This window comes from Camellia sinensis, chromosome 3 (genome assembly GCF_055761805.1).
Source record: "Camellia sinensis isolate YWXY chromosome 3, ASM5576180v1, whole genome shotgun sequence".
Taxonomy (NCBI): Eukaryota; Viridiplantae; Streptophyta; class Magnoliopsida; order Ericales; family Theaceae; genus Camellia; species Camellia sinensis.
Window position 1 is genome coordinate 18,839,439 of NC_138963.1, and position 72,089 is coordinate 18,911,527.

The 72,089-nt window shown below is 36.5% G+C and overlaps 5 protein-coding genes and 2 long non-coding RNA genes across 9 annotated transcripts; 5 read left to right on the top strand and 2 right to left on the bottom strand.

Moving 5' to 3' along the window:
- The first annotated feature begins 12,474 nt into the window (after nt 1-12,474).
- Nucleotides 12,475-15,092, top strand: LOC114316835 (L-type lectin-domain containing receptor kinase V.9). Of its 2 annotated transcripts, XM_028263513.2 has the most exons (2): nt 12,744-13,091; nt 13,269-15,092. In XM_028263513.2, the coding sequence occupies exons 1-2, from the start codon at nt 12,890-12,892 to the stop codon at nt 14,795-14,797; spliced, it is 1,731 nt and encodes a 576-aa protein (XP_028119314.1). In that variant the 5' UTR covers nt 12,744-12,889; the 3' UTR covers nt 14,798-15,092. The 2 variants fall into 2 exon arrangements, with proteins under 2 accessions (XP_082775338.1, XP_028119314.1); XM_082919212.1 differs by having other exon boundaries at nt 12,475-15,092.
- A 1,069-nt stretch (nt 15,093-16,161) lies between these two features.
- LOC114316838 (uncharacterized) lies at nt 16,162-19,697 on the top strand. 2 transcript variants are annotated; one of them, XM_028263520.2, is made up of 9 exons: nt 16,162-16,718; nt 17,599-17,654; nt 17,755-17,898; nt 18,464-18,537; nt 18,649-18,703; nt 18,770-18,832; nt 18,924-19,051; nt 19,291-19,337; nt 19,465-19,697. In XM_028263520.2, the coding sequence occupies exons 1-9, from the start codon at nt 16,673-16,675 to the stop codon at nt 19,476-19,478; spliced, it is 627 nt and encodes a 208-aa protein (XP_028119321.1). In that variant the 5' UTR covers nt 16,162-16,672; the 3' UTR covers nt 19,479-19,697. The 2 variants fall into 2 exon arrangements, with proteins under 2 accessions (XP_028119321.1, XP_028119320.1); XM_028263519.2 differs by having other exon boundaries at nt 19,291-19,582.
- Nucleotides 19,698-20,331: 634 nt separating this feature from the next.
- Nucleotides 20,332-21,146, top strand: LOC145822366 (uncharacterized). Its single transcript, XR_014363531.1, has 2 exons — nt 20,332-20,470; nt 21,109-21,146. It is a non-coding gene; the product is annotated as an uncharacterized LOC145822366 (long non-coding RNA).
- Nucleotides 21,147-21,339: 193 nt separating this feature from the next.
- On the top strand, nt 21,340-25,754 carry LOC114316837 (thaumatin-like protein). Its single transcript, XM_028263518.2, has 2 exons — nt 21,340-23,600; nt 23,870-25,754. Exons 1-2 carry the CDS (start codon nt 23,411-23,413, stop codon nt 24,541-24,543), a joined length of 864 nt encoding a protein of 287 aa, XP_028119319.1. The 5' UTR covers nt 21,340-23,410; the 3' UTR covers nt 24,544-25,754.
- On the bottom strand, nt 25,224-40,688 carry LOC114316836 (uncharacterized). The gene is made up of 6 exons (XM_028263514.2): nt 40,312-40,688; nt 39,668-39,810; nt 39,507-39,557; nt 26,573-26,794; nt 26,321-26,423; nt 25,224-26,127 (listed from the first exon to the last, which is right to left on the bottom strand). Exons 1-6 carry the CDS (start codon nt 40,395-40,397, stop codon nt 25,530-25,532), a joined length of 1,203 nt encoding a protein of 400 aa, XP_028119315.1. The 5' UTR covers nt 40,398-40,688; the 3' UTR covers nt 25,224-25,529.
- On the bottom strand, nt 30,588-32,620 carry LOC145822367 (uncharacterized). The gene is made up of 2 exons (XR_014363532.1): nt 32,486-32,620; nt 30,588-30,625 (listed from the first exon to the last, which is right to left on the bottom strand). It is a non-coding gene; the product is annotated as an uncharacterized LOC145822367 (long non-coding RNA).
- Nucleotides 40,689-46,006: 5,318 nt separating the features above from the next.
- Nucleotides 46,007-49,279, top strand: LOC114316839 (E3 ubiquitin-protein ligase RDUF2). Its single transcript, XM_028263522.2, has 2 exons — nt 46,007-47,652; nt 48,888-49,279. The coding sequence occupies exon 1, from the start codon at nt 46,423-46,425 to the stop codon at nt 47,419-47,421; it is 999 nt and encodes a 332-aa protein (XP_028119323.2). The 5' UTR covers nt 46,007-46,422; the 3' UTR covers nt 47,422-47,652; nt 48,888-49,279.
- Nucleotides 49,280-72,089: the final 22,810 nt, after the last annotated feature.

Below are 72,089 nucleotides of genomic sequence, written 5' to 3' on the forward strand. Positions count from 1 at the left end.
TTAACTTTTCCAGGGGTAAGAACATGGTCTCTGCACTTGCTAAGGTTTTACTCACATAGTATACTACCCTTTGTTCTCTCTTATATTCTCTGACCACCACGACACTCACCGTGTGCTCTAAAACTGCCAAATATAAGAACATTTTCTTTCTAGGTACTGGATTTGAAAGAACTGGAGCTATTGTCGGGTACTTTTTCAAGTCGGCCAAGGCGACTTCGCACTCTTCTATCCACAAAAAGTATGTGGCCTCCTTTAACAAACTAAAAAATGGTTTGCATTTATCTGAACTTCTACTTATAAACTTGCTCAGGGCTGCAGCCCTTTCAGTTAATATATGCACCTGTTTTGCTGACGTCGGGCTTTTTAAGTCAATGATGGCCTTGATTTGATCCGGACTTACTTCAATGCCTCTTCTGGTAACCAAGTATCTTAGGAACTTTCTAGACCCGACTCCAAATGCTAATTTCAAAGCATTAAGTCAGAGCCGATATGCCCTTAGGATATCAAAAACTGTCTTTAAGTTGGTCAAGTGATTCTCAGGTTCTTTGGTCTTCATGACTATGTCATCAATGTATACTTCCACTATTTTGCCAATCAGATGTCTGAATATCTTGGTCACCAACCTCTGGTAGGTTGCTCCTACATTTTTCAATCCGAAAGGCATCACCCTATAGCAATACAGTCCTTTCGGGGGGTGATAAATGTAGTTTTCTCCTCATTAGGAGGATACATTGCTATCAGGTGGTATCCTCTATAAGTATCCAGGAAGCTCATTCTTTTATGTCCTGAGGTGGCATCTACTAATTGATCAATCTCAGGTAGTGGAAAACTGTCTTTGGGACAAGCCTTATTTAGGCTGGTGAAGTCCACGCAGACCCTCTATTTCCCATTCTTCTTTTACACAACAACTGTGTTTGATAACCAAGTTGGGTAGTTTACCTCCCGAATGGCTCTAACCTCTAATAATTTGTCTACTTCCTTCTTTACTACCTCCACATGAACCAATGTCGGCCTCCTTACTCGCTGAATGACAAGTTTAGCCGACCTGCCTACATTTTGTCTATGGCAAGTGACCTCGAGATCAATGCCAGGCATCTCGTATGGTGTCTAGGAAAACACCTCTATGTTTGCTCGCAAGAATGACTCTAACCCCTTCTCCTCCTCCTCAGCCAAACCTGAGCCGAGAAGGAAGAAACGCTCTTCATGCTCTTGTTGGACCAGAATTTTCTTCAAGGCTTCCTCGTTTTTGTAGGTTAGCTCTTTGCCGACGTCATCCAGGACCTCCATGTCCTCATCCTCAATTTCTGTTGTTTCTACCTCTTGCACGTTGTAGGTGGATTTCATTGCCGCCATAGAGCAATTCTTTGCCTACACCTGATCCCCTCTAACCTCCTCAATTCCATGTTTTGTTGAGAACCGCAACAGCTGGTGCAGTGTTGAGGGAACAACCCTCATTACGTGTAACCATGGCCATCCCAACATAACATTGTAAGGGGAGGGGGTGTCAATTACTGTGAATTCTGTGCTTACCTTCTTGGTGCCTGCCTGCACCTCCAAATTTATTGCTCTCAGTGACCAGGTCAGCGTTCCATTGAACCCAACCATTAGGCTGTTGGACTATTCCAAATCATCCTAGTGAAGGCCGAGCTCCTTGTAACATCTGACAACATGATATCACAAGAGCTGTCATTGGTTTATCAGAATGCGCCTTACTTGACATTCTCTAATTTTAAGGGTCACTACCTGTAATAACCCGACCATTCTCTATGTTCTACAGTTTTAATTATATGTGTGCCTATATGCTTGATGAGAAATTTCATGTGAATTTGTGTTTAATTATGTGAATTATATGCTTATGACATAATATTTGTCAGTTATTAGAAAAATCCGTTGAAATTGAAACATTTGGATTGGAAATTGAAAGTCTTAGAGGTACGATAATCCAAAACTGACTTTACCGTTATGATTGATTTTTAAGATATTATATGCAGTTATGTAAAAATTCGATTCGTAACGAACTAGATTGAATTAATTGGACTAACCATTGTTAGACTTGCTTTATGGTCTCAAATAAGAGTAAGTCTTAGTTAGATGTATGAGACCATGAGTTAGAGGCAACACTTGATCAAAAATACTTCCTGGAGTAGAAAAGAAGGGAGAAAAGAGAAGAGAGCTCAACCTAAGTAGAAGATTGAAGAAACTTGAAGATTAATTCAAGGATTCACTCAAGGTAAGTGTAAATCAACTCTAATACCCTTAATCCTTTCTCAATTGATGAGATTCAAGCCTTATAAGTTAGGGTTTTGCCATAAAGATTTTGTGGGAGAACATATTCATGAAAATCATTAAGATCCATTGTCTTTGTTTACTTTGGGAGTTGATTCTTGTATTTAGAGCCCATTTTGATCTAGTTTAAAGGAACTACCTTCTCATCTTTACATTTGCATACTTTGGCTTTTATGTGCACCTATTTTGGTTAATCTCGAGAAGATGAAGAAATGAGTGAATGTGGGAATTTGATTTGTAAATATGCAATTGAGATGAGTTATAATCTACTTGGGCTTGAAATCTTTGATTATTATGAATACATATAATGTTTGTGATATGTAATTGCTTGGATTAGGGCCTTGAATTGCCTCTCAAAAGCTGAAATTACTGAATTTTTGGACTGCCTAGAACAGAGCCAGAACCTTACGTGCGGGGCCCATGGTCGCACGTACGGGATACACAGCCGCATGTGCAGGGCCCACAGTCACACGTGCGAAAAATAGGGGAGACAGACTGGGACATACTGCAATAAAAGCACGTGCGGGCCGCATGTACGGCTCACCTTCCCGCAAGTGCGGTGGGGGACTCCTGCACGTGCGGCTTATTGGGAGAAATTCTGTTAGCTTTCCTTTCCCCTGTTTGACCCTCTGAAACTGTTAATATGTATATTTGATCCTTCTAAAATGCTTAAAACTAAATGAGAATTTATGAATCAGATTTAAGAAAAGGCTAAGAAAAAGTGAATAACTTATAAGTTTTATGTGTGTGTGCCTTGTGTAGGTCACGTGCTAGAGGGAACCATTGCTCATTCACATCACTGTGAGTAATAGTAGTGTAACGATATATCTTATTTATGTATTGTACTTACACCTTATGTGTTTTTGATCTTGAATGACAGAACATATATTTACTTGATATGAATTGTGCTTATTGCAATGGTATACACCATGTGAATTATATTTCTAATAAGAAATAAATGAACAATGGCATAACAAATGGACCCGAGGTCGTTCTGCTTTGATTATGAATAATGGGCCCGAGGCCATTATGATATGAACTATTTATGATTGGTGGCCCTAAGGTCGAGGGAAATGGAGACATGTCGATGTTCCATCTACCTTTTAATGTTCTGAACAGCTGCTGATATGTTGGGCCCAAGGCTGTTTCGTACTATGATGGGCCCAAGGCCATTTTGTGTTACGTTGGGCCTAAGGTCGTTCTGTCTTATGTGTGCCCGAGGTCGTTCAGAAATGAAAATATAAGTAAAATCGACTTATAACCTACGATCATGCACTACAAAATTTATGCTAATACACATAACCTCTTTACATTGTTATTATTCATTGAGCCTTGCTCACTCTGTATTTGTGTATGTTTATGCAGGTGATCAGCTCGGAGGACAACCCTAGGTCAGCTCCAGGAACCCTTCTTGTTAAACCTGTTTTGTCAAGTCACCCGAAGGGACCTTTTGTTTTATTTTGTGGAGTCCCATGTGATGGCATGTTTTGCTAGACTTGGATGATTTGTCTTGGTTAAATTATTCATATGTAACCTTAAGGTTGCTACCCTTTGTATATAGACTACCATGTGTGAACTCAATGAGTATGAATGGTGTATGAAAATGTTATGTATTCATGTATGATATGATGTATTAAGATCTTGACATGTAGACACTACTCAATGGATGCTTTATTTTGATATCATATTTGTTTCTGTTCAAGACCCAATATTGAATAAAAATGATGAAAATTTGGTGTTTTGAGGCCTAAATGCAGGCCGGTCATGTCCAAACTTTTAGGGACAGGTTTGGGTTGTGACACTACCAGAGCATCGTTGTGTGGATGCTGCACCATGTCTAGGTCTGCATCAGTAAAGGACACCATTGGTCCTTGGCACTCGTTTGTCCTGGGCCTCTTTTGTTGGAACTGATATACATGCTGTAAGTGCTTCACCCTCTGAGTCTCCCTACGTACCTTGTTCTCATTGACTCTCGAGTGAATCACATTGATCAGCTGAGGTCCATCTGCTTGTTGTGGTTGTGGTGAAGGTGGTTCTACTGGTGCCTAGGGCAGTCTCGCATGTTCTTCTCTCGTTCTGGCCTCATCTACCAGGTCCCTCAAGTGATCCTGTCTAACCAGGTCTTCAAGATGCATCTTCAGGGCTCTGCACCTCTGAGTTAGATGCCCATCTTCATTGTGGTAGGCACAATGCTTCCTAAGGCTTCTCCCCATAAATTTGTCGGGAATCTTCTCCAGCGCTCTATAATATGGCTGGTTCCTGATCCTTTATAGAACTTTATAAATCGGGATCCGAAACACCATAGTGACTTCCTGTGCAGCCCTTAACCCTGTTTCTTACCTATTAAATCCAATATTACCTTGGCCTCACTTCGGCAAGCCGTTTCTCTTTTCTTGCTTCGGTGCCTTTGTTCCTGGCGTATCCTCTTCTACTCTGGCATATTTCTCGATCCTTGCCATGTGCTCCTCCATACTCTTTGGCAAAGTTTTTGCTAGCGACTTCCGAAGCATGCAATCATCCTCTAGGTTGTTCTTGAAAGACATGACTGCCAGCTTCTAGTTACATCCTGGTATTCGGTTGAACACCTCATAATACCTTTTGGCGTAAGCCCTGAGGCTTTCACCCTCGCCAATTTTCAAAGCCATCAGGGAGTCTACCCTTAATGGTTGCAACTTGTTCGTGACAAACCTAGCCACAAAGATCTCGGCCAGGCCTTCCCAACTCTTGACAGTTCTTTTCGGTAACTTGTGAAACCAATCCGACGCGATTTCCCCAAAGGATGAGGGGAACACCTTGCAGAGCAACGGTTCGTTCACGATATACAATGCCATTGAATTCAAATATAACCCGTTGTGGAAGTTTGGATCGGACTTACCGTTATATATCTAGAACCTCAGCATGTGGAACCTTTTTGGGGCCTTAAACTTATCCAACTCTGCTTAGAACTGCGTTCTCAGCTTGACCGGGGATGTTACGTCGGCATTCTGCCGCTTCCTCTAGAGGTAGTCCCTCAAATCCTCTTTAGTCCGATCAGGAGCTCGACTATCAACGGATTTCAGCCTTTTTGGTACACTACTCCCGGTGTCGTTATGAGTCCTCTTGGACTTTTCTTCATTCACCGTGTCAAAACAAAGTTCCTTCCCTTGAACATGCCGATGTTCCTTGACATAAGTTCCTTTGGTGCGAGGCGTCCTCTGAGACTCCCCTTTCATTGACTCTGCTCGCCTGGCATCCCGTGAAAACCGATGTGAGCGTTTCTTTAGCTTGTCATGCTGAGGGACTATTAGGACTACTTTCTGCCCCCCTTTCTAGGCATCGTTCTTAGCCGTTAGAATCAACGTGTCCTTCAATAGAAACGATGGTTGCATGACGTTGTTCTGCATTATGAAGTTGACAACCGATTGTAGGTCTGCCAATTTGTTTATCATTCCCTTCATCTTGCCGTCCCACCTCAGGCATCTATCTTTCCATATTTGGAGGTTGCTTTTGTTGTAGTACTCTGTGGCTCGCCTTTTTCGCGCCCCCTTTCGGAAGGTTTGAAAAGAAAAGCCTCACAATTCAGACTCTCGCGGTTCTGAATCTAATCTCACAACTGCAATGTGAAACTGATAATCACCAAAGAGTCCAAATCCAGCAAATCTTTTAAAAAATTGATTTTAGGATCAAAAAATGCCAAAATTGGACTACTTTACCAGATACAAAGTCGGCACCAAAATAATTTTTGTTTTTAGGGAAATTTAGAAAACCCTAACTCATGCCAAAGGCAACGTGTCCGTCATCACCAAAGTTGCCTCGGCTCGGGAACTTAGGTACGAGAGGGGAATGTCATGAATTGAGCACACTCACTCGCCCGATCAAAGATTGACATCTATTAATCATAATATGATATTTTATAAACATTATGTGCTCTTGTTCCAGTTATTAAACTAGCATTACTATGTGATGCGCATAATCAAGTATGGACTAGTTTGCAAGACTTGGAACAATTCAACTCATGTTTGTTTACGAAAATTGTTTGAATTTGCCATCTCAAGTGGGCTTAAAGATTGCGGATTTGCCACCAAACATAGTGGGCTTAAAACATAATTTGCCCTCAACAAAGTGGGCTTAAAACATACATTTATTGAACTGTTTCAATTCAAATAACAAACCTTCATCCATAGGCATTCAAGCAATTTAGCATTTAAACGCATAGCCTCATGGCAAGCATGCTAATCATGGCAACATTCACACGTATACAAGTATGCTAAAGCGTAAAAACTCACCTAGTACTCTAAGCTAAGAAAATATGAGTTAGAAAATAATGCATGATTCCTAACTATACAAAATGCCTAATGCAATACATGCAACATGCAATTAATAGGCTCGGCTACTAATATGGCATATGGGTCGATTTGAACAACATGCGATTGAGCACGTATTCAAATAAGATATTGAAATGACAATGCAGTTTGAATGATGCGCCGAGCCTCGGTGCATGCAATACAAATGAATGGATGCAAGCATAAGGTATGCTAATTGAAACATGATGCTTATAAACTAACCATTAAAAGCGATTAAATAAAAGGAAGAAAGACGTGGGGTTGGATGACATACACACGTGCACGCACACTTATTACAACATTACGCCCTCGCAAAGGAGGGTTTGAATGAATGAGCTAACTAGCTAGCTACGCTAATTAAGTTAACTAATTATTATGGCACTCGAAACTAATTAACTATTCTAGTTAACTAATTTACAAAAAGAAATCGAATAACTAGTTAAACTAACTAATTAATTACAACACTAAATTAGCTATAACTAACTAATTACAACACATATTTAAGCTAGATATTTAAGCGTTAAATAAGCTTGAAAATGCAAGGGAGGCTCATGCACGTGCTCAGTTTCCACCCAAAAAACCGCTGTTTTGCTACTACAAGCCTTTGTTTGCACGTTTGATCACTGAAAATTCTGCCCACTTCCAGAACACCTCCACTCCACCTTACCAACACACTGTACAAATTTCATTGGTGGTCGACAAGGGGCCAGTCGGCCATTGGTAGCCGACCAGCCCCTGGTGGTGGTCGGTCGGCCACTGGTTGTGACTGTTTGCCACTGCTGTCCTAAATTTCTTTGCTGCAATAAAGGGCAAAATAGAGCAAAACAGTGTGTTTCTCAAGGGTTGTTTGCACACTTTGCCTATCTTTTTCAAGAGGAAATCAAATGAGGGACAAAATTTGGTTTATAAACCATCAATCAAGCAATTTCGTTGCATGATGGCTTGTGAAACCAATTATGCAAGTTCAATAAATGCAAAATAAGACTCAAATGACCATCACCCTACTATGCATGATCAAGGGCAATGGAGACCTAAGAAAATGGCACATTTCATCACTTTTGAGTATGAAATGTCCCATTTTTCTTGTGTTCAAACTAACGTCCGATTCGAACATATGCAATGCAATACAAAAAATGTTCATCTTGCCTCTTTTACTTGCCAATTTTGTTTACTCATTTTAATTACCAAATCATTCCTTAATCCATTAAGTCTATTGGTGAGTGTCCTCTAATGGAAAGAGGGCTCATACCACAAGTTGTTTTGGGCATGAAAGAGGCATTAGACTGTTGGTAATGAACCCCCCAAGGGATTAAACCATTGGGTGTAGCACCTCTATTTCACACTTGGGCAAACAAGTGGTTTGGAACTACTTTCAAAGCAAAACAAAAAAGTGAAGAATTGAGGGAGATTGCAGAGATTGTAGTGCTGAAATTAGGTGAGGAAAAGCACTAAAACAAGCAATCAACTCAAACCAATGACGGTTAAAGCCTAAAAACACCAAGCTAGTGAAGGAACTTACACTACAACCATGCCATACAAGGCTCAAATGAAACAAATAGCCAAAAACAAAGGCAAAACAACCCTAAATATAGCCTAAAACATGCTGGACTTGAGCCACAAAAAGCTAATACATGGGGCTAACTAGGCATGCAAACAAGACACAAGGAGGGGAGGCTAGCACCTCCAATTTTGGGCTTCAAAATAAGATTTTTGCCACTGAAAAACCTCTAAAATTCAGTGGTTAAAAGGCCCAAAAAAGTTGGTTTGAAAGTGATGAATAAAAGCACAAATGTGTTAAGAACTAAGATACAAGAAGGGTGGACTATCCCTTAACTAAAAATAGCCCCAAACCAACACTTTTAAGCCAAAAAAATAGAACTTTTTTAGTTCAAAACCAGCTTCAAAACAATTGAAAAGGATGGCAAAACAAGTATACAAAATAAGTATAAACAAGGCAAGTGTTATACCTTTGAAGCAAAGCACAAGTTGGCCAACAATCCAAGCCAAAAATCACCTTCTAGAGCTCAAAGAAAGTCCCAAGTTACCTCAGCCCAAAGACTAACAACTTTGGTTAAGGTAGTTTATGTAATAGTGTAGAGAAAACAAGCTACGAAGCACAAAATTGTAAGAGAGAGAGAGAGAGAGATATATATAATTTTGGTCCAAATTTTCTTACCCTCAAAAATGGGAGAAGAACCCCCCTATATATAGAAAAACATGCCTTGAGCTTAGAAACATCCTACCATACATGTGTAGGAAAATGCAGCTCAATGTGCTAACAGCTAGCACAGTTGTTAACAAATATCTGGAAAAGCACACTGGTAGCCGTCGGCCACCACTGGTGGCCAACTGGCCACACCAATGGCTGACAAGCACAATCCATGGCCGACAGCCTATGGTGGTGGCCGACAGGTCACCAAGAGGTTCCAGACACAAAAACAACAAGAATTGGTTCAAAACAAGCAAAAAAAAGACAAGGTATAGAGGATCAAAGACAGGGCATTCCACCGAGGACTTCAGGCACTCAAAACGAACACAAATAAACACAATCATCGAGTGTACAAGCGATGACATCCAAGTCTTGAGGATGGTAAAAATTGGGGTGTCTATATACTCGCCTTGACCTGCTTTCTTCGGTGCGTCTCCCTCTTGGCCGACGTCCTTTTTCCTGGGATCCTGATCTCGAGGTCCTTCATTACAGTTCTCCTCCTCCACATTAGGATTGGCGTGTTTGCCACTCTCACTAGGGATGTCGTCCCCGACCTTTTCTTTCTGCCCGTTGTTGGCCATCTATTCTCCTTACGTTCACACAGACGTCGCCAAATTGTGGGTGTTGATTTTTGACCACACACCCAAATGGGAAACTCAGCTAAAGAGCACCGGCAGAATAGATTAAGTCCTAACAACCTGTCACAAAAAGATAAGAATACCGCGGTGATTTGTCCACCCGAGGACACTACGACAATCAAGTTAGCAATCAATATCTCTCATAGATAACGAATAGTGCTTAACTCACTAGAAAAAACATAAAAAGCATACCTTAGACCCACGGGGATGTCTTGCTTTTATAATAATCAGTGTCTAACTTCCCCTAAAAGTCTTACTTCATGGGACTCTAGCACATAATGCTTATCTTGGACTCTTAACTAGATAGGGATTAACTCCCCCAAAGCTTTATCCCCATCCAGTCTAAAGCCCTCTTTCATCTTGGACTCCTGTCCCTTATCCATTTGCCTCGGACTCCGATATCTTCGCAAATAACCTCGGTCTGGCTAAGATCAACTCGGCAAGTGACCACGCCACGTGGCACCTCGGCTGACACTTCATCGTCACTTTGACCACGTGCTGTCATTCAAAAAATATGCCCCCACAGCGGCCACGAAACCTCCAATCCGCCATCTGTTTGCCAAATTGGCAAATTGGAGAAAATCAATCCACATTCGTCCGCCAATCCGGCGAATGTGGATTGAGTGGATTGATGAATTGGCGGATGGATGCGAATCGGTTTGGCGATTTAAAATTTTATAAATTTTCAACATAATTCAATTTGTGCACTACCTCAAAAAAAAGAAAAAAGATATCATAGTCAATAACTTAAAAAAGTAATACAATCACTGCATGCTTCATCCAAAGAAAGAAAGTTTGAAATTTTAAAATATTACAATCACTGCATGTCTCGTTCACATATTAAAATCACAGCATGCCTCATCCACAGAAAGTATTACAATCTGCTATTCTTAAAATATAAAAATAATTCAAACCACCAAAACCATGAATATAGCAATAGTAGAGATTGTATGTCTCTGCATTGTTACATTTATATCTGTTTTTGAAAACAAAAACCAACCAACATATATCATCTTTTTTATTTATTATTTTTAGAGTTAGATTTAAAAACTAAAAAATATAGATAAACAATACATTTATTTTTTTCAATTCAAAAAATATATTCAAGTTGAAAACTCTTTTTCAACAGAATATATTCAACAGAATATTTAAATTTTTTTTCAATTGAAAATATAAACAGAATATCTAAATAAATTGAAAACACAAAGTCTTACAAGTTACTAGGGATGTCCGTAGTTTGGCGGCTCGGTTGCTGTTAAAGGAACCTCAAATCCGTCATTTATCCAAAATTAGGCAGATTGAAAATAATCAATCCGCAACCGTTCGCTCGTCATCATGCATCCGTCCAAAATGCGGCAAATCAGTTCGGTTCGATCGATTTGGACAGATCGGTATATCCGTTGCTCACCTCTACAAATAAGGACAATTGAAGATACCATTATTCAATTTCAAGAGCAAAGTCGTCAATTTGATAAAATATAAACTAATTTGACAAAAAATAAATGTCAAAAAAATATTTTCAAATTTTTAAAAATTATTTCCACCTACCAAAAATAAAATTATATAAAATTAATAAATCTTTTACACATTTATTTTGTTATTTATTTTTTATCAAATTATTTTTTATTATGTGTTTGGAGGATGATCATGTAAAAGTGGTTGTTTTTGTTGATATTTTTCGATGATTATCACGTAATAGATGGTTGTATTTATTTTTAACAAATATTTTTAGATGATTATTATGTAATAGATGGTTATTAGGCTTTTAATGTGTAATCAATGTATTTAATATATGAAATATTTTTAATTTTTGATTTTTTGATTTAATGGATTGGTTTAATAATGATATCAAAATTGTCGCCATATTTGACTTTTGAGAAAATAAAAATTGATTTAATGAAAATAAAAACAATCACCCATTGCATTATCATCATTCAAACACATACTAAAAATTAATTTGATAAAAAATATATAAATATGTAAAAGATTTATCAATTTTGCATCATTTTATCTTTGGTGGGTAGAGATAATTTTTAAAAATTAAAAAATATTTTTTTAGCATTTATTTTTGTTAAATTAGTTTATATTTTATCAAATTGACGACTTTATCCTTAAAATTGAGCAATAATATCTTTAATTATCCTTATTTGAAACAAGATTTAAAATTCAAAATCAAATATGTCACAATTAAAAAGTTAAGAACTAAAATGACACAAATTCTAAACTGTAAGAACCATTAGTATAATTCTCATTTTCTCTTTTAGCTGTATTGCCTATTGCAATCTATTTTTGGTACAAAGGGAAAGGAAGAAAGCTAGACAAACCATTCAAAAGAAACCCCCCTTGCATTTGCAAGACTGAGTGCTTATTTGGTTTCATTTTTCAGGGTTGACTTTTTAAAAAATTAAATTTTTTTGCTTTTTGTATTTTTTTATTTTCACTAAAATTTTCTAATATTCTAAGAATTTTGTTTTGTAATTTTTAGATACATCTAACATAAATATATTTAAAAAGTATAATATTTGTGAAAAAAATCTTTACAAAATTCACTAAATACCAAAAATATAAATAAAAAAATACTAAAATTCAATACATTTTTTGTGTTCTTGTATATTTATTGATTTTTTAAAATATTTTTTTACAAATATTTTACTTTTTAAATACATCTAAGTGAGGTGCATCTAAAAAAGTTCTAAAAAAAAAATTACTTCCAATTTTAAAAATATTCATTAAAAATAAAAAAAATTACGAAAAATAAAAAATTAAAACCAAACACAGTGATTAGCTCTCTAAGGGGAACGTCAAGGTGATTCAAAATCACATGGTCTTCAAATCTAAACACATCCACACGTTTACAATTTATTTTAATTTTGTTTTTAAGCTAAGAAATACGTATAAGTCATATATCAAACAGTCAATCTGACAATTCCTCAATACTACAAGCGTGTGATTTGACTAATGCTTGGTATGGGATACACTAAATAATACAAAAAGTTAAAAAGTTACTATCATATTTAAGTCACATCATCTCATTTAAATTATATCACCTCTCTAACATATCACATCAAACTCAACTCAAATCGACCCATATAAGCCAATAAGTCAAAAAGTACACTTTTTTAAAACATCCCAAACCAACCCTAAATAACCACAATGAACCTTGGGAGCAAGTTTCTTTGGATTGACAATTCAAGCAAAAGCTTATTAGGTGAGTCCAAATTGTCTGCTACCTAGCTAAATTGAATTCTTCAACTATCTTACTTTCATCTAATTTAGACATTTTCTATCATACTGAAGAACATCAATGGTTTCTATAACTTTTTGATTCATTTGACGCATTTTTACTACAAAAAGAAACTATGCTTCCGTATTAGATCAAATCTTGGCTGATCAAAAAAATAAAAATAAAACAAAGGTCAAATTAATATTCAGTCATGTTCTTGAAGGCTTATCTGTTGCTCTTTCTCCTAATGAGAGTGGCCGCCTCTGATAATAACAATGGTTATGGTTTCACCTTCAACGGAAACTTTAAACTAGGCGTTGGCGAAACAGACGTTACACCAGACAGTCTAGTCAACGTTTGCAACACAACTGCTTTCTACTCTTCTCCGCTTGGCTTCAAAAATCCATCAACCGGTAAAGCTCTCTCTTTTTCTACTACCTTTGTGTTTTCCATTCTCCCTGAAAAAAATCCATACAATTATCAAAGCCATGGAATTTCCTTTTTGATTGCACCATCAAACAATATACCTGGATCATCAACTCCTCCTGCCCATATAATTGCTGTCGAACTATACATGTTTAATTCTGTAGGCGTAGATGTTGTCAACATCAACAGATCCACACCTGCAGGTTATTTTGAGAATGAAAATGGGGAATTCAAGAAGCTCACTATAGCAAGCGGCGAACCAATACAGGCTTGGGTAGACTATGATAGTGTTAGGAAAAAACTTAATGTCTCTTTAGCTCCTATAAACACAAACCAACCCAATCTCCCACTTTTGTCTATAGACATCGATATATCATCAATCGTCTCAGATCAAATGTATGTGGGGTTTTATTCGACCTCACAGTCTAGTAATATTCTAGGCTGGAGTTTTCAACTCAGTGGAAAAGCACAACTTGATCTCTCTAATCTAGATTATTTTTCGAAAGGAAAACATACCAAAAAGAAGAAAATAATTGTCATATCAACTGTGTCTGCAGTGGCGGTTGTTTCTGTATTACTAATATTCTTAGTCATCTTTTTATGGGTGAAAAGGAAAGCCAAGTTTAGTGAAATACTTGAAGATTGGGAAGTTCAGTATAGAGCTCACAGGTTTTCCTACAAGGACTTATTCAAAGCTACCAAAGGCTTCAGAGAAAATGAGCTTCTTGGAAGAGGAGGCTTTGGTCAAGTGTATGGAGGTGTGTTACCGAATTCAAATACCCAAGTCGCAGTGAAAAGAATATCTCAAAAATCAAAACAGGGAATGAGGGAATTCATAGCAGAGATTGCTACGATTGGCAGTTTACGACATCCCAATTTGGTGAGACTCCTTGGATATTGTCGACGAAAGGGTGAGCTCTTTTTGGTCTATGATTTCATGCCTAATGCAAGTCTTGACAAATTCCTCTTCTGCAAGTCGGAAAAAGACACTCTTAATTGGAGTCAGAGATTCAAAATCATTGGCGACGTGGCTTCAGGACTCACCTACTTACACGAGGAGTGGGTGGCAGTAGTTGTTCATAGAGATATCAAGGCAAGCAATGTACTATTGGATGGGAAATTAAATGGTAAATTAGGCGATTTTGGGCTAGCAAGATGTTACAAACATCATGGTAACGGTCCTCAAACTACAAACATTGCAGGTACGTTAGGCTACATTGCGCCAGAGCTAGCAAGATATGGTAAGCCAACTACAGGCACCGATGTTTTTGCATTCGGAGCATTTTGCTTGGAGGTTGCTTGTGGTAGGAAGCCAGTGGAACGACGAGCAGAGCCTGGAGAGGTGATTTTGGTGGATTGGGTTCTAGAATGTTCAAAGAAAGGCGAAATCTTGAAGGCAGCGGATCCCAAATTAAAGAACAAATTTGAAGCAGGGGAGATGGAACTAGTGTTGAAGCTTGGACTGCTTTGTTCACACCCTGTGGCAGAATTTAGGCCAAAGATGTCTCAAGTTTTGAAATACTTGAAGGGCTATGACTCACTCCCTGAAGATTCGGATACCCTTTGGACACAAGAACATTGGGTGGAAATCAACGATTCTAACATGTCACTGTCCCATCATTTAACTTCTCAGTTACAAGATTCAGTGGCCTCGTTGACAATTACCGAATTGTTCACCTCTAAAGGCCGCTGATATGTTACTTGGAACACATATCATTTTGACACGAGCGTTTGTACCTTATTTTAAATAATTTTTTTTTTTTTTTTTTTTTTCACAAAATCTTTGTATAATGATTGAGGTTAGTTTGTTAGTCAAAATCTTTACACTTTACTAGGAGATGAGAGGTTAAAATATTCTATTTATTTATGGGTTGTTTTTTTCGTGTATTTATTAAGATTTTTTTCTTTTACTTAGAGAATTTTTTTTTTTATTAGTCGTATCTTGTATTGATCTTGATTATAAATACAATTCATTAGCTTTAGTGTAACACGATTCATTAATTTTTAAAAAAAATTCCTACAATTTGTCACTTAAATGTTTAATTTTACTAAAATCTTTTTTATAAATCTTATATTATTTATGAGAATATCTTGTCTCCCGTCCACTCGACTATACTATATGAGCACATGAAGTTCACCATAGGATCTGTTTTGATGATTCAAATAATTTACTTTTTAAATTTTAACACATAGATCATTATTTTATATTATTTAGGGAAATTTTTTTTAAAGTCCCTAATATGAAGATTTTTTAAAATAAATGATATACAATAATTTCATAATAATTGGAGTCCCTCAACATTTTCATAAAAAAAATCAACTCAGAGAAATTTCTGTCCGACTCAGAGAAATTTTGACCCAATACAAAGAAATTTATTTGATTTCACAGAGAAATTTTAAAATTTCTCTGATATAATCATAGAAAAATTAAATCGAGAGATCTTAACTAATAAATAAAAATATCTTAGACATCTCCTACTAGGCTACTACACAAAGTTAGTGAGGGATGTTTTACTAATTTTCCTTCTTATTTATGATAAGTTGTTCTCATTATTTATATCTCCTCTCTTATTTCTTTCTTGCCTACTATTTAATTCTCCTCTTTTTTTTTTTTCTTCTCTCTTTTTCTTTTTCTTTTTCTTTTTTTGGTTGGCGTGTGGGGGGGGGGGTGGGACAATTTTATAATTCTCATTTTTTTTTCTCCTCCTATGGTATGAATAATGAGGGGGGAGGAAAATTTTATAATTCTCATTTTTTTCTCCTCCTATGATATAAAGAATGATTTTACTTCGAAACAAAAATGATTGAGTGTGGTCAAATGGATGAACCACTTATTTTAGATTGTGATTCAATGAAAACAACTTCAATAATTTTTTAAGATTCTACTTAGTTTAAAGTTCTAGGAAGAGATTTGACCCAAAAAAAAAAAAAAAAAAAAAAAAAAAAAAAAAAACAGAGAAAATATTATTAAAATATATTCATATTTCATTCATTTCACCATTATTTTATTTTTTTTCTAAATCTCTCTCTAAATCAATGAATCAAATACAGTCTAATATATATATAATTATCTTGATAATTTATATTTATTAATAAGATTGAATATTTATTATACAATTAAAAATTTAAAGAAATAAAATATAAATTTTAAAATCACGAAAAGCAATATGAATTTTAGCAAACCTCATGAATATATGTTATTGTTTGGGAAGGGCTAAAGTAGTTATTTTAGTCACAAAAAATAAAATATCACATTTAATCTATAACTATTACATTATTTTTTCACAAAAAAAAATCAAAAAATTCAAAAAGACCTTCGTAAGACAAATTTTTTAATCCAAACTAAAATAATTAAAAAAATCAAAACACTAAAAAGACAATCCAAATCCGAACGGAGGCTTATCCTAAAATTAACATTCAATCGGTTCGAAACAGAACCCCGGATAGCAAAAAAAGGGGCTTTTTATAATGAACCGGTTTTCCTGGCTGGTTCAACCTATCATCGACTGGTTGTGATTGATTGATTGTTCTCTTCGTCGAGAAGTCGGTGTTTGTTTGATCAGAAAAAATGCCAGTGAGAGTGGTGGAGAGTTCTGCACCCTCTCAAGTTTCAGGTATTGAAATCAGATTACAATTTCATTCATTCATTATTTGATTCTTTGCTCCTTATATTTTGATTTGATATCCCTGAAATTGAATGTAATTTAGTTGCACATGTTTTGTAACACTGAGGTTTGAGTGCTGTGTTGAGATTTAGTTTCATTTTTAGATCTGGGTTTCAGGAATTATTTATGGAAATTTCTTCCTCTGCTTTGAAGGTCTGTTTGGTTGGTGAGAAATTAGAGGAAAAGAAAAGAGAAAGAAATTGAATAACCTTGAATTTTTTTTTTTTTTTGGTATACGAATTATTTGACCCAACAAGCTAAAATGGAATCAAATTTTGTTTTCAGAAGAATAAAAATGAGTCTTGAATTAATAGAGACAAATTTGTTGTTTGAGGAAGTAATGAAAGTGTGTCCTCATCCCCAAATCCTCCTTGAGCTACCAAGCTGCTCTTATGGGTTAGGGCTTTCAGAAAGGTTTTATCTTTTGTTCCATTTTTTTTTTTTTTATTCTTCTTGGGAGGTTTCCTCATCTTTGTTTCATTTGATGATTTAATTATGCATCTTTACTACTTCATGGTGTTTGTGGTAACTCATTGTCCGTTTTAAGGAGGTAAATAGAGAAAATTTATCGAAAAGCGTTGAAGAAAATAGACATGGAAATTAAGAGTGGTTTCACTTAGAACTTGATGCGTTCACATGCATGCAAAAGTGTTAGATATGCTTGTGTATTATATTGAAATGAATCCATATTGTGTATTATATTGAGTTCTGATTAAATTTCATGGTTTTAGAGGGATTTATCTGCAATTTTTTGGTTTGTCTTTGTGTTGGAAACTTCAAGTTATTTGTTTATGTAATCTTAATATATCCATTATTTCTCACTGTGAAGGTGCAAATCCTAGCCACACTTCACCCTCTGCTTGTACACTTCTAAGTGTTGGACAGGTGAATTCCCACTTCTTTTCTTTTTATTTTCATTTGTTTGCAGTTCTTGACATTATTGTCTATACTTCAATCTTTTAACACATGTTTTAATGTTTTACAGGCATTTTCTGGAACTCAGAATGTTTCTAGTCTACAAAAGGACGAAGCATGGAGAGTTAATGTACGAATCCAAGGTTGTGACCTTGAACATGGTTATCTTTGTGGCACCATGGAAGCTCTTAACGTTCCTATGGCAGACACACCAGTAAGCGGCTTCTATTATTAAGATAACGATTAGGCTCCTCTTCATATTTTATGGCCCATCATTGAATGTTCTGCCAACCATGTGCTTGAGCACAAAATCCTCTCTGGCATTGTTATGTTTCCTACTTATTTGCATGTTCTTTGAGGATTTTTGTTCTGATCACTACAATATTCTGACATACTCTTCTGACTTAGAGAGTTCATGTAATGTAATATGTCTCAAGTAATGTGATCATAAGTAAAATAATTGTTTGTGCTCAAGGAGGTCGTATGACCATTTACCAAGATAATGATTCTTTTACCACACCTAATTTTCCTGGTAGAAAAGAATCTTTTCTTTTCCAACATGTAAAAGAGCAATGCTATACATACCATATTTGGTTTACCGTCCCAAGCATGTTGTGTCCTACATTTTTTGAAATTCAGCGAGTCTCTGTTGTGTAATCTATGCTACTTAGCTGCTATTGTAGTAAATAGCAATACATCAATCTAGTCAATTTTTCACTATTCCTTCATGAACTTTCTTGATTGCTTCATTTCCTTTGTTCTTTATGTGGGTATCTCAGGTGGTAACCTTTTGGGAAGGGGAAATTGTTGATACCAAGAATTATACGTTCTTCACTGGCAAATGGGAAGCAACGTTTGTTCTCTCTCACTCTCTCTCTCTCTCTCTCTCTCTCTTATTCTTTAATACATTCTTATAGATTGGGAAAAGCTTTTCCCTCATAATCATTCTTTAAATTGTTAACAGATCAGAAGTTGACATAAGGCATTGGACCAAGTTCCCATCTTTCTCTCCCCTTCTGGTTAGTAATCAATACTTCTTCAAATTCAGATTTTACGCTTTGCTGATTGACTCTGCTTTTTTTCAGGGCCAAGTGGAAGTTGATGGTGGCAAATCTCTGGACCTGAGTAACTATCCTTACATATTCATGGTAACCCATTTTTCAATGCCATTGGTTCATTAAAAATTTTTTTTACTAGGTTAAGTAATGATATGCCATTACCTTTGACTTTACTCTGCAGAGATGGAAAGAGCAATACTTTGTGAATGTCGGAACTGACTGTGGGTTAACTATAGCTGGCTTTTACTATGTTTGCTTCTCTTGTAGTGATGGCTCCATCAATGGCTTTTATTATGATCCTAATAGCAGGTATGCTGCCTCCTTATTCACAATTCCTGAGCAGAGTGTTTCACAATCCACATTGCGACTCCCCTTTAATTCTTGAAAATATAAAATTGTTATGATAACAATTTTGTTTCCTTTTTCAATTGAACTGTATGCATGTTCATGAACCAAACATGTTACGCCTTGTACTTTATGCATTTTAGTTTCTGTTCTCTTAAACCTATTCAAGTGATTGATGAAGGCGTGTTCAACTTTGTCTGCAGCCCATTTCAGAAACTCGAGCTGAAATCAACTCATGAAGGAAGATCAGGTTTCAGTTTTTCTTCATATGAGTTGCAATAAATGGAAATAGCCAGTTTTTTTCCAGCACTGGTACTATAGATAAAATATGAGCATTTCATTGAGTCACATAAAGTTTGTGAAAGTTGATGTTGCAGTTGCTGATGCATAAAGTTTGACAAGGTGAGGTCTGTTACATGTTGGGGGAGCACATGGAGAATCCAAACATTGTGAACTACAAAATTTACAATGGAAGAGTTGATGTTATGTGCGCCATTTTTTTAGTTTTTAATTTTTATTGTTATGTGCTTCCATCTATGTTGGAAAGATTATTATGTATCCCCCATTGTTTAAACGTAACAATAAAGCTCTAGCAAAAATTGTTACTCTCTGTCTCTCTCTCTCTCTCTCTCTCTCTCTCTCTCTCTCAACATATCATTCATTTTCCGGAAACCAAAAAATTCAGTGCCTTTTTTGATAAAAACACAAATAGAGATGTGTGTGTGAAGCTTATATTGAATGAAAACGAAAACAATGAACAAACATATATGTATATATATATATTTTGCAGATTGATGTGAGATACAATAATAATACAATAATAAAGTTTTAATATTTGAAATGCATCACTTGAAATGAAATGATAAGAACAATTCAACTGTTAAATCAATTTTTAAATTAATTTTGTAAAAAATATTTGTTAGTATAGCATTCTCTAATGAAAAACAAAAACCCCATAAAGAAAGACACATGTCTTGTACCCAATAAAAAAGAGGAGAGAGAGAGACATGTCACCAGGTAGGTCCAAATTTGTTTTTACCTGATAAGGCGCAATCCCATTGAAATTGAACCTAGCAAACTATATTGATTGTAATTTAACACCCCAGGAACCAACACCTACTATCTCTCCACCAGGATGGGACCCAGAGGACTAATACTCAAACTCAAGTGGAAGGGTAGTAGATAAGGTTAGCTAGGGAGAAAGAAAGCAATGGCTACTGTAGCAGGAACCAAAAAAGAACAATGGCAACTCTGCCATCCATTTCATCCTCTTTCCTCCCATCAACAGCTCTAACAATCCATCCTCAGTACCAACAACAATTCTCTCTCTTTTTCAGTCCTAATCAAAGCATCAAAACCTCCCCAAATCGCATGGCTTTCAAGGTTCAGTTCTTGTTTTTGCCTGATACATTAGATATATGTATGGCTTTGTGAGTTTCTGCATCAAAATTCATTAAATCCAATTTTTTTATTTTTTTTTTATTTTTTTGGAATTTTAGGTAGAATTGCCAAAAGTAGAACCAAAGTTCAAAGCACCTTTTCTTGGGTTCACAAGGACTGCAGAGACATGGAAGTCTAGAGCTTGTATGATTGGCCTCATTGGGACTTTGATTGTGGAACTGGAAATACTACTTTCACTTCCCTTCTTTCAATATAAAAGGATCAGAATTCTCTGTCATTATTTCTCTGCAATGACCTTATTGCGATAATCTTGTAGTCAAAGTTTAATGTTAAAACAAACAACACTGTTTTACCGTGAGTAGTTTAAAATAAGAAGACAGTATTTTCATATAATCTTACAATAATTTTAAACTTAGGCCATAGAATTATTTCTGATATAGTAAAAACCACAACAAGATTGTTGCAGAAAAGAATTGACAGAGGAGGCTCTTAGTTTTTATGGTTCTCTCTTTGAAGGGTTCTATCCAAAAATGTGACAAAACTATGAGAGGGGTTGTGTGTTCTTTCAAGTGTGGTGTTCTTTTATATTTGTCAAGGTCTCTGTTTTTTTTTTTTTCCAGATAATAAACAAGGGAATACTTCAAGTGATTGGGGTGGATATTGGGAAAGGTCTTGATCTCCCTCTATAGTAAGTATTCAAGCCGAGAGAATAAGAAATCTATACATCACAGCAGGGGTTTCAATTTGCATCAAGCTATCACTTGCCTTTATTATCGTGTAATCTGTCTTTATCAACTTTGTGTTGTATCTTTTAAGCAGTGTGTTTACAACACACAACACTGCAATTTATTGAAATTACATTGTATTATTACTTGTAGTTTCTTTTGTATATGAAGCGTAAAAATTTTCTTAGAATTTGATTAGTTTTTGGTGCAAGAAGAAAGAATGGTTTGTGGGAAAAGATTGTTTAGCATTGCCAAAATTTAGATAATAATCAATCAACAGTATGCGGTTTGGTAATTTTCAGTTTCTACAATGTGACCAGACATTCTGATCACCAGTTGCCACCTTCTCACATAGCTGCAGGCTTGAATTACTTGGCCTCACAGCCTGATTGAGCAACCATCAGTAATCTTATGAGCGCTATATTGGTAAATTTCATGTCTAAATCACTTTGGAGTTAAAAAGATTATAAATTAGTAAATTGACACTCCATCATTGCATTAAGTTTTTTAACAGAACACATTTGTTCTATCATGAATTATTTCTGCAAATTTTATTGTTTCTTGTGCTTTGGACTCATGAAATCATCAAAAATAAAAATAATGTATCAAATTTGTAAAAAGTCCACTAAAGACACAGAAAAAAAATGAATTTTCTAGAAACAAAACCCTTCTGTGCATGTCAAAGTGTTCAATTCTTGAAAGAGAGATGCAATCGGTTAATCCTGATCCAGACTTCAAGTATTTGTCCTATAAAAAGGTTACAAAGCTAGCTTAATCCTCAATAAAGACAATGATTTTTAAATTAATATTTGAATCAATCTTTATCATTCACAAAACATACAAGCTCAAATATTTGAAATGAAATTCTTTTACATCAGAATGGCTATCTTATGCCACAAGGATGAAAAAGTAAAAACTGAGCCCTAATTATATATATGCCTCTTTATATATACTCATCCCTTCTCTTTTTAAAGATGAAGGGCATTTCTTAAAGATTACAAGTACTTTTATCACTAAAGCCACCACTAGGTAATCTGATTATTCCTCTACAATCATGCTACTTCAGTTAGAGATTAGTGATATATAATTATCTTTATATTTTTTAAAGCACTTTTGGCTTATGTTTTCTCATACAAGATAACACACGCCGAGGATTTTCAATACTCAATACATTCTTAATCGTATATGAGATGCAAATATTAAAATACAAGCATCTCAAGACACAAATCGTGTGATTGAAAGTACATTAGATAACGAAACATGAATTTTGACTAGACAGAACAAAATGCCCACATATTTACATGAATACATATGCAAAGAAAAATTGATTTTCAAGAAAATTTTTTGGGGTTAGCATTTCTCATCGAAATTTTCTAGGCACATCTACTTATAATGTGATGCAGACAGAATGGCTACAGCCTATTTGGTCCATTTGAATCATAAGAGGGAAAAACAAAAAATAAGTATTGGGCTCAATGTTGACAGATTGAATTCGGCCTATTTGGCTTATTTGAATCATAAGATGGCAAAACAGTAAATAAAGTGTTTGGCTCAACATTGGCCAATTAGCTCCAAAAGGCCTCTTTTGATTGGAATCGACCCAACATTCAGAACTCATAGCTTTGCTTTGGCGCCATTCAGGAAAACTCCATCCTTTAAGGCATCCATTTTGCCCTTTTTTTTTTTTTTTTTGAATTACTCTCTAGAAACTTAAAATTAACTTTCTTTCTTTTTTTTTTTTTGGTAATTTTTTCTTTAATTATAAGTAAGGAATTGTATTTTGTGGTTTTAGAGTTCTCCTACTCTTGTCTCTGTATGCTAATGTCTATATTCCTGAGCATGGTATTGATTGATTAAGTGGATCTAGCAGCCTTGGTATACACAAAAGATCCAATTCAAAATCTGACTCATTTTTTACTGTAAAGTATTTGGGCTTCCATGGCCCTAGCCCCCTCCTAGGCATGTGATCTTGATCAAAATTCTTGAGAGAGAGTTCCCTTGGACATACCAAAACTAGAAACACAATAGTACAAATTGTCTTTACATATAGAATTACAAGATAGATACTAAACTATATACTTTAACAAGAAAATAGTTACTAAATCAAGAACAAACCCTTCATTGGAAGCAATGCATATATGCCCTTTTCTTGTTAAAGTGTGAAGTTAAACTAAAGCCAAGACAACTGTTAACGAGGATGTTCCCTGTATTATCCGTTCGTTTGCACTTTAAAACCTCAGTGGTTGTCCAAACCTACCATTGTGCCACAACAATTGCAGACCTCTCTCTCTCCCTCTCTCCCTCTCTCCAAAACACATTATCTCCAATGCCAACTTCCTCAAATGTCCTCTGCTTTCTTTTCTTACTGTTCTCTCTCTCCCTTGCAAGTAAATTTTCTTCTTCTACCTTCTTTCAGATTTGTTTGTTTATGAATTCTTTTACCCAACCCATCTTTTAAAATGAGTATTTCTCAAATTTATGTTGTTTTGTGAAATAGTGTTTTCACTTCAAGCTTGAAATCGTGTTTTAAAACATCTTAAAGTCATGTTTTGATAAACAACATCAAGACTAATGTCTTGTTTTCAAAAGACTAATAACTCCATTGTTTATTTACCCAACTGATTGATTTTCTTCTATTTGTACTATGTTATTGCAGACGGGGCTCAACTTATAGTCGTAAACAATTGCAATGAAAGCATATGGCCAGCATTACTTGGTGGCACTGGTCATCCTACCCCAAAAGATGGCGGCTTCCACCTCAGCAGTGGTAAGGAAATAGTGGTCGACGTGCCTCAAAAGTGGTCAGGGAGGGTGTGGGCCAGGCAAGGTTGCAATTTTCATGATACTGGAAAAGGATCGTGTGACACTGGAGACTGTTCTGGTCGACTGCAATGCCAAGGCTTAGGTGGCATACCACCAGCAACGGTGGTGGAAATGACATTGGGGACATCAACCTCGCCCTTACATTATTACGATGTGAGTTTGGTTGATGGGTTCAACCTACCGGTTTCAATGGCCCCAGTGGGGGGTGGGATTGGTTGTGGCATGTCATCGTGTGAGGTTGATTTGAACATTTTTTGCCCATCAGCGTTGGAGAAGAGGAGAGGAGGGAAGGTGGTGGGGTGTAAGAGTGCTTGCTTGGTTATGCAATCAGCTAAGTATTGTTGCACTGGCAAATATGCAAACCCTAAAACTTGCAAGCCCACTCTGTTCACAAATATCTTCAAGGCAGCTTGCCCTAAAGCCTATAGTTATGCTTTTGATGACTCCAACAGCCTTAGCAAATGCAGGGCTTCACGCTATGCCATCACTTTCTGCCCACCTAAATGAAAGAAATTATGCTACGGAGTCAAGAAAAAATAAATAAATAAATAACTAAAAATAAGGTGTGTTGACCAGATTCATTTTGAGTGTGGCCTATATCACACTAAAATTTGAATCTGCATTTTACGTTTCATTTTCTTATCACTTTTCAAACTAATTTTGTTACTCTTCTCTTTTTTCGGAAACTAATTAAGGGAGCATTCATGGCTTTGTGAGGGACTGGATGGTATTAGTGTTGAAGTTTGTTTGTTTGTTTGTTTTTGGGTTGCTTTTGAATCGTTGGTAAAAGTCCTGCTGGCTTATTAGGAGAGACATGATCTTGTTTCTGAAGTTATGCTAGTTATATATAAGTGGAAGATGAGTCGAAAAATTAAATCAAAACACTAGTTGTTAACTCTTACATAAATAATCTCAAGAGAGTGATGCATAGTGAAAATCAAAGACATGGCTAGCTTCATGATTATTGGATTGTATGGAGTTTTTAATACTGTGTTTGATCTTGAATTGGTGAAACAATAAGAAAAAAGATCATAATTCAATTTCTAGGACTCACCAAGCATATACATTAAAAGACAGAACAGGCCACTTAAACTCAATGAAAGTCTTCTTGTATAATTAGCATCATGGAGAACATATCAAATTCTAGAACTCACCAAGCATATACATTAAAAGACAGAACAGGCCAATTAAACTCAATGAAAGTCTTCTTGTATAATTAGCATCATGGAGAACATAAAAGTATTTCATGAACTTCTTCTATCCTTTCTTGTGACGGATTTGGAGTAATGAGAAGTACAAAAGCATCGAACAAACCTCTTAGATACTGCTAATGTATACAAACCAGCAACAACAAGAGTGCTAATTTTAACACAGAGAAAGAGGCTAACGGGGCGAAATAGAGCAAAAAAGGATTCATATTAGTCACACTAAGAGATAAACAAGATATCCCATGAAAACACTTTCGACTAAACCTATGAACTCCCTCAACTACATTACTGCCCTGCGTCGCTGCTGTGATTCTCACCTGCATCAGCATCTGCATTTGAGCTACTTTGGACACAAGTATTCACCGATGAACCAGGACCCAGCAACAAAGGCGTAGGGGTTTCTTTCTTTTCAGTACTGGGATTTGAATCAACTGTTCGGTTAGCAGCCCATGCTCTTAGAGGAGGTTCAAAATGCTGGCTGGCAACATCTGGTGGCAGTGCATCTTCCCCAGGAAGAACAAGAAGCCCCTTCTCTCGAAGAGAAGATGGCTCTTTATAGCACGCATTCCAAAGGGAGTCCACAAGCTGCCTCTCCTCCTTAGCGGCTCCAAGATCCTCCGGCGACATCAAGCTGATACCAGTAATCCGTTCTTGAAGAATTTGCTTCAGTTTCTCATCTTCATCACCCAAACTACTACCGTTTGTTGTCCCACCAGGCCTGTCCCGAGCAAGCTCAAGAAGCCCCCGAAGTGCAGCTTCTCGTACCTCCGCATCTTCACTCGAGGCAAGGTGCATCATAATGCGAGGAAATCCTAGTTCAGTTACTACGTAGCAATCTGACCAGTTTTCGTGCAGTAAGTAATGGATTAAGTTAAGGGCTTTCCTGCAAGATAACTAACTTGGTAAGGAATTTGAAAGGTCAATAAAACTATAGACATCCAAGATTGAAACACGCGCTGTTTCAAAACGTAATCAAGACTATATTTTAGCACAATTCAGATTTATTTAATAATCTAATCCATCTAAAAAATCAAGACAAATAGCACCAGAATTGGTCGATTGCTAGACGGGGTTACCTTTGAAATCTCACATTCTCAGAACTCAAAGCATCTCTCAGACCAGCATAACCATTTGCAAGACGAAACGCAGCAATTCCTGGCTTGTTATGCCTGATTAAAGCTGAAAGCCACACCATAATTAGAAATTTCTCAAATCTATCAACCAGAACTTGCTGGCTAAACGATGCAGGAGAGTCCCCAAACAGTACAGAAGCATTTCTGAAGTTAACCTAGATCAAAATAACCATGTAACAAGAGAGAAATACTCACAGGATATTGCTCCAAGTGCTTTGGTTCGAGCAGTAACATCAGGATCTGAAGTGAAATTAGAAAGCAGAGGTTCCAAGCCATTTGCATCCATTACCAGTTGTTGACTCCTAGGGTTGTTCTGAACAATTGTGGTCACAACGTCTGCAGCCTTTGCTCGAATGTTAGCATGGGAGTTCTTAAGGTAACCAAGGAGAGGAACCAAACCACCAATTGAGTGAAGATCTGTAAGATGTAAATAGTCAGCCAAAGCAGCAACAGTTTCTTATAGATGCATAAACCCCTTGATTTATTACAACCTAGAGCAACTACGCATTTTTTAACCTTTTCACTGGATACTTCAGACTTCTGTACAGTAAATTAATTTTGAAAGCGAAATTGCCATCTATCAAATGAATTAAACCAAGGTGGGACCTCGAAGTCATGGGATGTAACTATATGTAAATTCAAACGAGTTGTAAGACCATGCCCTACATAAAATTATCAAAATCAGATGAAAAGTAATTAAGAAACCTACAACACCAGCAGTTAAAGCATTTTCAAGATTCACAACCCAAGAATATCTAACAACAATTTTTTTCCTTTCTTACGAGAAAGGGTAGAACCAAAGAAAAGTGTAGTGTAAATGTGTAATTGGATTCATCAAGAGGAGTATGCAGCACAAGTGATCCTGTTAACCTATGTTTCATGGACTCTTCAAAATGTGTGAAGTATTCATGTTGGACATTTGATACTTGGGTAAGGCCATAAGGTATGAGGATGTTTTCGAATGTGTAGACACATACTTGCCCACAACACCCATACCTGAGTCCATGACACTAGAAAAAGTACAATTTAAACATGACTCTATTCTAAATACCTTGGATTGACAACAATATTACATGCAACTAAAACCTACACAACCTTGAAACAACCAAAGTGAAACAAAAAAAAAGGAAGAAATTTTAAGGAGTCCACATGAATCCTGCTACAGTTGGATTCCAAGGGATGATAATTTTCTCTGTCAACCATCTATGAGCATCATGAAGATATTGTAAGTATTAATAATATATGTAACCATAATAATAATACGGAATTAAACTTAATAGGATCTTGAATTCAATACAACTCAAGAATAAAATGAACATACCTTTGTCAGCCAGTGAATTAGAGAAGTTGAGAAAATACCCCTAATAGTTGAACCTTGAATTCTTGGCTCACATTCTTCTCTCTGTCTCTCTTAATTAGGATGACTATAAAACTTAAAGTGATGGAAAAATACTCATGATATGAAAGGGGGGTCACTCATCCTTATATAGAGGAGAGAAGGGGGCCAAATAAACTCTATCAAAAGAATTTCTAATCCATCAAGGTTTCTTTCTTATCTTAGAAGAGTGATTATATTAAAATTCTAATTATTGAACTTTATATATAATATTGGCTTTATCTAATTGTGGAGTCCAAATAAAATAAAACATGTAAAAATATGTAGGCTATTGGGCCACATTAGAAAATAAATCCAACATTCTCCCACTTTGCCCATTAAACCGATTATGATGTAATTATGAGTTTTTTCAAAAAAATATGCAACTTATAAAAATTTTGACTCATTGGATTCCACACTAAAAACTTTGACACATGATCATGAATTTTAAAAATAGCCAATAAGTTCAGATATATTAAAAACTATAATACTGTGATTACTTCATATCACCAATGTAAGTCATAGCGATTATATAACATTTATGTCATATTTCCTTCTATGCACTACACCATTGATAACCTTCACCAACCCAATCATTTATCGGGATATATAATTATTTTCTTGAAAGGCTCCTGTAATTTGTCTTGTTAAGGCATTCCCTGTTTATCAAAATTTAAATTAATGTGTACACACTTTTAGAAACAGGAAAAATAGAAACAAAATTATTATTGCGCAAATAGTGTTAAATAAAAATAAGCGCTCACGATTAATCATACACATCAAGGGTTGCTTAAAAGACCCATCCTGATAACATGTTCTTTGTATGTCTTTGGTGGCAATCCCTTTGTGAATGGATCAGCAATCATAAGAGAGGTGCTTAAGTTTTCAATTAACACTGGTTGTTTCTGGACTCTTTCTCTAACGACTAAGTACTTTACTTCCATGTGTTTGGAACCACTAGAGTACTTTCCATTCTTAGAGAAGAAAACTGCTGCAGTATTGTCACAATATATATTCAGTGGCCTGGCAATTGAGTCAACAACACCAAGTCCTGAGATGAAATTTCGCAACCATAAAGCATGATTTGTAGTTTCAAAGCATATGGAATGTCCTTCATTTGTTTTCTTTCCAAGTCATTCCTTGGACACTGATTTTCACTTAATTTATCACCCTTCATAATGGGTGCATCACCGGCTGAACAAAATTGCATATTGAATCTCTCCAAAACACGATCAATATATCCTTTTTGAGGTAGTCCTAGCAATCCTCGAGATCGATCCCTAAAGATCTCTATGCCAATAACATAATTTGCCTCGCCCATATCGACCATTTTAAAGTTCTTGGAGAGATATTCCTTGGTTTCATGCAACAAGCCAAGGTCATTACTAGCTAACAAAATGTCATCCACATATAGCACCAAAATAATGAACTTGCTCCCACTAACCTTCAGATATATGCACTGATCAACTGCATTTTCCTTAAATCCAAAAGAGATAATAGTATCATTAAACCTTATATGCCATTGCTTGGAAGCTTGTTTAAGGCCATATATGGATTTCTTTAATTTGCAAGCTAAACGTTCTTTACCTTTCTTTGCAAATCCTTCTGGCTATTCCATATAAATTTATTCATCCAAATTCCCATTTAAAAAAGCAGTTTTCACATCCATTTGATGCAACTCTAAGTCATAATAAGCTACCAATGCTAGGATGATTTTAAGCGAGTCCTTCTTAGATACTGGAGAGAAGATCTCTGTATAGTCTATGCCTTTTTTTTAAGTAAAACCCTTGGCAACAAGTCTGGCTTTAAATCGTTCGATATTGCCTTTTGCGTCACGCTTGGTCTTGAAGACCCATTTACACCGACCTTTTGGCAGTTATTAGGCAATTCGACGAGATCCCAAACACTATTCTGTTCCATGGATTTTAACTCTTCATTTATAGCATTGACCCATTTAGAAAAATCATCACTACTCATGGCTTGTGAAAATGAGACTGGATCTTTGTTAATCCCAATATCAAAATCAGATTCCTGTAGATACACCATGTAATCATCTGGAATGACAGTCTTTCTTTCCCTCTGAGATCTTCTCAGAACTGCCGGTTGTGGTGGTTCTACAATATTTTCAAAGGTGGTATCTTCATGAGGTGGTGAAACATGAGATGGTAAAAGATTTTCATTATGTTGTTCGTTTCCCTCAACCTATGGAAAAGTCTGAGGTACAATAATTTTTTTGATAAGGGTCAAATGTTGGGACATCCACCCTAATTTCCTCGAAATTCACCACTCGTGTTTTCTCACTCCCACTAATTTCACCATTCTCTAGGAATCTAGCATTACCAGTCTCCACTATCCTCGTACTGTGATTAGGACAATAGAATTTGTATCCTTTAGACTTGTCAGGATAACCAATGAAATATCCAGATATTGTTCTTGAGTCTAACTTTTTCTCTTGTGGGTTGAAGATTCTTGCCTCTGCTGGACAACCCTAAATATGTAAGTGTCTCAAACTAAGTTTCCTACCAGTCCACAACTCAAAAGGAGTTGTTGGGACCGCCTTACTAGGAACCTATTTAAAATATACATTGTAGTCTTTAAAGCTTCACCCCACATTGAAATAGGTACAATTGAGTAACTTAACATACTCCTAATCATATCTTTAAGTGTACGATTACGCCTTTCAGCAACTCTATTTTGCTGTGGCGTACCAGGCATTGTATATTGAGCACAATGCCTTTCTTTTCTAAGAATTTGGCAAATGGGCCAGGATTTTGGCTTGACTCATCATATTTACCATAATACTCACCACCCCTGTCTGATCTCACTATTTTAATCTTTCTATCTAGTTGTGCCTCGACTTCAGTTATGTACACCTCAACGATGTCAACAGCTTGAAACTTTTCATGAATTAGATATACATATCCATAACGTGAGAAGTCATCTATAACTTGAGTCCAACTTTTTTTCTTGTGGGTTGAAGATTCTTGCCTCTGCTAGACAACCCCAAATATGTAAGTGTCTCAAACTAGGTTTCCTACCAGTCCACAACTCAAAAGGAGTTGTTGGGACCGCCTTACTAGGAACCTATTTAAGATATACATTGTAGTCTTTAAAGCTTCACCCCACATTGAAATAGGTACAATTGAGTAACTTAACATACTCCTAACCATATCTTTAAGTGTACGATTACGCCTTTCAACAACTCTATTTTGCTGTGGCGTACCAGGCATTGTATATTGAGCACAAATGCCTTTCTTTTCTAAGAATTTGGCAAATGGGCCAGGATTTTAGCTTGACTCATCATATTTACCATAATACTCACCACCCCTTTCTGATCTCACTATTTTAATCTTTCTATCTAGTTGTGTCTCGACTTCAGTTATGTACACCCAAGGTTCTAAATATCGGCCGGTACGTGCCGTATCGGCCGATTCGTAATGGAAAATGAGAGTGCCGAGTCGGATACTCACCGATATACCGGTGAGAACGAATTTCACGTCCGTAGCGGCCGATTCCCGACACGTATCGGCTTGTATCCGATACGTGAGCGTTCCAATTCCGATATAGTCCGATTCGACTGAAAAACGAGCAAAGCATATGGAAAAATAATTGAGGAAAGCAAGTCACATGGAAAAACAAATCACCTGGAGAAGCATCAAATCAGACCAAACCTCAAACCCAAATCAAACCCAATCGGACCAAACTCAACTCAACTCCCCAAAGTTTTCCCTCAATCGGACCAAACTCAACTCCCCAATCAAACCCAAATCCATCTTCCAAGGGCATCGATCTTGTAAAGTGTTGCAAGGAGAAGCATCGAATCGAACCCAAACCATCACCGATTTCAAGTTCCTTCATTGAAGGTTTTTCTCTCATGCTCTGTTTACACTGGTGTGAGTGCTCTGCTTTTTACTTTGGCTGAACACTTCAAATGGTTTTGCTTTTGATAGGCTTGTTTATATTATACTATGTTATATTATATTATTTTATGGGTTTGCTCCGGTTTGCTTTGTTTGGTTTGTTTATGTTATATTATGTTATTTTTTTTCTTCTTCAAATGGTTTGTTTATATTATATTATGTTATTCTTTTCTTTTCTTTATGGTTATTTTTTTATTTATATTATGGTATGGGATGGTTTTGCTTGCTAAGTTGCGTTTGGTTTGTTTATAATTTATTTTTATTTTTTTTTTTCTTCTGGTTAGTTGTTTATAATGGTTTATAATTTGTTTGCTTGGTAAGTTGTGTTTGGTTATTTTTTTATTTATATTATGGTATAGGATGGTTTTTTCTTGATTTTTTTAAATAACCAAACTATATATAATAAAATATTAATAATACAAATAAAAAAATTTAACAGCTTTTGTTTGCTTGATGGGGGATGAGACAAGAGTCACCATGATTATTGATTGAAAGTGCATTAAAATCGATCAAAAAAATAAATAAATAAAATAAATTAGTTAATTAAGGTTAATATAAATACATATCATTTAGTTGAAAATGAGTCAAAAGTGCATTTACATATCAAAATTTTGATTAAAATATGATAAATTAAGGCTAAAAGAGTGAAAAAATACATAAAATTGAGTTTTAGAGGGATTGCTAATGATTTTTGAAATTTCACAGCCGCGACGCCCGATACCCGATACGTACCGGTCGATACTCCCGATACCGATACTCCGCGATCGATACCGTTACGTTACCCGATACCGCGATTTAAAACTATGTGTACACCTCAAGGATGTCAACAGCTTGAGACTTTTTATGAATTAAATACACATATCCATAACGTGAGAAGTCATCTATAAATGTGATAAAATATTTTTCACCACTAAGACATGGAATGTTGAGTGGCCCGCAAATATCTGTATGAATTATCTAAAGAAGCTCATTACTTCTCGTGGCACCTTTCTTGATGTGTTATGTTTGGTTTGCTTTCCTTTAATGCAATCCACACATCTCAAAGTCAGTGAAGTCTAGGTTTTCCAAAATCCCATTCTTCACCAATTTTTCAATTCTATTTCTAGAGATATGCCCCAACCGTCAATGCCACAAGATTGAGGATTTTTCATTAATTAGACCACGTTTTAAACCAATATTCGAATGCAGAGTTACCAATGATTGTGCAAACTGATGATTTAAGGTAATTTTATATAAACCATCACATAAATTACTGGAACCAATTATTATTGAATTAAACATTAAATTGAGTTTTCCACAACTAAATAAAACTGAATATCCAACACGATCTAATTTAGATAACGAAACTGTTAAAATTCAAGTATTATTGATTGATATTGATTGTTATTCTATCTATTACAAATGGTTCCTTATATAGATGTAGGTGTAGTGGATGGTGTGTAGTGGATGGTGATAGTGGTGTAGTGGGTTAGGTTTAGTGGAGTAGGTGAGGTGGTAGTGGTGTAGTGGGTTAGGTTTAGTGGAGTAGGTGAGGTGGTAGTGGTGGTAGGTGATGGTAAATTCTAACAGCCACCCGCAAACTCAAGGAGGATAGAAACTAACCAACTTGAGTTTGAAGAGAGGAACTAAACAAGAAAATACAGAAAAATAAAAAAAAAAGATAGAAGACACTGTATGGTCGTATCAGACCGTTGGTGAAGACACTGAAAGGTGGTGCCATAACGTGGTAGAGGACACTGGATGGTGGTGTCATAACGTTGTAGAGGACACTGGATGGCGGTGTCAGACCGCTGTAGAAGACAGTTTATGGGGTCATGTCGGACCGTTGTAGAAGACAGTTTATGGGGTCATGTCGGACCGTTGTAGCAGACAATGTGGTGACAGTTGTTGTGACAGTTTACGGAGTCTTGCTGGACCCTGGTAGAAACTAACCGGAATCAATGTCGGGACAGTTTACAGAGTCTTGTCGGACCCTTATAGAAACTAACCGGAATCAATGTCGGGACAGTTTACAGAGTCTTGTCGGACCCATAAAGGAGCTAACCAAAATTAATGTCGGGACAGTTTACAGAGTCTTGTCGGACCCATAAAGGAGCTAACCGGAATCAATGTTACAGAGTCTTGTCGGACCCATAAAGGAGCTAACCGGAATCAATGTCGGGACAGTTTACAGAGTCTTGTCGGACCCTTAAAGAGTCGCACCCTCAAAAGGTGTGCCCAATCTATCAAAAGGCGTGCCATCAAAAGGCGTGCCCAATCCATAAAAAGGCGTGCCATCAAAAGGCGTGCCCAATTCATCAAAAGGTGTGCCGGACATGATGGCGAGGCACGTGAGTGCCTTGGTTGGCGTGCCCGTTTGTCGTCTGGCGGCAAGTGGCGCGCGATACGCGTGGCTGCCTCGGCTATTTAACCAAGACGAAAGCTGAGGCTGAGGCATACCATTCTGAAACCTCTGAAACCAACCCTTCTCTGAAAAACTCTGCCTCTTCGGAGAGAGAAACTGTGGAACACTTTGTAGCCCAGAAAAATGGCTTCGTCTTCCCGCGGGCTGCTCACCCTCTTTCCCGACCTCAACGAGTCAACGAGAGAGAGAACTGGTGCGGTGGCACTGGAAACTCAACCAAGCGCCCCGGAGTTTGCTCCGTTGAACTTTTCGATGCGGTCTGTGGAGCAAAGAATGGCAGTGCAGTCGGATGTGGAGGCCAATCAGTGTACTTTGAAGGCATGTGGAAAGCATGACGGCGGTCACAAACTTGTCGAACCGGCTGCAGAGTAGGACAAATGAGGTGCAGCATTTAAACTCCCAGCTGGCTCTGCTGCAACGCATGTATAAGGATGCGCGAGCAGAGATAAGTGTGCTAAAGGCAGAAAACAAAGAGCTGAAGCGGAAGGCCACCGTGATGTTCCGATTTGAAGGGCCGCCATATGCTGCAGTGGAGGAGTATGGGGGAGTGAACGTGCTCGGCGGCGTGGAAAACACGGAGGCAGCACCGTCAAGGACTGCCCAGGACGGAGGCAAAAAGAAGAGACCTGCAGTAGAGTAGAGGAGAAAAATTCCGCCTGTGGATGAGGTTGTTGTGTGTGGGTTTTTTTTTGTTTTTTTTTGTTTTTTTTTTTGTGTAAAATGGTGAGCGGGGTTGATCCCGATATGAATAAAATGAGTGTATTGTGCAAATCCGAATGGCGTGAAGGGACAAGACGGAGCAGAAAAATTAAACTGGAATGAAAGTTTTTTTTTTTTTTTTTTGTTTTTTTTGTTTTTTTTTTTGTTTTTTAATAAAATAATAATAAGAATAATAATAATAAATAAATAAAATGAAGTGGGGAACAAGGAGGGCATCAATAAGTTTGATAATTAAAAAAAAAGGTTTGAGCGGTGGATGCAAAGTGATGAGAGAGAGTGGATGTAAAGTGATGAAAAAAATAAAGAAATAAAAGAAGAAAAGTAAAAAAGGGTGGTGAAACCAATTATGGTGGGGGGACAAAAAGAGAGAGAGATGTGACGGCCCGTGGTAGGGTTTGATTTGTGCCCTGTTCCGTGAGTTGCCAGTGACAATGAAAGGTTGGAATCAAAACAACGGCAAAGGAAGCAAGATTAAGCAGAGTGCATGTAAGGCAGTTTGAATTGGTTGGGGGGGAAGACACACACACACACTGAGATCTTCAGATCCAATCACAGAAAAGCTCCCCAGATATTTCAGATCCAAAGTCTCCCACCATCAAACCATTCAGATTATTATATATGGTTTTTAAGCACAGGCGCAAGGATTGTCAAGGAGAAGCACATCTTGATCGGCACTCCTGAAGAGCAAGTAGCCAAAGGCGAGGCCGACGACGATGGCGAGGAAGACGCCGGCGTTGAAAGACATGACAGCGAGCATAAGGAGGTATCCGAGGGCGGAGTTGACCCCGAAGAGGAGGGCTCCAGCGAATCTGGCAGGGCTCCAGCGGCCGCCGGAGGCGGAGGAGATGGTGGTGGAAGTGAGCTTCGAAGACGAGGGCTTCAGAGGGTCCTGTGACGACGTGACTGGGCGGCTCAGCCTCGGCAGAGAGGCGGTCGAGGGAGGAGCAAGGGGCGCCGAAGTAAGCGACGGGAGTGAGAGGGAGCGGTTGGTCTTTGAGCTCCTGAGACATGGCGCCGATGATGGCGCAGAGGCGGTGGTGGTGGTCCTCCGTGGAGTGATGTGGATTTGCACCTAGGACATGGTATGATCTTGTATGGTCTCTTGTCTGTTATTGTTTGATCAGGATGATGATGATCATCAGCTTTGTTTGGATGATCATTTTGTGTTGTTTGATTTGTACTGCGATTGTTGTGCCAAATAGCTTGATACCTTGTGCTCCTCCATGATGAACATCCGCCATGGAGAGAGAGAGAAAATGTTGAGAGAGAGCAGCGGAGTGAAGGTATGGGTAGAGATCCGGCGGGCGGCCAAAGCGAGGCTGCCGCCCGCCGGTGAAGCAGAATTACTAGCTTCTCAACCTTGCTCTGATACCATGTTAAAATTCAAGTATTATTGATTGATATTGATTGTTATTCTATCTATTACAAATGGTTCCTTATATAGATATAGGTGTAGTGGATGGTGTGTAGTGGATGGTGATAGTGGTGTAGTGGGTTAGGTTTAGTGGAGTAGGTGAGGTGGTAGTGGTGTAGTGGGTTAGGTTTAGTGGAGTAGGTGAGGTGGTAGTGGTGGTAGGTGATGGTAAATTCTAACAGAAACTAAATTCCTAGAAATTGAAGGAACATAAAAAGTGTCTTCTAGATCCATCTGATGAACCCGTCTCTAAGATCAGTCAGTAGGTTCCTACAGCTACGACTTCAGCTTTGAGACGATTCTCCATATAGACAAATCTTTCACTTTCCTTCGGTTTCCTGATTAAGAGGTATCCCTACATGTCATTTGTAATGTGGATCATGGCCCCAGAGTCAATCCACCAAGTATTAGAAGATACTTCAGCAAGATTTGATTCATAACAAACAAAAGAAAATTTCTTACATTTCTTTTCGAACCAAGCCTTTCGCTTGCTACAGTCTTTCTTCACATGTCCCTTCTTGCCACAAAAGTAGCACTTGACAGTGAAACCATTCTGAGCCTGATTTTCTTCCCCAGGTTCATTCTTTTTCTTTGGTGGATTTTTCTTTGATTTTACAAACTTACCCATATTTTTCTTTATAGCTCCATGTGTTACAACCAATGCAGATTGACGTCCTTCCTCCCTCAACCTCACTTCCTCCTGAACACACATATTAGTCAGCTCATTCAAACTCCACTTATCTTTATTGGTGTTATATTGAATTTTGAATGCACCGAACTGTGATAGAAGTGAGTTGAGAATAAACTGCACGAGAAAAGTTTCATCAACCTGCATCCCTAAAGTTTTAAGTTTTGCAACTTTGTCGCCATATTGAGGATGTGATTCTAAACTCCTCGGTGGCCATTATATTTCATTATTGTTAATTCAATCATAATAGTGCCAGCAAGTGGCTTGTCAATCTTCAACAGCCTTTAACCAAATTTTACTTTAAGCATTAGGGTAACATCACTAAAGAGTCCTTTGGTCAATAACCAAGTAAGATCCCAGGAAGGTCGAAGGAGTCAATATAGCCTCTCTTCTAAGTCCAACCACCTTAGATAGCAAGCTATCTTTTTGACAAATCTTAAGAGGTATTAACACAAGATCTCATAAGTAACACGGAAAAAGGCATAAACAATATACATGTTAAAGCTTTGAGAATTATGATGAACTATTGATATCACATAAGTCTTTCCTTTGGGCAAAACTTAGGTATATCTATTGTCCACTCATCAAGAATCACTTATATAGATCTAAAATAATTTATGCAATTTTTCAGCTAGTCATGTTACCTTTGGGTATTCAATTCTAATCTGTCAAACTACATAAGTTACATTATCCTACCCAGTTTATAATTATTTGAAAGTGACTCTCCTTTTGGCTAGTCTCAATCTCCTAATTATAGCTGCAATTGAGAATATTATCAACTTTAATGTTACCCTTTTAACAATTCTTTTATGTAAGTCTATATTCATAAATTTTACAAATTTAAGCCACTTTGGCAACTACTAAATTAGTAAACCCTATGAATACGGAACTAACCAACAATATTCTTTATTCATTAATTTCAGTTATTTAATTATCATTAATTCAATCACTATTAGAATTTCTTTTATGTAATTGCAATTACCACTATGATAATAATAATAACTCTAGACAAACATGAATATATAGATATATATATATATATATAAAATATGACAATCATGAATATCTCATATAATGGCCAATAAGAATTACACCTAATATAAATTAACCACTTCAATATTTAATAGTTAATATCATAAAATTATATCATGATATCAATTTTAGATCATGAAAATATATAAATATTAATAATAAAGTATACATAATCAGACAAGATAAAACCATAATTCTTTGACGTAATACAATCAAATATTTATTTAATAGACTGAATAATTCAACAAATTCTAAAATCACTTTTAATCCGATAATTTGTAATCAATTTTTGCTGTACCAAGTCAACCAAAATTGGTAGCAAAATCAATTGGATTGTGCAATGACTAAGTAACGGCCTGAGTCAAATTTTTTGATCGTGGCTTGTTTTTAAAAAAAAAACTTGTCCAATTCTCTAATAAGAAGGCAAGGTTTTAACTTTAAATTTAACCAACCAACCAACCTATGTGGCAGAGGACTATTATCATGCACATTTTAAAGTCATGGCTATGTATATGCTTATTGTAAAGGGTTATGGAGAGCATGTTAATATCATAACAAAAATCAAAAAGGTGTTTTACACGTTTGATCAATACAAACAAATTGAAATAATATTTTAAAGTCAATACTTTTAATAAAACAAAGGTACCGTTTATTAATAACAGTATCATAAATATATTATTATTCCAAGGTGTACTGATTCACAAAACTAAAACTTTGATACCACATGTTAATATTAATAATATATGTAACCATAATAATAATACGAAATTAAATTTAATAGGATCTTAAATTCAATACAACTCAAGAATAAAACGAACATACCTTTGTCAGCTATTGAATTAAAATAAAACGAACATACCTTTGTCAGCCATTGAATTAGAGAAGTTGAGAAAATACCCTTAATAGTCGAACCTTGAATTCTTGGCTCACATTCTTCTTTCTGTCTCTCTTAATTATGATGACTATAAAACTTAAAGTGATGGAAAAATACTCATGATATGAAAGGGGAGTCACCCATCCTTATATAGAGGAGAGAAGAGGGCCAAATAAACTCTATCAGAAGAATTCATAATCCATCAAGGTTTCCTTCTTATCTTAGAAGAGTGATTATATTAAAATTCTAATTACTGAACTTTATATATAATATTGACTTTATCTAATTGTGAAGTCCAAATAAAATAAAACATGTAAAAATATGTAGGCTATTGGGCCACACTAGAAAATAAATCCAACAGATATCACTAGAGAAGTGGGAGAAATAAAATTACGACGCAATGATGCAAAAAATGACATTTGTGCACTTCAGAACTCCTTCAATATGAAATGCAACATGCAAATCAAAATCCCATACAATATAAATAACACATAACACATAACATATACCAATCAACGAGAGAGAGAGAGAGAGAGAGAGAGAGAGAGAGAGAGAGAGAGAGAGAGAGAGAGAGAGAGAGAGAGAGAGAGAGAGAGAGAGAGAGAGAGAGAGAGAGAGAGAGAGAGATTTACATATTCCTAATCCAGAATTCCATGTTAATTTTTAAAAAAGCATAAAACAAAACAAAATAAAATAACTTACCATTAGCCATGTCAATTGCCTCAACGTGCTCCTGCAGCTCATCCAACATATCTGCAAGAATACAAGGTCAGTAAGCAAATAATAAAGTTAATATGTTATAAGGTCAAGATTTCTTTTACCCACACACAAGATTCAAAATCCAAGACTAATTCTTATAATACCTTCAATATCTGCAGCAGTAACTCCTTGTGACTCCAGGACTTGCTCAGGAGTTTGCATAACAAGAGTTATATCTTTCATCCTCTTAATAACATCCACAGTTTGTGCTTGCATAGCTTCCATGAACCATCTTCGGTCCTCCTCACTAAACAAGCACACAAAATACACACACACACACACACACAAAAATAAAAAAATTACTGCCAATTTGTTGAAAAGAAAAAACCGTTTCACAGGAAAAATGTGAATTTATAGTGCTTTTCAATATGGATTTTTTGGGATAATTTCAAAATCTCCCTAACGCTTTGGTTGGGGTATTTGGGAAACACTTTTTCCCTTTTCCTTTCCAAATCTCTTCCTAAATCCCAACCAAACACAAACACAGCGTAAAGCAAATTGTTTGTTTGTTCCATGGTGACTAGGTCATGTACTGGCTATTATAACTACAAAACTGAAAGCCTGATTTCCAAAATCCAAACTTTACCAAAGAGAACAACTCAGCTATAAAAACCCAACTCTGACTTGTAGAATAAGAACATAACAACACTTAAAAGCGGGCCAAGACATTTTTTTATTTCTTTTCTGTTCTCTCCAAATCACACAATCCAAACAGGCTGATAAAAAGAGAGAGAGAAAGAGAGAGTACCTTAAATTTGGAGGAGGACGAGTGCCATCAGAGTGAGCGAGGCTCCACTTGAGCAATCCATCCCAATTGGGTCCTTCTTGTGCCATTTTTTCAGATTGGAGAAAGAGGGGGAAAAAAAGGAGAAAAAAAAAGCCCTAACGTATAGAAGAGTGATTATTGATTCTGCAAAGAGGAAGAAAGTAGAGAATGGTAGAGCAATGGCGGGTTACATATATTATAAACAGAACCGATCTGTTTGGAAAGGACTCGAAGCTTCAGGAACTTACGTGAAGGTCCAGACGAGAGAGACACGCCTCAGCTCGGCAGTCACCACACAAATATTGCTCTCGTCTCGTCATGGGCCTCTCTGTCGGGGCACGGGTTTGATTCGGATTCTGAAAAGTTTATCGAATCAGCTCAGCTCAACTTATGGGTTGGTTTGGACAGTGGTTGAATTTTTGTCTTTTTAATTTTTTTGACTATTTTAATTGCGTTAAAAAGTTTAGTTTAGGAAGAATTTTTTAATTTTTTGACTTTTTTGACTTTTTGTATGAGAGAAGAGTGTAATGATTATGGGTTAGATATAATGTTTTGTTTGTTGTGGTTAAAATAGCCTATTTTGTCTTTTGTGACTATTTTAGTCCCAAATTACCTTTCCAAACTGACCTGTGTGTTTTTTTTTTATTTATACATTTTGATTTGAGTAAATTACAATATAAAGGGTTTGTTTGAGATGTGTTATATAAATATATTATTTTTATCACATTATTTCTTTATTTTTGGGGAATTTTTTTTTAAGATCTCTAGTATTAAGATTTTATAGCATAAATGACACTCAATATTTTTATAATGTCTAAAGTTCTTCAACTTCGATCTTGAGAATTTCTCTAGACACATTATAGAGAAAATTCCAAATATGACAAAGAAAATTAAAATTTCACTGGATTTAAACTCTTTTAACATATATTGCAAACAAGTCAGAATCCTTCAAACCCTAAGGTGCTGTTTGGTAACACTTACGTTTTCAGTTTTCTGTTTATATTTACAAAAATTTTAAAAATTCAAATAAAAACTTGTTTGGTAAAATTTTTGATTTATAAATCAGTGGTCTCAGTTTATAAATTTGGCCAAAAAATGTGTTTTCATTTTGAGTTTTCAGTTTTTTTTTTTTTTTTAGCACCCAACACTAGCCACCACCCACCTCCCACTACCACCTGCCACCACCACTTACCACCTACCTCCCACCACCACCCACCACCCGCCACCACTACCCACTAGCCACCCACCAGACACCACTCACCTGCCACCCACTAGCCACCACCACCCACCCCTCGCCGCCACCACCACCACCACCACTCGCCAGCCACCTGCCATCCACCCGCCACCACCCGCCACCACCATCCACCGCCCGCCACCACCACCTGTCATCTACTTGCCACCACCACTCACCACCCACCTGCCATCACCATCCACCACCAGCCACCCACCACCACCAGCCACCTGCCACTGACCCGCCACCACCACCCACTACCCACCACCACCCACCTGCCGCCACCACCACCACCACCACCCATTCGCTACCACCTACCACCCGCCATCGTCACCCACCCATCCACTACCACCACCACCACCACCATCATCACCCCTCACCCACCTGCCACCACCACCCACCACCCACCACCACCACTATCACCACCCACTCGCTACCATCTACCACTCGCTACCGTCATTCACCCACCCACCACCACCACCACCACCACTCGCCATCTACCCGCCACCACCCACCACCACCCGCCATCCGCCATCCGCCACCCACCTGCCACCACCATCACCACTCACTCACTACCACCTACCACCCACCACCATCACCCACTCACCTACCCACCCACCAACCACCACCACCACCACCACCACCCGCCACCTACCTGCCACCACCCGCCATCCGCTACCCACCTGCCACCACTACCCACCACCCGCCACCACCACCACCACCCATTCGCCACCACCCACCACCTGCCACCGTCACCTACCCACCTACCATTACCACCCACCACCCACTACCCACCCGCCACCACCCACCACAAATCACCACCCGTCATCAGCCACCCACCTGCCACCACCACCGCCGCCCATCCGCCGCCACCACCACCACCACCCACTCGCTACCACCCACCACCGTCACCCACCCACCCGCCACCACCACCCACCCTCCACCACCACCCGCCACCACCACCCACCCTCCACCACCCACCACCACCCGCCATCCGCCACCCACCACCACCCGCCATCCGCCACCCACCACCACCCACTCGCTACCACCCGCCACCGTCACCCATCCACCACCACCACCCACCCGCCACCACCAGCTACCCACCACCCACCGTCACCACTTGCCACCACCGTCTTCCGCCGCCACTTGCCACCATTTGCCATTTCTCACTCTTTTTTATATTTTTAAATTTTTTTAAACATATTGTTAATTACCAAACGCGTTTATAGTTTATATTTTTCAAAAAATAAACAAAAATCAGTTTATAAAATTTTTGTAAATATAAACTGAAAACGTAAACGTTACCAAACACACCCTAAACATCTATAATCTCATGATAAGCTTAAAATTTACTTAAAACCAAACCATTGCACATCAGGGTTGGTGAGCATTGAAACCAAGAAATATACACAAACAAACTATAAATTTCCAAATCAGAGAAATTCAATCCATACCAGAGGATTTCTCTGGTTTAAACCAGAAAAATTTGGTAGGGGTTGAAAAGAAATAATCAAACACTTGGAGCGCATAAACGTGGATTGAACATTTCAATCAGAGAAAATTAAATAACCAAAGAAAAATTCAATCTAGAGATAATTGAACAAACAGAGAAAAGTTCAATTTAAAGAAAATTGAACAACCAGAGAAAATTAATTTTTTGTCTTTTATTTAATTTTTTCTGGCTTGATAAAAAACACAAATTTTCTCTACACAATTTTCTCTAGATAGAGCCATACAAATTTTTTCTAACACAATTTTCTCTGAATAGAGCCACAAAAATCTTCTCTACACAATTTTCTCTGGATAGAGCCACACGAAGCCACACAAATTTTCTTTACACAATTTGTTGCTAATGTGAGTCACTAAAATCAGCATTTCCCTCAAACATTAAGGTGAAATCCACTTCTACAATGAAGTAGAGGAACTAACCTACTATTTGTAGTTCTATTTAATAAGCCAACTATACTCTTAAGTTGATTCTTGTCTGTTTAAGAGTGATCCCCTGATGATTGATCTATTATCTTTAAGTAGAAAAAATCTCTCTATTGCCAATAAATGCTTCGGTAAGGTATTTTTTGTTATTTTGTAAATAATGTAAAATTAAAGACGTCATTGTAGAATGCATATTTTCTTTTATAAAGGTACCCATTTAGTGGATATTAATTACCAAGAGGAAGGTCGGGGTTGACTTTCAAAGCATTTTCAGTATATTTGGTAATCTTCATGTTAGCTAATTTTGGTTGGATCAATTTGTAAGTTATATACCTAGTATAGCATTGCAAGCATATAGATTGGGGTCAAAGATATCTCTATTGGTATGCTAGCTGCTTTGTACATACTTCTGTGAATTTGTATGAGAGATAGAGAATTGAACAAGAAGAAGAGAAGAAGACTGTATAGATCGAGATAAAAAAAATTGAAGACAACAAGGTTTTATGGGCTTATCAGGTAGTGAGGAGCTTGCAATTATCAAAGACCATTATCAAAGATCTATACCAACTATACATAAGTTTCATAGCTCACACTAGATTCAGATTCATTCTCTGGTTTCTTCAGACTGGATTCTTTCTAGATTTCTTTGGTACTCAGAGAAATTTTAATTTTCTCTGGGAAATTCCTAGAGAAATTCTCTGGAGGATTTCTCTGGGCAAAGAATTTCTCTAGGAAAGGCAAAGAAGGGTTGAGAAAAACATACACGGGGCTTTCATTAATATCCATCAAAGCTTTGTGTATCTGCATATCTGCTTCTTGGGCTTTCACTTCCAGTTGATTACCATCCCAATATATAGAAATTGAGAAATACTTTCTTGTAAAGTTCTTGATTTTTCTTGAGGAAGAGTCGATCGAGAGAATGGGTAGAAGGATTGAAGTGGAGCTCGAAGCTGTTGAAGATCTCGATTGTGCGTCCCCTCTAGACACCGATGATGTAGCCAAAGACCTTCGGCGAGGGAAACGAAGTGGTTGCTTCGCCACCGTTGGCAGCAGCGTGAGGTGGTTATGATTGGAACTTAGGACAAGTGTAGTGATCAGAGATGTTGACGATTACGAGTGGATGAAGCTTGAATGTCAGTCCACTGCTTGATAACGATGCCATTCTTCTCTCTCCTACCTCCGATGATCAGATTAGATCAGGTCGACTTCACTCTGCTTTTTTTATGGTTGATTGATTCCCAGTATATAGAAATTGGGAAATATTTTATGAATATCAAATTTCTCCGTGATAGATGCATGTGGGTTGAGGGACCTTAAATATCAAAAAATAATATTGTGAATTTATTCCATGACTAAAAATGATAGAGAGATCTTAGACTAATTTTTCTTTATTTTTTTTGTATATATTTTCATAAAAAAATTCTATGATGCAATTAAAAAAAAATATATATAGTGAGCTCTCATTTAATAATAGTAATAAAAATGATTTTTTTTTTTAAAAGTGAAATTTGATAGTCCTGTACTCCTGATAGTTATTATTGGCCCTGTTTAGTAGAACTGTGGGAAAGTGCTTATAGCTTATAACTATGAACATAAGCTGATTTCTAACTTATAAATTAAGCTTCTCCTGTTCCACTCAAAGAATAAGCTGATTTCTGACTTACAAAAAGTTATAAGCTGCATTGTTAAACTAAACCAAACACATCAAAATAGCTTAAATTAAACTGAAAATTGAAATAAGTTGAAAAAAAATTGTACTAAACAGGGCATTGTTATCTATCTTTATTTCTCATTCTCTCCCTTACAAATAAACATATTTTCTTTCCCAAAAAAAAACCTTTCTGTGCACAAAAGCATTTATTACTTGCAATCACATGGGTATGGTTATTGTGTTTGGAAGGTTACTTAAAATTTTATTCTATTTTTTTGGAATAAAAAATTAATATACTAACATTTAACTTTTTTAAACAGATGACAAAATAAACTTATGGGAAAATTAGGAATTTTAGTACAAAATTAATAATTTTGCCTAGTTAATAATGAATATAACTACCTGCAATAGATTATAGAGGTGTAAGTGTAATGCAAATTTAAAGAGGGTAGTGGGGTGAAAGATGAAATTATATCAAAATTGGGAAAACATTGTATTTTAAAGAAAAGTTGAGTTATGATTCCCTCCTTACAAGTCTATTGGGCTCACTTTTAAGCCCAATTTTAATAATCCGAATCGTTTATATTTTAAAATTTGTTCAGTATATCATACCTATAAAAAATCAAGTTGATCGGATATCAGAAAGTATGTGTTCGGAAAACTCGAACTAAAAATTATTTTTTTAAAGAATTTAATAAACAGTTTTCCGAACACATACTTTCTGATATCTGATCAATTTAATTTTTTATAAATACAATATACTGAATAAATTTTAAAATATGAACAATTTAACTTATCAAAATTGAACTTAAAAATGGACCAATAAACTTGCCAGTAGAAATAATAATGAGAAAATGGAAGGAGGGATCTTCATTCTCGCCAACTTGGCTCAGACAGACCGCTGACCCCAGCCTGCAACGCAGTTACCCAATACCCCAATAACATCTTGCCACGTGTAAAATACAACTGTTACGGTTCGAACTTTAGCCGAGAAAACCGTTCGATCAAGCCACTGACGACTCGGTGTTGCCGTTAAAAGTGTCATCCCCCAAAGCTTCAAAAACTCTCTCTCTCTCTCTCCCAATTCTTTCTTTCTCCAATTTCCAAACCACAATCTTCATGTTGCCCAGCTAATTAGGGTTTTATCGGATTCAAAATACCTAATTCATGAGCATTGAATCAATGTTCTTGCTTTCCCATGGACGAAAATGATTCAAAGTTGTAATTTTTTTGGGTCAAATTGAAGAAATTTAGGGTTTTCTTGAAGTTGGGTTCGATAATGGAGTCATCTGGATCGTCGTATTGGTGTTACAGATGCAACAATTTTGTTAGGGTTCAGACACAGGACACAATTCTCTGTCCCGATTGCGGAAGTGGATTCTTGGAAGAAATCGATCCCCGCCGTCAATCTCGTCATGATTCAGTTCCGAGAGTCCGCCGCCACTGGAGGAATGGAGGCGGCGAACGGTCCTCTTTCAATCCCGTTATTGTCCTCCGCGGCGGCGAAGCTGGTGGAGAAAGGGGTAGTTACGAATTGTATTATGATGATGGAACTGGTTTGGGTATTAGGCCCTTACCAGCAAGCATGTCTGAGTTTTTGATGGGTTCAGGGTTTGATCGTCTTCTCGATCAATTGACCCATCTTGAAATCAATGGGATTGGGAGGTTTGATCACTCTCCTGCTTCAAAAGCTTCGATTAAGTCGTTACCCACAATCAAGATTGGTTCTAGCCATGTGGTGATCGATTCACATTGTGCAGTTTGTAAAGAACCTTTCGAAATCGACACCGAGGCTCGTGAAATGCCGTGTAATCACATTTATCATTCGGATTGTATTCTACCATGGCTTTCCATTCGGAATTCTTGCCCTGTTTGCCGCCATGAATTGGCTGCAGATGCACCAGTAACCGAGAATTTGATGGGTTCGAATGAGGAAGATTCGGTTGGGTTGACTATATGGAGATTACCTGGTGGTGGGTTTGCTGTTGGGAGATTCACAGGTGGTAGGTTAGCTGCTGAACGCGAGCTCCCCGTTGTGTACACGGAGATGGATGGTGGTTTCAATGCTGGTGGTGCACCGAGGAGGATTGCATGGGCAGCCAATGAAAACGGAGAAAGGGAGAGGAGTGGAGTGAGTCAAGCTGTTCGTGGTTTCTTCTCATTCTTTAGGAGGTTTAGATTTGCATCATCTCGTTTTAGACTTGAAATTGGGTTTAGGCGAAGTCGTTCCCATTCCATTGTCGATTATAGGCCACCGAGGAGGCACACTCACCGTTGAGCTTTTGATGACAGCAGAGAGTAACAAGAAGGTGATTGTCAAGGGAGGAAGAGCCCGGAAATTGTCTTGTCTGTGTGCTGCATATACACATTGGAAAGAAATATTTGGAGACATTTCTGCAATTTTAATTTTTTGTTGAGTAGATAAGAATTTGCTAGAAGATTCTTGTTTGTCCATGACAAAGAAGAAAGAGGGTTGTGCACATAGAGGTGCCCTTCAGATATTATGAAGGTAATGGCCCTAGTGTACTGTTGTGCCTGCTTCAATGTTAAAGACTAGTTATATTCCATTACTAAATTTTTCAGTATACTGAATTCTAAATCTTAATTAATTTTGCCCTTTCTTATAACTTGTTTAGATCTTAATAAATTTGTTTTGGTTGTTTTCATTCCATGTCTCTGCCATGGTGATATTATTGCTTGGTGGCTGTGTTCAATGCACAACACCAATCTTTCATAATTGTTGGTGCTAGGTTTGTTTTGGTTTTCTCTACCATTTGAGTGGCTTTTCGATGAGGAACTTCTAACATTGAGCACAAAAATTGTTAACTTGTTGATTATTTTGAATCGTAGGTGTCTAATGTAAGTTTTTCTCTGGGCAACTGACTTTTGTCTCTTATAGTGGTGTCTCACTAACCCATGTTTAAGAGTTGCTGGCCTACATGTTTGGGGATATTTCCTTTTCTTTTCTTTCAACCATGTGATCGGCTTCTTGAAACAAAGTTGTCTAGTTGATCACTTAACTATGAAAACTCTATAGTTTGGGGATGTGTCCTTTTCTTGTCCTTTTTAACCATGTGATTGGCTTTTTGAAACAAAGCTGTCTTAATCGATCGCTAATCTTTCATTAGTCAGGAATTTATAGTTGGCAATGGAGCCATGGCCATCCATTCGAGAGTACGTGTACCATCCACGCCTCCAAGCACAAATTAGTTATCTTGGATATGTGATCCAAATGTGAGATATCAATATGTTCTTGTTTATTTAGATGCATTGAAAACTAAGAACATACACTTGTAGGAAGGTGTTACATCCATGTCAGACACTCCCAACACATATCATATACATGTCCAAATGTGTCTTATTATTATTATTAGCTTGAATGGTATACTTTTAATGCACCAGTCACTGTTGTAATTGTTTTTTTTCCTTTTTCTCTCTACTCTGATGTCAAGAAGTTAGGACATAAAAGTGCTTGATTTCTCATTTTTTCTTTATCAACCTTGTCATTAATTGATTGGAAATTTGCGTTTACCTCCAAGCACTAACAATGTTGAAACCCATAGATTCGATTAGCTTCCAAGAAGAGCCTACTGCTTCTTCTGATTGTAAACCTGGAAAACAAAATGTAGGAACTATATTTCTTTGGGATAGATTTTTAGATATTGTGTTTTCTTGTTTTAGAAATCAAACTTTGAGAGTTATTTTGAGTAATGATGGTCATATTATCCAAACTGTTGTTCTTAGGTGGGGGAGAGCCCATTTTGAAAATAATGTGGAATTTCATGGTCAGATATGAGAGAAGCAAGTTGGTTTTGGGCTGAATGGTAGGTGGGGCCATCCTTATCTATAGAAAAACACAAGACTCTTGAGTTGTGATGTGGCCTTATCCAGTAATATTATGATGCATATCTATGGACAATATTGATTCCTAGACGGGACCATAGAAAATCTGCAACTGTGTCATCTCTACTTCCAAAGAGACTAAACTAATTGGCAGTTCAAAAAATGGCTTCAATTGCTTCTCTTCAGACTCTATCCTCAGTGCATTCACAAAAGCAAGCAGCTTGGTATCCATCTCTCTCCAGCTTCTCAACTGGGTCGACAACATTGGGTTCGAAAGTTGCATCTTGGAAAAGGAATGAGAAAAAGAACAAGAACAGAGCTTTGACGGTGGTCTCTGCAGTTGGAGATGTATCGGCTGATGGCACATCCTATCTGATTGCCGGTGCAGTTGCAGTGGCATTGGTCGGAACTGCCTTCCCTATCCTCTTCTCCCGCAAGGACTTGTAATTTTTATTCTCTCTTTATTAACTCTCTTTCCGATATTTGTAAATATTTTATGAAGTGCCAACTGTTGCGTGCTTCTTGTTGTAGATGCCCTGAATGCGACGGTGCAGGTTTTGTTAGGCGATCTGGTGTTACCCTGAGGGCAAATGCAGCTCGGAAAGACCAGACTCAGATTGTATGTGCTCGTTGCAACGGTCTTGGCAAGCTCAACCAAATAGATAAATAGATCGACTTTTGTAACCTTAAAACTCTTTCTTGGTATATGAAATCTGGGGACTCCAATGTGAACTTTTGTTTGAATTGTGTCTCCTTTGATGATGAGCATCATGCTTGATTCTTGTTATCTCTTTTGATGGCAGGGGCATCATGCTTGATTCTTTTTGAGTATTTAATGAATGCTTTATTTGTTATAGTTGTTTTATTGTAACATGACTTGCTTGTGTTAATGTGATCCTCTGGAAAAAATGATTCCTAGCTATTCATCTGCAAGTACGAGTTGATAGCCAAAAAATGCTTTTTATTTGCTTAAGAGGGCTGGTATATATGACCTTTTCTATTTGGGGATATATATGTTTTAAAAATTAATTACATATGAGTGATAAATTTTACAAATATTAATAAATAAAGTCTTTAAATTTTTGTATGAATATGAGTAATAATTTTGTGAAAGTACCACTGAGTAGTAATTTTCTGTTTTTATATCATCAAACTTTTCACTTCCTATGTAGTTTCTTATATGAAGAGTGATGGAGACCCCCTCCAATCACCACCCCCATCACCCCCACACACATGTAGTAGGTGGTGATTAGAGGATAAGGAAAACAACAAAAAAAAGAAAAAGAAAATCCAACCAATAAAAGAGAGAGGGAGTCAAAGGAGGTGAGAAAAAAAGAGAGTCTTAGACATTTTTCTTCTTATATAACATGAAAAGTTTTTTTAATACAGTGAATCTCACACACAAAAAACAAAAAAACAAAAAAAAAAAAACAAATGTATGTTATGGAATTGCCGTGAGATGCTTTATCGTCAAATCTTTCAATTCTTTTATTCAAATGTCATCACATCTTTTATCTTATTCTAATCAAACAATTTCATAACACAAAAACGAATATACAGATTCCATGATATTACTTGTTTTCCTATTCTCTTAATTCTGTCCCCTAAACAAACGTAGTAAAAAAAAAGTACTAAAAAATTGTTCTATCACCTATGTATATCTTACAAAAAGAGACCACAATAATGTATAAAATTGCCAAGAAATTCTTTACCTTTCCGTTATCAGGTCTAAAACACTTACCATGATTCAAATCTCATCACATCCCTTATTCCACACACTCTAACCAAATAGTTTCATGTGTCACAAGAAGATATGCATAATTCATGGTATTACTCATTCACTATTTTTTTAATATTATTTTTCAAACAAACATGACTCATGGTATTACTCATTCACTATTTTTTTAATATTATTTTTCAAACAAACATGACCCAAAGTATCCAAAATTTGCTTGAGGGAATATCTCACATAAAACGCATATAATTCATTATTTTTTATTCTCAAAATTTTTAATCTCTTTGTTGAAACAATCTTCTGTGTAAAATAAATAATGAAACAAATAAAATAAATTACTTACCGAATTTATTTTACCAAACCGAATAAATAAAAAAAGATCAAGTCGAGTGTGTGACACTATGTCCTTAAGATAGATTCGCCCTACTATGGTATTTACGGATAAAAGGCGTCTCTCTCCCAAGATACAATGATCTTCACAAATTGTAATAGCACTCCAAACAATTTGTACGGCGAACAAAAACCTGTGTTTTATACTCTCTGAATTTTTTTCTAAAACTAAAATGAAGAATAATGTAATAAAAGAGCAAAACCGAAAAGGTGACAGATTTTTCTGGATGTTTTTTATCATTAAAAACTGCTGGAATGAGTTCTATTATTTATAGGACCATTGGTGATGGTTGGGAAGATTCGAACAGATTCAATTTCAAACTAAACAGGTATCAACAGTTTTCACATCTGTTAGTAACTGCTAGACAGATTTGAATATGTCTGGGCAATTTTATACTATAAAAACAATTTGAACCTGTCCGGATTTCAACAGATTGAAAAACTATTTGGATTGATTAATCTATTGTGAAATTCGGATTTGAAAAGAGACACAAATTTTGGACAAAAATTTGAATTCAAATTCAAATTACATTGGCGCAAAATTTAAATTAATTTTTCCCGCGAGAATTTTGAAAAAAATTCAAATAAATTTTGTTCAAAAAATTAATATAAGAACCGATCCAACCCACACCCGGCACAGCTTGGCCGAACGGTGGTGCGTGTGTAGTGGTTTGAGCCAATGTTTTATTTGTCTATAACTCCTCCCTTCTACAAACTTGGAGTGCTCTTTGGGGCCCAACCCAAGTGTTGCCACCTAGAACTTATACACTCACATAAGTTCTCTTAAGTTTCCAATGTGGGACAAGCTTTACAAGGAAACTCACATTTAGGGGTTGTTTGAGATGACCTAAATAAGTGTACTTTTTGTCTTTTTACAAAAAGCTGTGCAGAAAAGTAGAGAGGTGATGTGATGAAAAAAAGATAAAAAGATGGATTATTTGAAGTATGCCAAACTTGGCTTTAATTCTTTAATTATCCATTCCACAAACTCAAAAACGACATTAAGTTCTCATTCACTTATAAATGGTTTTGACGAACCATCTTCACCGTGTGACTTACCATGCGATAAGGAACACGTCACCACTTTAGACCCATCCCAAAAGACGTGTGGAACCACACCCAATTTTGGGCTCAAAGTTGGCCCAAAATAAGCCTATAAAACCAAATTTTCCAACATCTCTCAACCTAAAATACGTTTATAATAGTTGAAAATTTCTTTGTGTACTCAAATACAAATAGATTTGTTAATAACTGATAATTTTTTTTTATCATTGTGTGTGATCCTATGTAAAATAGGCTCATAAAACAGTTTCTTTCAAAGCTTAAAAAAAAAAAAATTGCATATTCTCAGACTAAAATCAAATCCTTATTTGTGTTAATCAAATTTATTAAAAATTATGAATTTCACTTGTATCAAAATATTTTTTTCCTGAAAAAATAAAAAGCAACAGAAAATTTTATAATATACAAATTATGATTTGGTTATAACTTATGGTGTATTATTTTAGTTATTAATCCAAAAGATCTTTGCTAATTTCTTATATTTTTTGTTATGTCTAAAGTGGTGTATCGGGTCTTTAATTATAATTCAAATAGTGTTTGATTATAATTTATTATGATATTTTTATATGACAATATTTAAGTATTTTATTACACGAAAAAATATTTAAGGTGGATTGACTCAAAACTAAGATTTATATTTATATTAGTAAGATCGTAAGAGTTATTCACATTATTGATGCATAAAAAATTACAAATTCAAATTATAAACTCAGACACAAAATCTCTATAACCTTAATAATTTTAGTTCTCAAATGGGTTCTAATTAATTGTGTGACAGATCATAATAACCGTAAAAATTTTATTCCAGCCCAATTATTTTTGCATATCTTTTCTGGCAGAGCTCATGAAGGTGCATTATAGTAATATTATAAATTCAAAATTTTTATTTAAAATTTATTCAAGAAACATCAATAGGTGCCTTAAATATACACAATCATTATTCTTCCTTTCTAAAAAAAAATCATTATTGTTTAACATAATATTTCACATTATTTATCATTTGACATTTGTCAAAAAAAAGTATTGAGTTTCGGTATTATAATCAATCAAATTGGGCGCTACACGTGTATATAAATCACTTCTACAAATATAATGTACGATATAAAATCACAATAGAGTTAATTTTAATTAGTTTAATGATATTTTATATTATGATATATATGTACAAAAGAATAATTTAAATTTAAATTTAAATTATTTATCTTAAATAATCTTAACTTTATCGTTTTATAAAAGTATTACTTGAATATTTATATATAATAAATTTAATAAATTATTTGTTTATTTTGATAATTTTAATTCTATTGTACTATAAAAGTGTAATTATCATATAATGATTTTACATAATACATATTAAACTATAAGATAGTAAAATAAATACTTATTTTGATATTAACAATAAAAGTTAAATTAGAAAGAGAATTAGTAATATAAAACTAAAAGTGATTCCAATTAATTTTATATATATTTAGAAAATAAAAATATGTAGAAATAGAACTATACAAAAATTATATTTAAAAGATTAAATATAAATATGTTGTGATTGGATTAAGAAGAAAATATATAAATTAATTATGTAGAGTATTAATTTTTTTTAATATTCTTTTTGAATTATTCATACATATTTTATATAGGTATATAAAATTTAAATTAAATATAAATATTTTTTAATAAATAATTTCATGTTAAATATAAATTAATATTAACAAATTAATAAGTTAGACAAAAAATAAAAAATATAAAAAAAAATTAATTTGATCTGTGCAATACACATAATTAAGTACATTCTATCTGATTTATTTATTTATTTGTATATCGAGATAATTTTTTCTAAATATCATAATAATTAAATTAAAATATCAACTATATATATAAAAAAAATGACAACGATAAAATTAAATACACAAAGAAAACTAAGTATTTCTCCTATAGAGTCCATATAAAATTGTTTATTATAATTGAAATTGAATTTGTATAGAATTTTTTATGTAAATGGAAAAGGTACGATGATGTGGCTTTTTTAGAAGAAAAAAAAAAGTAAGGAAAAAACACTACATATATACACACACTATTAGGTAACCCATGCGATGCACAAAATTTATTTTTAAAATAAAAAATTGATTTTGAGTCTTAATAGTTTATGTATAGAAAATTTTACTAATTGAAAGCCTAATATAACCATTTTTGTTAATGACTGATGAAAATTTTTGTTACTATGTCTGATTCTATGTAAAAGGCTCATAAAAATAATTTATTTCAAAGTTATTAAAAAAATGTATTAATCAAATTTTTATTTGTGTTAATCAAATTTACCAAAAATCATGAATTCTACTTGTATCAAAATAATTTTTTTTTTGAAAAAATAAAAATAACGAAAAATTCTATAATACATAAATTATATATTGGTTGTAACTCATGGTGTATTACATTATGATATATGTTACAAAAGAATAATTTAAATTTAAATTTAAATTTAAAATAAAATTTAAATTTAAATTATTTATTTTAATAATCTTAGCCTTATTGTTTTATAAAAGTGTAACTTGAATACTTTTATATAATAAATTTAGTTAAATTATTTGTCATTTTGATAATTTTAGTTCTATTGTGCTATAAAAGTGCATTTATCATATAATGATTTTATATGATATATATTAAATTAAAATATAGTAAAATAAACACTCATTTTGATATTAAAGTAGTTAAATTAGAAAGAGAATCAGTAATATAAACTAAAAGTGATTCTAATTGTTTAATTTTAATTCTATTTTTATTATTTAGAAAATAAAAATATGTAGAAATAGAACTATACAAAACTTTTTTAAAAGATTAAATATAAATATATTGTGATTGGATTAAGAAGAAAATACATAAATTAATTATGTGTAGTTAGTATTGATTTTTGTTCTTTAATATTCTTTTTGAATTATTTGTACATATTGTATAGGTATATAAAATTTAAACTAAATATAAATATTTTGTAATAAATAATTTCATGTTAAATAAAACTTAAATATAAATTAATATTAAGACATCAATAAAATAGACAAAAATAAAAAATACAAAAGAAAATTAATTTGATTTTGCGATACATAAAATTAAGTATATTTTTTCTTATTTATTTATTTATTTATATATTAAGATAATTTTTTTTCCAAATATCATAATAGTAAAATTAAAATAGCAACTATATAAAAGAAATCTAACAACGATAAAACTGAATGCGCAATGAAAAATATAAAAACTAGTGGCTGACTCATGCTATGCATGACAATTTAATTTTTTTTTAAATTAATTTTTGAGTGTTAATACTTACGTGTAAAAAATTTTAATAATTGAAAGTTAAATACAAACAGATTTGCTAATGATTGATGAAATTTTTTGTCATTGAGTATAATCTTATATAAAAGGCTCATAAAAATGTTTACTTTCAAAGTTTTTTTTTTTTTTATAAAAAAAAAAAGAAGTATATTCTCAACCTGAAATCAAATCCTCATTTGTATCAATTAAATTTATCAAAAATCATGAATTCTATGTATATCAAAATATTTTAAAAAAATAAAAATAAAAACATCAAAAAAATCTACAATATACAAAGTATATGGTTATTAGTCAAAAATATCTTTACTAATTTCTTATATTTTTTGTTATGTCTAAAGTGTATGTTGTTATTTTTTAATATAAATGTTTTTCATATTCTAAAATAATAATAAAAAAAGTGGTGCAACGGGTCTTTAATTATATATGCTTCAATATTTAAGTATTTTATTACACGGAAAAGTGCTTAAGGTATGTTGACTCAAACATAAAATTTATCTTTATATTAGGAGTTATTTACATTGATGCATAAAACATTACAAATTCAAATCATAAATAGTGTCTTTAAAGGAAATCAAACACAAAATCTCTATAACCTTAATAATTTCAGTTGTCAAAGGAGTTTTGATTTATTATCATATATATATATATATATATAAGTCGTATTTTTCCTTTACTTAGGCGGCACATTTTAAATTCAAAATTTTTATTTAAAAATTATTCAAGAAACATTAATATATGCCTTAAATATGCATAATCATTTTTGATGAATTATTATTCTTTAAAATAATACTCCACACTATTTATCATTTGATTTTTGTCAATTTATCTTTTAAAAACTTAACGAAAAAAAAGTATTGAGTTCTATTATTTAAATCAATCAATATCAAATTAAACGTTACACGTATATGTAAATCACGTATATGTAGATCACTTATATATGATGCCTGGCATAAAATCCTAATGGAGTTAACTTGAATCAATGTAATGATATTTTATACTATGATATGTGTTACAAGAGAATAATATTAATTTTAATATAAAATAAAATTTTAATTTTAATTATTTATGTTAATAATCTTAGCATTATCATTCTATAAAAGTTTTAATTGAATACGTATATATAATAAATTAGTTAAATTATTTGTTTATTTTGATCATTTTAGTTCTATTGTGCTATAAACGTGTAATTATCTTATAATAATTTTATATGATGTATATTAAATTATAAGATAGCAAAATAAATGCTCATTTTGATATTAAAAATAATTGTTAAATTAGAAAGAAAATTAGTAATAGAAAATTAAAAGTGATTCTAATTACTTATTTTTTTTTTATTTGGAAAATGAAAATATGTTTAAATAGAACTACACAATTTTTTTAAAAGTTTAAATATAAATATATTGTGATTGGATTAAAAAGAAAATACATAAACTAATTATTTAAAGTATTGATTTTCTCTTTAATATTTTTGTTGAATTATTCATACATATTGTATATAGGTATATAAAATTTAAATTAAATATAAATATTTTGTAATAAATAAAAAAATTAAATAAAAATTAATATTAAGATATCAATAAGATAGACAAAAAATAAAAAAATATAAAAGAAAATTAATTTGATTCATACGATCTACATAATTAAGCACATTTTGTCTTATTTATATATTTGTATATCAATTTTTTTTTTCAAATATCATAATAATTAAATTAAAATATCAACTATATAAAATATATGAAAAATAAGTATTAATTCATATAAAATTGGTTATTATAATTAAAATTGAGTTTGTATAGAACTTTATATGTAAATGGAAAAAATATACTGATGTGGGTTTTTAGAAAAAGCAAGCCTTTAGAATGTACCACCTAAGTAAAGGAAAAATACTACTTTTAATAATACATATATGATAAGTATTTCTAAAATAGAATCCATATAAAATTAGTTATTATATAAAATAAAACAAATATTTTTCAAATGGAGTCTATATAAAATTAGTTATTACAATTGAAATTATATTTGTATAGAATTTTATATGTAAATAAAAAAAGCATAATAATATAACTTTTTTTTAAAAAAAAGTCTATAAAAGAGAAAAATACTACTTATATATATATATATATATATGATGTCTCAAAATTTTTAGTTTACATGATTCAATGATTTTAAGAATATGCATGACCCATAGAATCGGGCCTCAAACGGAATCATAGCCATCCGTGAATCTTCCGTAACATTGACGCCTATTCTGACCAATTGGTTAAAAGTAGTGTTTTTGGTTTTTTATTTTTTTATTTTTTTGAATCGCATTATTTCTTTATTTTTTTTTACATATTTTCTCAAAAAACTAATTTTTTTTTTAAAAAATCAAATTTTAACCAATTTTTCAAAATAATCCTGAATCTCCAACAAGATCGGACCAACAAGAAGACAAAAAGTAAAAGAGTGTTGCTATTAGCACTTCATCAATTATTTTGGACCTCTTATTTTATATATATACTAGTGTATGCCCGTGCCTAAAGACACAGTGTAAATAATGATGAAATCAAAATGTAATTAAATATAAAATTATTGGGTTAAAATATAATTTATCCAATTTGTTGCTAAAAATTTGAAGTCAAAATATGAATCAAGGTTTGCTAGATTTTGAAAAGTTTTTTTTTTATTTAAAAAAAAACTTGAAAATATGTTTAATTGTATATTTTAAAAATAAACATTTCCTAATCAACTATTTAAAGTACGGCAAGTAACTCGATCATAAACATTTTGGTTTGATTAACAAACTTTATGACTCTAAAGTGTAAACTTAATATCAACACAAAAATTAAAAATAAAAGTATCCTTGCTAAGGGACAACTTCAAAATAGGGGAAAACTAAAATGATATCCAAACTAAAATTGTACACAATTTATTTGAGCAGAGAGAGAGAGAGAGAAAGAAAAAAGTTGCAAAAACTTTTCCTTTGGCAGTCCACTACCACCCAAATATAACCAAACATAGGCATTAGTTGGAGACCCATGGTTAGAGCTATAATCGAGTAAAGCCGAGTCGAGTTTCACTATGTTCAAGCTCGGCTCGACCTATTGTGGAGGTGTTTGAGTTCGGCTCGAGCTCGAAACGAGCCTAAATATGTGAGCTCGAGCTCAGCTCGCCTAAAATTTATATAACTCGAGCTCGGCCCGTTATGGCTTGTTAGCCAAGTGAAACCACCAAAAGCTAGCAGCTACTACACTTAAATCGAGATCTGTCTGTCTTTGAAATGCATGATGTAAATGATGTAGGACTCCAAGTTGTTTGAAACATTACTTATCAAACGGTGTTGTTTTATCAATTGCACCAAAAGTCCCACATCGCTCAAGGAAGAAGCATGCTAAAGGTTCACTACTTCTAAAATGGAGCTGTTGGCAACAGCATTGGCAGCCTAATTTCTGAGGACAAGCCTAGGAACATGCAATATTATATATATATATATATATATGAATAAATAAAACATAAAATATTATGTAAATAAAAAATAAAAAGTTCAAAGTTTTATGACATGTATAATATATATAATATATAAATATATATGTATTTATTTATTTAAGCTCGCGTACCTAATCGATTCGAGCACTATTAAGCTCGAGCTCGGCTCGTTTATTATACGAGCTTAAAATTTAAGCTCGAGCTCGTTTATTTAGTAAGTGAACCGAGTTTGAACGAGCCTTAACGAGCCGAGCTCGAGTTTATTCATGAACAGGTCAGTTCATTTGCAGTCCTACCCATGGTTTAGGAACAATCGCACAGGTTGCATTAACAATTGGGTTACTAATTCATGGCTCTCAATATATTAATACCACCAAAAATTATTAAAAAATAACAATAAAAAGTTTCAACTTTGTCAAAGGCAGTAATCTACTGTAAATTCACAACAACCATCATTGATTGCAGCCCTTTAATGAAACTTGCCTCAATCATTGTCAACAAACTTGCAACACAATTTCTCCATAACTAATTTGTTGTTGGGATATTTGAATCAAGATGGTACAAAGAAAGCTACTATGTTCGCAGACTCATAATCGAAGTGGTCTTGTGCAATCTTATGTGTGGCCATCATTAAGTCGGGTCTACCAAATAGCTAGCATTATCATGACATCATTGGCAGTAACAACCTAATAGTAACAATGGATATATATATTTCATCACAACTTGTTAGTAACAATTACTTTGGGTTTTGTTTGGTTTTCAAAAAATAATGAAAGGAAAGAAAAATTTATATAATATCTCCTTTATGATCACCTAAGAGAATTTCTCCTCTATGGTTACCTTTAATTATTCGCCTAAGAGAAATTTGGGATGGGACATTTCTCATACACAAATATGCAGGAATACTTTACTTTGAAACAACGAAACATGTGGTTAGCAAACAGATAAATAAACCAAAAAAAAGAAAGAAGAATTCAATAAACAATTAAACAAAAAAAAGTTGAAGGGAAAATTTTTTAAAAAATAAAATAAAACAACAAAAATACGCTAGAAACTTCAACTGATAACATCTAATAATTTATTTACTATAATAAACTGAAGCAAATGCAACAACATTACAGCTTTAGCTACAAATACAAACTTTTAATGCCTTTATCACTATGAATTTCGGTGATTAAATTCTTTCTACTGTTGCCCGAAACCTAAATTGGTGACAATAACTTGTTTACTTTCCCTATTTGTTTTTCCCTTTTTTCTTTAAATTCTCAGCAACCAAACATTGCACTTGTACGAGCAAGAAATAATGTTCTCGTATAATCCTGTTGATCAAGTCTGTGCTCCTCCAAACGTCGTCGCTTTTCTCCCTGAAAACACAAACGTAAGCTAGCCAGCGGGTGTGTGTCAGATACCTCTCCGATGCCTAAGTCAGCAAAATAGACAAATAGACAAAAGCTCTGTGTATTCGGGAATCAAAGTTGTGTTACCTCTTCCATAGGTTCTGTTATGAGCTTTTAAAGGTTCCGTGTGGCACAATCCTAGTAGGACTCTTAGTTCTCCATGTAGTGTCCTCCTACGAATCACACTCCTGAAAGATAATGCTTATCCTTTAACACCCCCCTCACTGCTTAAACCAAGTGAAATGGTTTTATCTCGGTTTGGACAATATTATGACCGAGCTAACGCTATCTCTTTCATGCTTACCTCGGTGCCTTTTATATGCGACATGTATCTCAGCTCATGTTTCACTTGTACCTCGATTTTCACCTGTTTGGACCGGGCTAATCTGCAACAAGCCTTGGCCGAGCTAAAGAGGCGAGGTCTAACTTAAGGAGCCCACCATCCCGACCACGGTGGCTTGTATCCACCTGGACCGAGCTAAACACTAACACCATGGTCCACTTCACAAAGCCCTTTTTACCTCGACCCACAAAATGGCCAATTACTACGCCTGGGCCTAGCTCGGCCCTAATGCACATATAAAACTCCCTCTCAATTGCCCCTTAATTCCATCTGCGCAGCATGATTGGAATTACCTTTCAGTCTGCCGAGCTAAAAAATGGTCTTCAACCGAGCTGAATTCACACCAGGCTACTAATCTGTCTGATCACAACGTTTTTTTAGTCACTGTAACTGAATCGCTTTCTATTCCATGGACACGTGGCTAGCTCTCATTGGCCCAGCGTAACTGTTACGCCATCTTCGTACTCCGAAAAATTTGAACAGCCCCGCCTTTTTCATATACCTCTATACAAAAACCCTAGGTTTTGAACCCACCACTACTACTATTCATCTTCTCTCTCCACCTTCTGAGTTTCTTCTCCCTTGTTCACTGCATCTGCGAAGCTTTGCATTTTTGGCCAACACCTTTAATGCTCCAATCTCTGATCTTCCATTTCGTAGTGGTAAGTAATTGAATCTCTACCCTTTGTTTTATTTTTTGTAGTATGAAGCATATTATTCGCATGTTTTTCAAAACACACTGTTTTGGTTCCCAGTTTTCTGAGAAATAACCACTAAAAACCATGTAATAGAACCACAAGATTCACAAAAAATCTGAGAAACGATACTTTTGATCCAAAATAATACTCCAACCGAACTAGCAACCTGTTTGTACTTAAGGTGTGTACCTAACCGAACTAGATTAGGTTCCAATAAGTCTTACCTTTTGTTTCACTTAGTCGAACTAAGGAACTGTACTAGGTGTGTGCACTACCGAACTAGAAAGCTTTAACCAATGACCGAGCTATCACTTGGGACCAAACCAGCTCTCAGACTTAGTCAAAGTCGAACCACGAATGTCGTATGCTAAGCTTCAACCGGGCTACGTACCTCTCGTTCCACTTAATCAAGCTAAAGTACTTCGCTCCAACCGGGCTAAGAATGGATAGTATCCCACGTAGCCGAGCTAAGATTCCATTTATTTTGCCTTTGTTACTTTTAGCACGGCCCAACGATCTGCGCTTAACACTTTCCCTCTTCATTTTGCAGACTGACTTAGGTTGGCCAGGCACACCTTTGCACGCTCAACCGAGATACCAAAGGTCATCTCAACGCCGAGCTCAATTATACATAGTTTAAGGCCACATGGGGAAGTATCGGTTTTTAGTGAACTCTGATACTTCCAAATTCTGAATTCCGAATTCCTGATGATGTCCACCTCTTACTAGCCGAACTAGACACCATTCCCTAGAGAAAACCGGGCTTCGTCCCTTTCAACGTCATTTCCATTATAGAGGCTGGCCTTCGTTTTCCCGTTCAGCCTCTGCTTTGTGAATTCCTTCGACAAACAAGACTTTGACCAACCCAGCTCAGTACCAATTCGTACAGAATAATAAATGGCATCGCCGAGCTAAACTGCCGGCTTGGCCTTAATCTCGGTTTAGCGGAGTTATTCCACCAATATTCATTAGGCCAAAACGAAGATGGCTGGGTATATTATTTAAGAATAAGACGCCGCCGAGAGAAAATAATAAAGAAGACACTGGACAAAGACCTAAATGATGATGACTTTTTCTGGGTCTCAGGCGACTTCGAAGACCAGGAAGCCCAGATCCCGGGCGACCGAATTAACTAGAATAAAGGAGTAGCCGGTATAAATACCTCGGCGTAGTTTGTGTTTTCTTTTCTTGACCGAGATAATTTTTGTGCCGTGCTAACCGTTGGCCTTTTTCTTTTATGCAGACTTGAATCATCTGAAGTTGCAGTACAGTTACCCCAATCTCGACGCACTCCGTGCCGCGCTTCGATATCGTGATAGAAATTGGGCCGATCTACTCAATTTTGAACCGACATATAGATACAGCAACAGGAGGAAGACCTGGGTGATAGATTTCCTTCTAGAGCCATCACTAGAACCCAATCCAACCCTTCCACAAATCAACCTCATTCCATTAACAGAAGAGCAAGAAACGGCCAAGAAGAGGGCAGTCAGAGCATTTATCACCGAAACAAACCAACCCGAGGTACCACAAGCCAGCCAAACACAAGAGGCCGTGGTAGCGCTTCTAACTACCCAACTGTCATCATCTCGGCCCAGCAAGCGCACTCGGACTTCCACAACTGAGCCACGCCTTGTTGATGAGGATGAAACCGTGCTTCTGCAAATCACTTCGCCCAGCCCAGAGCCCGAACGTTCCGACCGGGCTAAATCTTCAGATTGGGCCCCAAAACTCACTTTTAAGAACTGAGCTATACAAAACACAGATTCGGTTGTAGCAGACAAAGATCATACACTTGCCTTTAACCTGGCCAGGAGTGTGTGCTTGCCCCTTGACATGGAATATCATGACCATTTGACCGAGCTAAAGGCCATCCGGTCGGCGACGAAGTCAATGGTGCTGGTAAGTACTCTTAATCGTCTTTCATTTTACACCATCTATTTGCTCGATTTTTACTCATTCGCTTTCTCTCCTTTTGCAGGCCATGCAGAAAAACCACATTGTGCATAAGCGTGTGCTGGAACTGCGCAAAATGACTAGGCTGGCCGTGGCTGAGGCCAATAGCAAGATGGCCTAGCTAAAAGAAGCTAAGCAAAAAATGGCTGAGCTACAATCAAAGGTCGCCCGACTCACCGGGCTAGTAAATTCGGCGGAGGCGGACAAACAAAAGACCTTAATCGAGCTACCTGCTGAAACTGGGCTTCGAGTTGATCTGGATGTGGATCTTGACGACCTTTTTGCCTGATCCCATATTTTCTTCTTTTTACTTCATTGCAAAGAATGTGTAACCGGGTTGAGGCCCCACCTTTTGTACCTTTGATTTTGAATTTTCAATGAAATCTTCTTTTGTTCAACTGTTTGTTCGGTTAACTCTATGCTTGTTTCTCTTACCATAAATGCATGAAGTATAACATTTTCTGGCCGAGATACCTATCTCGGTCTTAACCTTGTAATTCGTTTTGCCATTCCAGCTAACCACTCTTTAACTTAAATCCTTATCTCGGCTGAAGAGTACTAAAAGTTGGTTATTCCAGCCAACCACTCTTTGGCCTAGATCCTTATCTCGGCTGAAGAGTACTAAAAGTTGGTTATTCCAGCCAACCTCTTCAGAGAGCTCAAAGTTGGTTATTCTGGCCAACTCTGAATAAAGTGTTTGGTTATTCCGGTCAAACTTCTTGCAACCCAAATCCTTATCTCGGCTTAGGAGAAGTAAGTGTTGGTTTTCCAGCCAACCTCTTCAGCCTAGATCCTGATCTTGCTGAAGAGAGCTCAAAGTTGGTTATTCCTGTCAAACGTCCTGCAGCCTAGATCTTTATCTTGGCCTAGGAGAAGTGTTGGTTTTTCTAGCCAACCTCTTCAGCGTAGATCCTGAACTTGGCTGAAGAGAGCTCAAAGTTGGTTATTCCTGCCAACCTAGAGCGAAGTGTTTGGTTATTCCAGCCAACCTCTTCAGCCTAGATCCTTATCTTGGCTGAAGAGCAACAAATGTTGGTTTTTCTAGCCAACTTCATGCAGCCTAGATCCTTATCTTCGGCTTAGGAGAAGTGTTGGTTTTTCAGCTAACCTCTTTAGCCTAGATCCTGATCTTGACTGAAGAGAGCTCAAAGTTGGTTATTCCGGCCAACCTAGAGCGAAGTGTTTGGTTATTCTTGCCAAACGTCCTGCAGCCTAGATCCTTATCTTGGCTTAGGAGAAGTGTTGGTTTTTCCAGCCAACCTCTTTAGCCTAGATCCTGATCTTGGCTGAAGAGAGCTCAAAGTTGGTTATTCTGGCCAACTCTGTTTTCAATGCCCTAGCTCACTAAAACAACTTTTACAGCAGAAAACAATTATATTGAAAAGAAACTACTTGTTTTATTGAAAAAGAAAAAATTACAAGTACTTTAAAGAAAAGCTAAAAATAAAATAGTTTGAGATTGGCAGTGGTCCATGGCTTGGGAATGGCTTTGCTGTCTCCATCCTCCAAGTGGTATGCCCCTTTTCCAGCTAATCCAACCACTTTGTAAGGCCCTTCCTAATTAGGCCCTAACTTGCCATCTCCGGGTATTAGGGTGTTTCCCATTACTTTGGGTAGTACCCAATCTCCAATCTTGAATTGCCTCGAATGTACTGTCTTGTTATATTTTCTGGATAACTCTTGTTGATATGAAGCGATGTGGACTAGAGCTCTTTCTCTTCTTTTTTTCGCTAGGTCAAGTTCCAAGGTTATGGCTTCTATATTCAAGTTTGGGTCAAAATTTTCACTTCTAATTGTGGGGAGGCCAACTTCTAATGGGATCACTGCCTCCATGCCATAGGCTAAGAAAAATGGCGTTTCTCCAGTTGATCGCCGAGGTATGGTACGGTAAGCCCATAAAGCATGTGGGAGCTCCTCAGCCTACTTGCCTTTTGCTTTCTTTAACTTTTTCTTCAATCCATCCAAGATGACTTTGTTTGATGTTTTCACCTGGCCGTTTGCTTGGGGGTATGCTGGTGTAGAATTGTAAAATTCTATCTTGTATTCCTCACAAAATTCTCCAAAAATTTTGCCATTGAACTGAGTGCTGTTGTCTGATATTAGAGCCTTGGGCATGCCGAACCGAGTGATGATATTCTGCCAGACGAACTTCTTCACATCCTTCTCCTTTATTGAGGTGAGTGCTTCTGTTTCCACCCACTTTGTGAAGTAGTTTGTTGCTGGGAGAAAGAACTTTCTGTTACCGGGTGCTGTTGGGAGCGGTCTTACTATGTCCAGGCCACACATTGTGAAGGGTCATGGGCTAGTTAAGGGTAGAAGCTCTCTGGCTGGTTGATGTATTTGGTGTGTGAACTTCTGACATTTCTCGCACTTCTTCACATACTTCTCTGAATCTGCTTGCATGTAAGGCCACTAATATCCTTGTGAAATTGCTCTGTAGGCCAATGATCTTCCCCCTTGGTGGCTTCCGCATACGCCTTCGTGTATCTCAAACAAGAATGCCTCGACCTTGCTGGGATGGACACATTTCAAGTAAGGTCCTGTGAAGGATTTTTTGTATAAGGCCATTGATGGGGAGAGCCAAAATTGCTGTGATTTTGCTCTTATTTTGTTGACCTCTTTCTTCTCTTCGGGTAAGATGTCGTCTTTTAAGAATACTATAATGGGATCCATCCATGAAGGGCCTAGTTCCATCCATGAAGGGCCTAGTTCGGCACAACATACCTCAGCTACTTCGGGTTCTTCAATGCTTGGTCTTGGTAGGAAGTCGATCAGTAATGGATGTGGGATGGATGTATCTGCCATCGAGGTGAAGCCTGCTAGTTTGTCTGCTTTACTATTTTCTTCTCGGCCGATCTACTTTATCCGTACTACTTTGAATTTCATGATCTCTTTTCTGACTAACTCTTGGTACTTAGCCATCCTCTCATCTTTTGCCTCGTAGTCACTTGAAATCTGGTTTACTACCAGCTGGGAGTCACTGTAAACCATTAGCTCGATGTCCTTCATGAAGAGTGCTGATTTTAGGCTTGCTAAAGAGCGCTTCATACTCCGCCTCGTTGTTTGATGCTGGGAATCCTAGGTTGACTGCTTGTTCCACTACTAGGCCATCTGGTGAGATGAGAACTATGCCAAGTCCTGCGCCGTGCCTATTGGATGCTCCATCTACGAAGAGCTTCTACATCTCTCCAACGAATAGCTTCCAGTAAGTGGAGGGGTCGGAAGATGTCTTGGGGTAGTAAGTGTTGCTGATGTTTTCTTCCAAGTCCATGCCTGCTGTAGGTGTTGTATCTTTACTATTAGATTGCCTCAAACCTTTGCTTTTTGATGAGTCCTCATTGGGAATGGCTTGGTTTGCCTCTTCCTCCCTTTCTTCAATCTGGTACGCCTTGGGATGTGGCTAGGCATCTTGTTTTGGGGGTTGTGCAGTTCTTGCGGCACTCTTCATCCCCTTTTCTGTTGTGCCAGTCAAGTCCATTGGACAAATGTGATGACTTCCTGGTGTAAACTCTGCCACAAAGTCTGCCAAAGCTTGGGCTTTTATTGCCGTTCTGGGTTAAAACTTGATATCAAATTGTCCCAACTCTACTGCCCACTTCAAGATTCGCCCAAAAAAGTTCGCCCTCTCAAACAAGGCTTTTAACGGAAAAGCTGTAAGGACAATTATGGTATGGGCGTGGAAGTAATGCAACAGCTTCCTTGAGGCCATCATCAAGGCTAAAGCCAGTTTTTCCAATGATAAGTACCTGGTTTCCGTGTCTAGCAAAGTCTTGCTAACATAGAAGATGGGCAGGTGTTGGATTCCTTCTACTCTGACCAACACTGCGCTAACCGCGTGTTGTGAAACTGCCAAGTACAAAAAGAGCTCTTCTCCAGGTATTGGGGTTACTAGCAACGGTGGAGAAGACATGTACTCTTTCAAGCTTTCTAGGGCGCGGTCGCATTCTTCGTCCCGCTCAAACTTGGCCTTTAATGCTTGAAAAAATGGTCGACATCTGTTTGACGACCGACTTATAAACCGATTGAGCGCAGCTGCCAGGCCAGTGAGATGCTGCACTTCTTTTACTGTGTTGGGCCTCTCTAGATCCTGGATTGCTTTGATTTGAGAGGGGTCTGCCTCTATACCTCGGTTGGTCACCAAGAAGCCTTGGAATTTACCTGATCCTACGCCGAACGCACATTTGGATGCATTTAAGCGCAACTTGTTCTTCTTCAGAATCTGGAACATCTCATCTAGGTCCCTGAGATGGTTGTCTTCATTCTTGCTTTTGACCACCATGTCGTCGATGTAAGCCTCCACTGTTTTGCCTAACAATGGTTCAAACATCTTGGTGACCATCCGCTGAAATGTTGCCCCTGCATTCTTTAGGCCAAAGGGCATGACCTTGTAACAATACAATCCTCTTGGCGTTGGTTCATACATAGCGATCTGATGGTAACCTCTATACGCATTAAGGAAGCTAAGTCGATTGTGTCCTGCCGTCAGGTCTACCAGTTGGCCTATCCGTGGTAGGGGAAAGCTGTCTTTTGAGCATGCCTTGTTGACTGTTTTGTAGTCCACGCAGACACGCCATTTTCCATTCTTCTTTGGCACTACTACGGTATTGGAGATCCATCTGGGGTAGTGCACCTCTCTGATAGCTCCTGCCTCTAGCAAGTTTCCCACTTCTTCCGCCACTATCTCGGCCTGGCGGAGTGCCGATCTGTGAGTGCGCTGTATAACTGGTCTGGCAGTTGGATGGACATTCAGTTGGTGACAAATGAAGTTTGGGTCAATGCCAGACATGTCATACGATGTCCAGGCAAACACTTTGATATTAGAGGTTAAGAATTCCATGACCTCTATTCTCTCAGTGCTGGACAATGACGAGCCGAGCAAAAAAAACTTTTCTGGGTCTTTTTCATCTATCCTTACCTGTACCAAGTCTTCCACTGCCTTTTGTTCGGCTACCTTGCCAACATCGATAAATAGTTCATTGCTCTCGGGTTCTTCCACCATCAGTACATAGCCTTTGGCAGCGCGACTGCCATTTACTGTGACGAAGCATTGTTTTGATATAATTTGGTCTCCAAAGACCTCTTCAATTACTCCAGTTTTGTTGGGGAACCGCAACACTTGATGGTAGGTTGAGGCTACCGATCACATGGCGTGCAACCATGCCCTCCCCAAGATTATGTTGTAGGTGGAAGGGACTTTCAATACCCAGAATTCCACCTGTTTTGTCATGGTTCCTACTTTGACTAGGAGGATTATCTTGCCCATTGGCTACTCTGGTATTGAGTTGAATCCGATTAGGGGAGATGTAACGGGTGCCATGTCTTTGTCCTCCAGTTTCAGTTGTTTGAAGGTTTCGTAATATATTATCTCACAAGAGCTTCCTTGGTCGATCAAAATCCGTTTGACGTCGAAATTCTTGACGCGTAGAGTGACAACCAGTGCATCATTGTGAGGGCAGTATATCCTTGCTAAATCCTTATCTGAAAAAGATATGACATTTGTGGCCTCTGTTCTCCCTTTTTTTATGGCAAGTTGTGCACTTAATACCTCCCTTAAGTGCTCAGCCTTTTTGATAATTCCCCTAAGCTCACATATCCGCTCAGGTTCGAATATCCCATGTATTATGTTAATTACGCCTTGATGTGGAGCGTCGACTGGCATCCCATTTGGGTTGTTGTGGTTTTGGGGGGCTGGCTGCGTCCCTCCTTCTATGTACTGGTCTAGGTGCCCAGCAGCCACTAACTCCTCCAAATGCTGCCTTAACGGCGTGCAATTTTCAGTGCGATGTCCCTTTTTCATCATAGAAGGTGCACCGGGACCTCTCGTCATAGTCCTTTTGTGCTTCTCCCAACTTCACTGGCCATCGGACAAAAGGTTCGTCGTGTATCTCACTGAGAATTCGGTAGATTAGTTTTTTGAACACTGTGGTAATGGCAGTGCGAACTCTTAACTTCTTTTTTTCTGGGTCTTCTCTGTGAGCTCGCCTGCCTCGCCCATTCTTGCTTGGTTGTTCTACCGTGTTGACTTTTGCTGAAGTCTTTTTATCTGGTATTGCTGTTGTGCCAGATTTCGCTTTAGCACGAGCGCCGTCTTCCTCTACGGGAATATGTTGGTGCACTCTCTCCATTAATGCCTCCATTGTGAGGGGTGGCGTTATTGTGATCGAGTCCCTCAATTTGTTGCCAACTGGCAGGCCCCATTTGTATTACGCAATGGCGAGGTTTGTAGGGCAATCCCCAATCTGGTTGAAGGTTTCCTAGTAGCGATTATTGTAGGATCTCAACGTCTCCTTGTCGCCCATGTCAATGGAGAGTAGCTGATCGATCTCCACTGGTGTCTTGGTGTTTGTTCTGAACCTTGTCACGAACGCCTCTGCCAATTGAGCCTAGGAGGTGATGCTGCCTTTTGGTAGCCTTTCGAACCAGGTTAAACCCAGGTCGCCAAGGCTTGATGGGAAAAGGATGCAAATTAAAGCCTCGTCCGTCGGTATACTGCCATAACCTGGCGAAAGTGGCTTAGGTGCATGTAGGGGTCTGTCTTGCCTTCATAAGTAGTGAATTTGGGCTGGTGTAAGCTCGAAGGAAGTGGTGCGTTCTCAATTGCCGGAACGAATGACGAACTTTGTAACCTTGCTAATGCTTTGTCTGTTGGTTCGTAAGCAAGGCGCGGTATTAGCATTCCTACCTCGACGCTCTCATGCGTCCGAGGAGCCAACCACTGAAGGGCTGAAACTCTGCGCAGGTCGCATGCCTTGACATCCTCCTTCCATCGTGCCCTTTCTTCAAGCACAGTTCGCAAGTCAGATGTTCTGGGCAACTCCGTATGCCTAGATGATGTCTGGTGTGTGTGCGAGGGCCGATAGGTGCTTCCCTCAGTATATGAACTCTTAGTTCCCATTCTCTCAGACCTGGAGTAATGAGTTGTAAGTCCTTGATCGAGTGTCGCCTGTTTTTAGGCTCCTACTCTCTGCTTGCGATGGTGTGGTATGCCTACCACGATCTTCCGAGTGGCGAGGAGGCGTGTTACTTTTGCGCCCCTCTCTTGTCGCCACCCCTTTTCCTTTTATCTGGCGCTTCATTGACTCCATGCCTGCCGCCATCTTCCTTATCAACTCGTCCTGTTCCTTCACGCGATCTTCCAGGACTTGAGGGTCCATCCTTCACCTCTGCCTTTCAAGACTTTGAGAGCGACGGGAGCTGTTAGCCCGTCTCCCCCTTGCATCCCTCCGGGGGTTCTGTCGTTGGGGTTCTAAATCTGCCATGGAAGGGACAGAAGGCAAACCTTTACGCCTTCCACCATTTTCTGGGGTTTGTCCGTCGATAGCGGACTGTGGCAAATCTTCATTGTGCGCCATTACTTCCAATTAGAGAGGAAAAACTTGATCAAGAGGTTTTGTTCTTTCTGGATTTCCCACAGACGGCGCCAATTGTACGAGCAAGAAATAATGTTCTCGTATAATCCTGTTGATCAAATCTGCGCTCCTTCAAACGTCGTCGCTTTACTCCCTGAAAACACAAACGTGAGCTAGCCAGCGGGTGTGTGTCGGATACCTCTCCGATACCTAAGTTAGCAAAATAGACAAATAGACAAAAGCTCTGTGTATTCGGGAATCAAAGTTGTGTTACCTCTTCCATAGGTTCTGTTATGAGCTTTTAAAGGTTCCATGTGGCACAATCCTAGTAGGACTCTTAGTCCTCCATGTAGAGTCATCCTAGGAATCACACTCCTGAAAGATAATGCTTATCTTTCAACACCCCCCTCACTGCTTAAACCAAATGAGATGGTTTTATCCCGGTTTGGACAATAGTATGACCGAGCTAACACTATCTCTTCATACTTAACTTGGCGCCTTTATATGCGACATGTATCCCGGCTCATGTTTCACTTGTACCTCGGTTTTTACCTGTTTGGACCGGGCTAATCTGCAGCAAGCCTTGACCGAGCTAAAGAGGTGAGGTCTAGCTTAAGGAGCCCACCATCCAGACCGTGGTGACTTGTATCCACCGGGACCGAGCTAAACACTAACACTATGGTCCACTTCACAAAGCCCTTTTTACCTCGGCCCACAAAACGGCCAATTACTACGCCTGGGCCTAGCTCGACCCTAATGCACATATAAAACTCCCTCTCAACACCGAAAGTAAATGTTGCCCAGAATTGAACCAAAGACATTAAAAGAACCATTTCATAAAACCCCAAATAAAGATAAATCAAAGAAAATAAACCTATAGAAAACACTCATTCATGGAAACCAACATAAGAGAGAGATGATACCATTAATTAGATTTGTGTTTCTTAACTTAATCAGTTATGTCTGCCCAAACAACTTCTCATCCTTATCCTTTAAAAAAACTTTAAAATTCCAAATGATTTAATGAACCTTTCTCAAAGAATTTCTCTTCCTTCATCCTTCAAAAAAACTTCTTAATCTAGCAAGGATGCTTGGGATCATACACCAAGAACTGCGTATACAATTTAGATTCAAACGTGGGTCATCAAATGAGCTACAATTATCTTTTAGCAACTTGAGCTTTCCAAGAACTGCTAAGTTCAGCTTACAGTCCAACAACTGGAAAGAGATTATGTTACTATTGAAAATACATTACGTGTAAAACAATTCAAGATGTATGGGGAGGAACCCAAAGAAAATAGAAGCAAAGCACAATTTCTTACCATGTACTTAGCATCAACAAAAAGATCATTGACAGCTACAACATCCATGTCATCCCTAGATATTG

Bases quoted from the DNA above. Each gene is read 5' to 3' on its own strand.
- LOC114316837 (XM_028263518.2), top strand. From the start codon at position 23,411: ATGTTCCCTGTATTATCCGTTCGTTTGCACTTTAAAACCTCAGTGGTT. The intron at 23,601-23,869 runs GTAAATTTTCTT...ATGTTATTGCAG, and splicing joins GTTCTCTCTCTCCCTTGCAA to ACGGGGCTCAACTTATAGTC.
- LOC114316838 (XM_028263519.2), top strand. From the start codon at position 16,673: ATGCCAGTGAGAGTGGTGGAGAGTTCTGCACCCTCTCAAGTTTCAG. The intron at 18,538-18,648 runs GTTTGTTCTCTC...AATTGTTAACAG, and splicing joins ACTGGCAAATGGGAAGCAAC to ATCAGAAGTTGACATAAGGC. The intron at 19,052-19,290 runs GTATGCTGCCTC...CTTTGTCTGCAG, and splicing joins TATTATGATCCTAATAGCAG to CCCATTTCAGAAACTCGAGC.
- LOC114316836 (XM_028263514.2), bottom strand. From the start codon at position 40,397: ATGGCACAAGAAGGACCCAATTGGGATGGATTGCTCAAGTGGAGCCTC. The intron at 26,795-39,506 runs GTAAGTTATTTT...TACATCTTACAG, and splicing joins GGCAATTGACATGGCTAATG to ATCTTCACTCAATTGGTGGT. The intron at 26,424-26,572 runs GTGAGTATTTCT...TGTGGCTTTCAG, and splicing joins AGCACTTGGAGCAATATCCT to CTTTAATCAGGCATAACAAG.
- LOC114316839 (XM_028263522.2), top strand. From the start codon at position 46,423: ATGGAGTCATCTGGATCGTCGTATTGGTGTTACAGATGCAACAATTTT.
- LOC114316835 (XM_082919212.1), top strand. From the start codon at position 12,890: ATGTTCTTGAAGGCTTATCTGTTGCTCTTTCTCCTAATGAGAGTGGCC.